Source organism: Apteryx mantelli, chromosome 1 (assembly GCF_036417845.1).
Source record: "Apteryx mantelli isolate bAptMan1 chromosome 1, bAptMan1.hap1, whole genome shotgun sequence".
NCBI lineage: Eukaryota > Metazoa > Chordata > Aves > Apterygiformes > Apterygidae > Apteryx > Apteryx mantelli.
The window spans coordinates 134802153-134870856 of record NC_089978.1 but is presented as its reverse complement, the minus strand read 5'-3'; the positions used below and the strand labels follow the sequence as shown (position 1 = coordinate 134870856).

The window sequence follows — 68704 nt, the reverse complement described above, 5'->3', positions numbered from 1 at the left end:
ACGCAGTCTCAGACAGCGTGTCTTTACCATGTTCAAACCTTAGGCAGTCAGGCCAAGTTTGTACTCCAACACATGCTTGCGAGTAAGAGAATCAGTCTTCAGCTTGATCACTTTAGCACATACTAAAGACCGTGGACTTGTGTGGTGCCAGACTTCTGTAAGTGTAATGTCTTGAAATCTTCATCTAGGTATCATCTAAGTTTGCAAAGGCCTTACTTGCCTTCTCATTACTTGTTTTGATTCTACTTCTTCTCCTGCAGCTGCTGTGGTTGGGTTACAGAGAAGCCTCCTTTGGGGCACTGTGCTCCAAAATACAGCCTGTGGCTGCCTTGAGGGCTCATGCCATCGAGCCTTGCAGCGAGGGTGCAGCCTGAGTAAAAGGAGGATTGCTCCAAGCTCATTTCTACAGCCATATGTGTTGTCTCAACCCATTTTCAGGGGTTTCAGTGCCTGAGGCGTGTTCAGTGCTTGGTCTCCGTGCTGAGGCTACTGGCAGAAGAAGGGAACAGAGTGCCCACCGATTAGCAACCAGGCAATGTCAGAGGTTGCCTTGCCCCAGGTCCTCAGTGAATAGGGCCATAAGGAGCATTTCCTGTGCTCTGCCTGGGAAAATGCAACTGAGAGGCCTTGTGTCACTGCTCTGGGAGAGGATGAAGATCACTGTGGTCCAATGAATCAGGAAAAGGCCATGAATGCCTATTCTCAGAGCTTGCAAGGTCCTGGTTTCTCCATACAGCAGGATTAGAAAGGAAGCAGAGCCTCTAAGGTATGGTTGGAGTTGCAAAGGCAGGTTACAGAGCAGTATTAATAAGAGATCTGTCTCCTTCATTCTTTTACCTCTCTGTTTCTGTATTTAGGCCTAATTCACCATAGCCTTACACCTGATGCCTTCATTTACACCAGCACAGGGTGCATACAAATCGGGTTAAAATGTAACTGCAATCATTTGTAGTGTTTTATTACTCTCTTCCCCACTCCCTCGCCAGCTTCTTCCATCTCAGTTTTATCTCTCTATCGATCTGTTTCCCTCATACTCTCTGACACGCTTGCTGCCTTTCATTATTAGTCAGATCAAGCTGGGCAGCCTGAGCATCCTAGCGGCACGATTCTGCCTCTGTCTTCCTCCTTCACTCTGACCTCTAGGTCTGGTGTGCTGGATTAGATAGGTCCCCACTGTTTTTATGCTCCCTCATTGTCCTGCCCATATTAACAAAGGCAAAGAACAGAAAGTCTTCTGAATGAATCATATCCTGAGTTCTCCAAATGAGAAGACCCTCCTCTTCTTAAAATGTGCAAACTCTTGCTAGAAGGCACCCAAAACTTGCCCATAACTTAGCAAAGTCTTTGCCTCGTCCCTAGCTCGGGGAATCAGGCGCTGAGATTAAATTCCAAACTCCTGGAGTCTTTAACTCCCCTGCTATCATGTTGCTAACAAAGCAATCTCCTCTCTCTATGGCTACAGAAGAACTGTGAAATGTGATCTTTGTGTAACCTAAAGAGTCAAAAGTCGGAGGCAAAGAATGCAAATGAAAATATGACCTTACAATATTTCATTATTTTTAAAGTAAATCTCATCATACTGGGAGGTTATGGGTTATTACTTCTGAGTGTTCGGGGTTTCTAATTGTCTCTGTAACCACCTCTAGCATCATCCCTCTCTTCTCCTGATTTCAGTTTGATCTTCACAGGATGAAACCACCATCCTCTCCCTGCCGTAGAGCCACCTTCTTTCCTGCGCCCTTACTGTCCCACTTTAAAGCCCATAGAGTTATACTGTATCATTACAACTTGCTTGTGTCTTTACCACTGCAGAATCTGAAAAACTTGTCAAAATGCTGATGACGTTTTTCCCAGTTCTTCTCCAAATGTAGCCCAGGTCACATCTTCTGAGATGATTTTCACAACTGTGTGTAAGCACGACAAACTCCTAGCCAAAAGCTTTTTAAGGACAGAGGAGGGTGGGGTGAATCTCTTGGATAGTAACACTATCCAGAAAGTTTTGAGCCCTACAACCCATACTTGGTTATTGCACACAGGGACATAAGACCTGTACCTAATTATACCTAAGGCAGCCTGGTAGTAGTTGCTTACAGAGGAATTTCAGAAGAGGGTAACTGCATGGTAACTCTTCCTCCCATATGCTCTCATAGCCTTCAGGAATTTGCAGATCAGGAGCTATCTTCCAGACAGGCCTCCAGTTATGATTCAAAGACTTCAGGAGACAGAGGATCTTTCACTTCACTTGGTAGTTTGTTTCTGTGATTAATCACCCTCCAGTCACTAGCTCTTGTTATTCTCTGCCAGCATACATGGTAGACTTTTCCCTAGGAAGGAAGTGATACTGTAGTCAAATCATGTCTCTTTCTGCTTTTTGATAAATTAAACAGATTGACCTCTTCAAACTACTAAGATCGCCAGCCTTCAGATCATTTTCGATTCAGTGTTACTTTTAAAATATGGACCACAGAGCAGCGTGCAGTTTTCCAAGGTGGGATTCACTCGTGTCACAGGGAGAGGTGTAATAATCTCCTCACTTCTCTTCCTTAGTCCAGCATTTGCATGCCAGGGATCACGTCAGATTCATTGCTGCAACCTGGCACACCAGGCCTGTGTTGATTTTTCTGCCTGTTATGATCCCTAAATCTTTTTCCAATCACCTCTCCTCAGGACTGAAAGTTCTCTGTAGATATGGAAATTTTTTCCTGTTCATAGCTTTGCAATTTGCTCTTGACTATCTTAAAAGAAGTTTTATGTGAATGACCACCTTACTGAGAGCAGCAGGTCATACTATGCTGGTTCTAGCCTCATTATTTTTAACACTCTAACAATATTTGTGTCATCAGCAAATTGTATCAGTGTGAACTTTATATCTGTTCCCTGAGCACTGAAGAAAATGGTGAATCATGCCTGACCCAGGACTCATTCCTGCAGAGGCACCTAAGAAACACTGCTGCTCAGTGGTGGACTTCCAGGGACAAGCCCCTTTGCATTTGTAGGTAGTTGAATGCAGTTAAGCAGCTCACTTAATTTCCTGATCTGTTAATACTGCAGAATGCTTTGGGGTATTAACACTTCCAAAAGCCTGGATAGATCTAAGCTGTCACCTTTTCCAAACAGACCTGTAGTCACATCAAAGGCTAACAAGAACAAAACACATTTATGCAACAAGATCAGTTTCTTACAAAATCATGCTGATTGGCATTAACTGAAGAATCTCATATCAGTTCTTCTGTTGCTTTGCCTGGAAATTTTCAGGTCTTCTGTTTGCTCTTCACAAATACTGGCAGAACGTAGCTCTTTTCCAGTCTTCTGGGATGTCTCTGGTATTCCAAAGCTTATTAACCAGTTGCTCGGTGAGCAATGGAACCAAGGAAACTGGGTTCTCTATGCATTTGTGTCCTATATTTTCTATACTTCCCACTAGCATACCCCAGCTTCAGCCCAGGTCTCTTGATGACACCCTTTCTGTCAGCTGCTGCCTGCTTCCCCAAGGGCTTCCAGTCCACCCTCTCCCCACCACTACCTTTCATTTCTTGTCAAATCCCTTATGTTCCCCCCATAATCTACTCAGCTAACCCTCTACAGCTCTTAGCCCTTTCCCCTTGCCTATGGCCTATGTCATTGGGCTCTTCCTTCCCTACTCTCTGACATAGACATCTTCACCTATATTTTCTCCTTAATTTATTTTTGCCTGCTGGTTGGACTGCTTTGACATGCGGGTTTTTGCCCAGCAGCATGGCTGAAGGCTTTCAGGACAGCCACCGAGAGTGTCTCTTTCTTCTGTCAGGCTGCCAGTATTCATACAACTTACTGGAACTTACTTACCTTTTAGGCTCTGGTTCTTTTGTCAAATTTGGCTGAAAGTGGCCCATGGGTTCCACAGCAGGGCAATTGACAGACAAACAGATGGACAAACTTCTACAGATAGCAGGGCAACCACATGAGGCTCATGGCCCTTAGGAAACTGCTAAAAAGCAGTGGGTCAGAGATCGCCTCAGCCACTCAGCCTCAGGACTCTGGTGTAATTGATCTGTACATGATGATTTAAAAGTGATTATGCCTAACAGAAATAACAGCCTCATGTCATTGGGTATGATGGGGCAGGAAGACATTTCATTGTCCTCACATGACGTACATTGATCCTGCTCCAGATTCTGATCAAATACACAACAGAAATAATTTCTGCATTTTTGTCTTCTTTCTATCACCATATCACCTTCGCTTTAACACCTTCAGAGTAATACTTAATATCACTCTTGTATCCTCTTCCCATAACTACCCTACTGCCCCTCCTTCAACCTGTGTGTTGGACCACCTAACACCATCTCTTCACTCAAACTTTCCTGTAATTTCACATTAGCCTTCAAAGGAAGGCTAACATGACCCACCCCATTCAGAGTACCTCCTTAGCCCCATTCTGACCTGTTTGTCTAAATTGAAACAATACACCTTTCCTTTTACATCACGTTAACCTAGAAGAATGGCATTAGCCCTTGAAGCTCGCTGGCCCCATCACCCTAGTGGTTTCCCTGACTCTCCACCCATCTCTCCCAGGGTTTCCTTGATCTCTACAGCATCCTCCTCCATCCTCTCTCCTATCTCTGGCTCCTTCTGCTTCCTTCTGTGGTTTTGCTCTTCAGGGGCATTTTCAGTGTTTGCATCATTTGGATTTTCGCCCTTTAACTGACCTTTCCCTAGTTGAATTTTCTCATCTGTTTGTGCTTCCCAATTATACTAAACACATTCGTCAGAATTTGAAAAGGTCAGAAAGAGCCTGTGTGGCTGATGTAGCCACTTCCGGAGCTTTTTGGTAGTAAGCCCCCTGCCCTGTTACCCTCAGGTGAGAAGGCAGGAGACAGGCAGTGCAGAGAGCAAGAAAAGCTGCACACCAGGTTGCACAGCATTAGGGTGGGTGGTATGCAATGGGGAGAAGTGTGTCTTGGCTCCGCTCTGGGCTATCACTGGCCATGTCTATACTAGTGGTTGCTTGGGATGAGTGAGATGAGGATTAGCTGAGTGAGGTGTGTACAGATCATTTGCACAAGCCCCAGGAGGGTTATAGATGAAAAACCTGGAGAATGAGACAGAAGTCTGGATAATGTCTGACATAAAACCCGGTGTATGTGAGGGGGACCAAAGGCAAGGGGCTCAGAGGTGTTGACACACAGTGACGCTGTATCACACAAACCCAGACTGTGATGACTCCCCAACAGTCCCATCTTCCCAGATGGGTCCGACCTTCCAGTGACTCCAAGCATTAACACAATCACATCCATGTGCTGATACATCCAAAGAGACATGCACAAACATTACTCCCCAAACACGTGAAAAACCCACTGACCCTCCAAAACGTGCTTACAAAAATATACACGAGACACAAACATCCTGACACATAAGAGCTCAATTCAATTTGTTTTACTGGAGTGGGAACTCAAGGCCTGACAAAGAACAATAGACTTGGACCCCTCAGGTGTCTGTCAAAAGTTGGCACAATCTGTTCCAGGCATCATGCTGTGCACGAGCTTGGTACTGTATGTCCATTTGTTATCTGTGTCCACTCTTGATGCAGTGACAGGCTGCTTTATAGCTCAGTGCTGTCTCTACTATTTCTTTCTCTTTTCCCAGGGTCAGGCACAGTCTTTCCTCATCACTTTATGATGAAAAATTTGATTGTTTCTGAGGATCTGAGGAAATTACTTTCTGACTCCCTCATATTTCAGACCCTGGAGTGGAAAGTGTCTCTTCTGTCTTAGTCTTTCTTCTCTCTCCCATTGGTTGTTCAGCTGCTCCCTTCTGATTTGGACTGTGCTTTCTGTTTAGTACTTGATGGTGGAGGGAGAATTTCCCTGTAAAATACTGACTCCCTCAAAGGCACATCCGCTAGTTTCTTTAATTTCATCCTCACCTCCCTACTATTCCCCAACGCAGCCCATTGACCCCAGGCAGAAACACTTGTGTGTCCCATGCCATGTGTGGGCGGCTTGGCTGTGCCCGTGAGGCTCGGCCGCCCCGCATCCCCGGCCTCGGCCCTGCCGCCGGCCCCCGCCGGCCCGGGGGGCCCGGAAGACCCGAGTCCGGGAGGCCTGGGATGCGGGCAGGGCGGGCAGTGGTGGGCCGGGCAGCGGCGCCTCCGAGAGGCGGCAAGCCCGGGGGCGACTTCGGTCGTCTGCCCCCGGCGGGGGCGCGGCGGGGCCGGGGGCGGTGGCAGGGGGAGCCCGGGGGGGCGGCCGGCGGGAGGGGGGATCCCGGGGGGCCTCCGCCCCCACGGACAGACCCGTCTGGGGGAGGCATTCACCGGAGAGCTCGAGCGACGGGTCCCTTGGAGACACCTCTCTCCATAGCAACCTAATCGCTTCCTGTGAAGATCCCGAAATAACCGGCAAGACGGGAGAGAGGGAAAGGAGCAGACAGCTAGCACCGGGGGAGACGGCGAGAGCCGGGGGGTGGGGGTAGGTCCGGCGGGCGGCCCGGCGCGGGGGCTGCGGGCAGCGCAGCGCAGCGCAGGGCAGGGGTGGGAAGGGCACCGGGCATCGCGCCGGCTCGGCGGCGCAGTGGCCAGCGGGGTCCCGGGCGGAGGGAGGCGAAGCCCCCGCGGGGCTGCCGCCCCCAGCGCGCCCCCTCAGCGCGCCCCGCCGGGCGCCCCTCGGGCTGCACCAGGCTGGGGTGCAACGGAGCCAGCCCGCACCCGCGCCAGCAGCCATGGGGTTAACGGGAGGCAGTGAGCGAGAGAGACAGAGACAGAGAGAGAGAAAGAGGGGCTGGACCAGTCCTCGGCAGCTGTTTATTTCAAGGCATCTCTCTCTCTCCCTCAGCCAGGGCTCAGTCTCATCAAACCTTCCTCCTCCTCCTCCTCCTCCTCCTCCTCTCCTTCCTTCGTCCTGGCCATGAAAGGCATCGGCAGTGGCAGCTCTGCTCCCCCAGCCTCGTGCTCTGCCACCCCAGCTGTCCCCTACTCATCTCCCCGCAAGGTAAGTTCATCCTCTCACCCGGGCTTGGGGGACGGTGCAGGGATGGGGGCTGCAGGGACGAGGGGCAGGGAGGGACGTGTGCCCATCTACAAGTCATCTCTCCCCATCTCCTTCCCTGTGTCCTTTCTCCCTTTTTCTTTCCCTCTCCCCCTCTGGGCACTCTGTCTCTCCCTCTAGCAGGCTGTCTTCTTTCTTCCCTGCCCTCTCCACCTCTTTCACTCTGGGGCAGGGCATCCCCGAGGGACTGGGTGGAAGGCACATCCCAGGCATTGCTGCTCTCCAGCTCCTGGCTCCATCACAGACCTGTTGTGCTGGAGCACTGGAGCCTGCGCTGAGCAAGGCGACTTCAGCCAAATTGGCACAGCTGAAGAAAGGAAACGGAGGGGTCAGTCCTTCCTCCTGCCTGGCCAAGGGTGCACCATGCAATGAAGAGCAATTCAGATGCGAAGATTCAGCACCTTAAGCACTTGGATGCCCAGGAACAGTAGGACACTGGGAGACAGAAGATTGGCAGACTCATGACATGTATTGCAGGCAGGGACTAGATGGCAGGGGACTAGCACCCCAGAGTGCTGGTTGGGAGTGGGCCACATTCACAGTTCCCCAGTGCAGGGAGGCTTATGCTCAGAGCACTACTGATGGGGTTCACATGCCCATTCCCTAGACACTGAAATGTCCAGATCTGTGGATACCATCATCCTTCCAGCTTTGGATCATGCCCCAGGGCCCTAGCCTAGAATTTCTATACCCAGCTCACAAGCACTTGCCCTGGCACCCTGACGCAGGAATTCCCATTGGCAATCACTGAACACTGCAAGATCTGCAGCCCCTTGCACTAGTACTCGGCGAGCACTGTTAGTCCCTCAGTGGTCCTGACTGATCCTCCTGGGTGCTGCCACCAACCTTCACAGACTCGGACACCAAGTAGAGCAGTCTGATGTGAGCCACCATTCAGACTGCCAAATCCAGCCCCCAAATTCAGCAAGGTTTCCCAGCTATGTCCCCAAGCCCCACACATGGTGGGAACTCATTCCCCAGATGGGCTTGACATCTCCCACCCCAGAATGTCAGCATTTGGATTCACACTCCCAGCTGTTCAGCCTCACCTGAGTGTAGCAGACTTGCCTCCCAGGGGCAGCTGCTCTGGGATTCTCCTTTCCCTCCTGTCCCCAATACAGCAAGATGTATAACCCCTTTCCATCAGTGCTGAGGTTCATGTTTCCTGCTATGAAACCAGGAATGACAGCATTCTGTGTCTTGGGCCATGAACTCCAGGATGTCCTGGCCCACCAAGAAAAAGATAGGTGTGGGGTAATGCCCTGGGACACCAGGCAGTGTGGGGGGGGGTCTCGCTGCTGGTGTCTGTGCTCAGTCCACTCAGTGCTTGGAGACAGCTGCTAGGTTTCATGGTCCCAGATTACAGTCTCATGTCGATGGCTGTCATCATAGCCTCTAATGCTGGCTAGGAGTTAAAAATGACAGCCAACCTAACACGCTCTCTCTGTGAGGAAGGGTGCGTCCTCCTTGGGTTTGTTTTGTTTTTTTTATTACTATTTCGAGTGGGATCATTGCTGTGGGGGAGCTAGGCAAAGAAAGGATTTGCATGAAGCTCAGTGCTGCGGGGTTGCTAATGGCGAACGTTATTTCAGCTGGCAGTAGGTTTCATAATCTTGGCCCAGCTCCGGTGAATGTTCTGTTCCTCGGGTCATAAGGCTCTTTCCCCTTCCTTCATCCCTTCCCCCTCTCCCCAAACTGGTTGGCAATTTCATTGTTTCACTGGAACATATCTGTCATGTGAGGTCATCGCTGCATAAGGAGAGGTGATTGATTGCTTAGGTCACTGAGGCCTGTCCCATGCTGGGCTTTGAATACTAGGTTGGAGACCTTGAACCGGACTCTGTGTTCAAAGGAGAGCCAAGGTGGGGTGCAGAGAAGCACCGTGATGCATTCCCGGCAGATTGAGTTGCTGAGCAAACAGACTGCTGCATTCAGAACTAGCTGGAGCACTCTGAGAGCAGACGGCTTCATTCCTAGAGGCACAGTATCGCAGCAGTCAAGCCCGAGATGTTACGAAAATACAGATAGATCATCATCTGCAAGCCGAGTCAGACAGAATCGGGTTCAACTTGCTTCTCATCCCCAGATGGAAGGAGACTACCCGCTTCTCATTAACACATTTTGTGTGTGTTCGGCTTCATCCAGTTGCTCCTCAGTCAGAGGCTGATCTCTGCTAGGCATCAAGGAAGCTGTGAGATTCTCAGATTTTAAGGCCAGAGGGATCATTTTGATCATCTAGTCTGACCTACAGCATAACATAGGCCAGAGAATTTCACCAATTTCATTTCCTGCATCAAGCCCATAACTTCTGATTGAACTATCATGTGTCTTTTAGAAATAAAGCCATGTAAAGGCTTCAGGCAGTAGGGAATACACCAGCTCCCTAGGTAAATTGCTCTAGTGTGTGACCCTCTTTATTAATAGGATTGTTCCTCATTTGAATTTGTCAAACTTCAGCATTTTGTAACAGAAGGTTACAGATTGCATTTGATATGAGAGAGCTACAGAGCTGGTATTACCTGCGTGCGGCTGGCAGCTCAGCTCTTTTATTCTCATGATAGCTTTTATTCTGAATAGAATTGATCTTTGGGACCACTGTATACAAGACTCCTGGACATGGAGAAGGAGTTGTTCACAGTGGATCTTAGGGCGTCACCAGAGCGCAGTAGAATCTGAACTCTGGAGCTCCGGGTGTCACATTCATGGGTTAGTCTGTGCTCTCTGCTCAGACTGGGAATGCAGCAGGCTTTGCTCCTAGGCTTTAGTTAGGATGTTAATTCCCAGCCCCCTTGGTGCACTGGGATACATGCTTTGGGGCACAGCTACCAAGATCTGCTCTCTCAAGTCCCAGCAGCTGTGGTTCTGGGCTGCAGGAGATTTACAAAAAGGGAGGGAACACAGCTGGATCACTGCCATTGGGGAACAGCAATAGGATTTGTGCTTCCATCCTGCAAATGCAGTGAGATCAGTTCCTGATAGATTAGCCCCAGGGATCTCTAGTCTGGATCTGTAGTGGGGTCCATATGCAATAACAAAGAACAGTGAAATTCCTACTCCCAGCTTCCAAGCACCAAGATTCACAAACTGAGCTCAGTGAAGTGCCCTGGGGAAATAGCTTTGTCATTCACACTCTGTCATCTGTGCATAACAGGTTACCAGAACACTGTGGTGAAGGCCCCATATCTAGAGTGAAAATACACAGTTCCGTGTTTGGAACCTGGGAGCAGCCCTGCCCATCCTTATTGCAACTAAACCTGGGAAACAGACCTGAAAGCAAGAGCTACACCATGTGGCACTGGTGCAGAAATCCAATCTCTGCTCCTGCACAAAAAGGCCTCTGAAGTTCAGGTGCAATGATATTGGGATTTATACTTCCGGGTCAAAAGAGCATTTGAGTCCCCTCATCCTCTTCAAAAATTTACTGTTTTGTTCAGTATCTTTATACAGGGCTGAATCAAGGGCATTTGTTATACTTGCCCTCAAATGCAGCAGGATCTGTGTCCAAGACACCATTCCAGCTGCCAGAGTCTAACTGCAGGATGCCCCAGACACATTTTATCTGCTGCTTTGCTGGCAAGCCACAGGGACATCCAAGCTCTGTTTTGCACATTAGTCCTCATGCACAGGGGAGTCCAGCCCTTACTGTCTGACATATCAGAGTCCAAATTCCTCCTCCTTGGTGTCATGGTATTCCTGCTGTGGGATACACCTCTGTGCTTCTGCCAGCTCTTGTGCAAAACACATTTGGGTGTATTAGTGCCAGGACACACTCTCAATCTCCAGTCACAATATGATCAACAAACCATAATATGTTGATTGATGCTTACATGTCTCAAACCTGCACTCATCCGGAGCCAGCTTTTGGGTACAGGCACCAGGAATCACCTTCTCTTCACCATCTGCAGCACGATCTAGGCAAAAAAGTGTCTTATTCCTGAGATTTACACTTAGTTTTCAGGCTGACGTTATAACAATGTTATGCGTACATAAGGAGACCAGTGACCGGCGTCACTCCTACCCCTCAGATCCAGTTACAGGCATAACCTGCTTCTAGGGCTGAAATTCAGAAGAGTGAATGTGAAGGCAGTGTATGTATAATTTGGCTCTGCAGAGATTCTTATTCCCAGTCTTTAAACCCTGGGAATCCTTGACCCAGGGTGCTGTTGCTGGAGTTCATAATCTCAGCCCAGAAGCACAGTGAAGTCTCTGTTGCAAGATACTAGTGAGGCAATTCATACCAACAAGCAAGAGCATAGGGAGCTGGGTGCCCCAGCTCATCAGCATTGGGATTTGCAGACCAGCACTGTGTACCTACATCCAGGCATGTCTCTCCAAGGTAAGCCACCTATGCAAGGAGGAATGCTAGCACTTACATGCACGCACCCAACATACCACGCTACCCCAAGGGATTAGCATTGAGGTTTACCTGCACCTGGGGAGGATTTCCATTTCAGAGATTGTTTCACATGGATTCACATGCTCCTGCGCAAAAAGTCCACACCTCCAAAGATCAGAGTTGTGACTGATAATGCCACACCACAAGCACAGCAGGCTCTTTATACTGGGGAACTAATGTCTAGTATGGAGTTCCAGACATGACCATGGGCACCCCAGGCCAACTTGCAATCACTCACAGTGATTTGTGTGCCCCCAAGCCTAGGGATTCATGCGGTGAGATCCCTGACACTTGGAATTCACTCCTTTTCCAAAGTCCAAAAGAAGTTCTGTCACATATTTGCATTGCCAGACATGATCCTCCATAGCAGCGTGATCATAATCCAGATGGCCAAAATCTTGCCAGCACAGGGGAGTCTCTGGCTTTGAAAGAAACTTACTCCCTTCTGCTGCCTCTCTGTACAGATGCTTTTTAATACTTAGTCCCCTCTAAGGCTTAGAGATTCAGGAGCAAAGTACAAAGAACTGCTGAGAATAGCTGCTGCTTTCTCCTCATCTTCATGTCAAGATCTCTCCAGAGACTGATCTTGCCCTGGAGGGAAGGGCAGGGCACATTAGCCAATGATTCCTTTTTTCCTGTGAACTTTGTTTAAATATTTAACAGAAAGAAACTAAAAATATCCCCAGTTAATGCGGCAGGAGCTAGACAGCTGCTCACTTCTGTTAGTGTTCCTCCTCCTGACCCATCTGCTCAGGTGCACATTATGGGATGTGGGTCCCTCTACCCACAGCAAGCACCAGGCTCTTCCCTCAGAAGGTGCTGCAGGGTTCGCTTCCCTTTAGTTAATCACTTGGGTTAAGCAGGAGGGGATGATAGCAACTCCTTGGGAGCTGTGAGTGCTTCAAGGTAGAACACAGTTGTCTCAGGCCTGGTGTTGGCAGGGTGTTTGGTCTTTGTGTTGACTCCCATCTGAACTCCCCTGGCCAAGTACCCCCTTTTCTCTATCCCAGAAGGCATAGAAGGGCAGAAATGTGGGTTGCCAGCATTCATGCTTTCCTTTTCACAATGAAGGAATGAGCTGAATATCTTGAATGATTTTTTTTTTGTGTGAGGTATTTGTTGCTGCCAGAATCCCGGGTCAGGCACATAATAGCTCATCAGGGAAGGGCTAAGGCTGTGCTGTGCCCTGCCAAAGGAAAGGGGCAGACAGCATGAAGGGCAACCAGGCTGTAGCCAAACTGCAATGCCAGAGGGTGGCATGTGGCCAGCGCAGAAATCCAGCCTGGGGAACCAGCCCTTGTTCTGTGTTACCTGTGCTGCCTAGCACTACTCAGTGACGGGAGGTGGGAGAGACTTGGGAGAAATAGGGGAGAAAGAGGGGGTTGGAACAGCAGAGAGGACACTAAGACAAGGAGCATGGAAAAGTAATTCCATGTTCACCAAGAGAAACGTAAATACTAAATATTTGATAAGCATATTTTTGGTCTTAAATTCTTTAGTAAGGCTGGACTTTTCTCGCTGATTCACTCTCTCTTTCACAATCTTCTTTGTTTATCACTCTTGTATTTCCCCTCTCTCTCCCTCACTCTGACACACAATGAAGAGGATCTTTCTTAATAAATGGATTACACGCTCTACACTATAAATAAACATGGGAATTAAGATGCCAACTTGTTCTAGCGATAAGCAAACAAAGATGCTGAATTCTCCTCTTGGTCCTCAGACAGAAGAGTCTCCAGGGAGCCTGTGCATGTGTCCTGGCACGTGTGCTTGAGAGACTGCTTGTTGTTCTCATGTGCGTATGCTAATGTGTGCATTTCTGTGTGGCATTTGGGGGAGATGCGTCTCTGTACGGGAGAGTGCACGAGCACAGTGGGCTAAGGAGGGTAGATGTGCGTGTGTGAGGGCTCTGCACCGCTCTGCCAGCTGGGGTCAAGTGTTCAAGGTGGCTACTCAGTCGTCACAGAGGATGCAGTTAAATCTCTCTCTTTTGCCTCTCAGTGAAGATCATGAGAGAGGATCCTGGCTGAGTGAAGACACTGTTGCATCTGAGATGGAGCCCAGCGCCTGGTAGGTTCATAGCTTCCCACATCAACCAGCAACGCGGGAACAAGATGGGAGTGTGGGTGATGAGGCTGCTCTCAGCTACTCCCAGCTTGGCCTTTCCAGCAGGAAGGACATTTCAGATAACTCTCTTTTTCCTTTTCCCCCCACAGCATGATGCTTCCACTAGTTTCCTGCATCCACTCACTGCAGCTGTGGCATTTCCTGCTTCTGCTCTTGGCCTTTCCTCTTCCTGCTGTTTGGTCTCTTCGTTCTCGGGGCCCTGTGGCTGCTCGGCCTCTCTGTACCCGTCGAAGTCCCTCTGCCCCTCGGCCCATTTGCATCTGGGACAGGATCTTGCTGCCAGAGAGGGATCTGCGCTTCATCCTACTGCGCCAGCGGTCCCTGCCCTCGCAGGGAGCAGAGCTGCGTCATGTCGTGCGGCTGAGGCGCCAGGCTGTGGGGGCCCGGCCCGCCACCCCATCTGGTTTTGAGGATGGCATGCCCTCCTCCCAGTATCCCTGGGCCATTGTGTGGGGTCCCACAGTGTCAGATGAGGACGGAGGAGATACCAACTCAGCCAACCCGGGCTTTCCTCCGCTGGGTTACACCTTTGTTTCACCGCACGGGATGGCAACGGCTCAGCCCAACTCCCATTCGCTCCTGCACAACGCGGGGCTCAACCTGCGCGAGACCCCGGCCACATTGCGGCCCTTCTTGTTTGGGCCACGGGGAGAAGGTAAATCTGTTCTTTGCTTCTTTTGCCCCCATCCTTACAGAGGCAGCTCCTTCTGCAAAAAAAAGAAGTGCCCCAGCAGGAGGCTTCCCTTATGCTGCTGTTCTCCAGGGATTGATGTGTCTCTCACATTCCCTCTTTCCCTTCTCCGTCTCACAGGTGTGGACCCCCAGCTCTATGTCACTATCACCATCTCCATCATCATTGTCCTGGTTGCCACTGGCATCATATTCAAGTTCTGGTGAGTGGGGTTTGGGGGAACGGATGTTGTTTCTTAATGGTGCTCTGAGAGCACCATCAGTGTCTGCAAGTAGGCGCAAGGGCTGTGTGCTTTGTTGGATGAGGAAGGCCTTTGATCTAAGGGTGCGGATCTGGTGCCGTAAGCCCTCGGGAGGTTTGGTGTGTGGCTACACTGGGCCCTAAGCTAAGCATGTTGGAGTCCTGTGAACCCCTCTGTCACTGAGGGTTGAGGCATGTCTGAACAGGCACTTTTCATCTCACTGCTCCTCTTTCTCCAAAGCTGGGACCGTAACCAGAAGCGCCGGCGTCACTCTGGGCAGCAGAGTGGGGGCAGGCAGCAGGAGAGCCAGCAGCCCCTCACGGACCTGTCCCCCACCACCGTCAGCATTTTGGGGCCCTACAGTGACTCGCTGGCCCCCACACCAGAGGCAGAGGAATGCAGGCAGGGCCAGGAGGGCATGGAGAAACTGGGGGGCCACGGAAAGAGCACTGCCTTCCAGCTCAATCGGTGAGTGCTGGCAGGATGTCAGCGAGCCGGGAGGGAGAGGGAGTGTGGGAGCAGTAGGGGAGCAAGAGAAAGGCAGGCGAAGGAAGGGCAAGGCAGTGTGACTCTGAGAAGTGCCCATATGGACAAAGCAGCATCGGTTAATGGGGGCTCTGGGGCAGTGTAAGTATGAGCAGCTCCCATCTCTAATTCTTTTCCAATTCCATTCTCCCCCCAGAATCCCACTGGTGAACCTGTGACGCACAAGGGAGAAGCAGAGCTGGCTCCCCTCACCCTCCTGTCACAGCTGGGGAGCACATACTTCTGTCGCCTCTGCTACCCCAGGAAAAAACAATCTTCTTGTGCCATGGCCCACCACCACCATCACTAACTAAACAACCAAACCAGGATTTACCTGGGCAATGGACAAGCTGGGCCTCATTAGTCTCCTGCTGGGGGAAGGTTGGGGACCCCCTCTACGCAGGACAGGATGACGAGAGAGTGGGATGGTGGGAGGGGAGACAGCTGTTGGTGTTGTGAAAGCTTAACCTCCCCTGCTCCTCTCCGAGCACACACGCACACACACACTTTGATCTCTGTGACTCTCCCACCAGTGCATGCCTGACATTGGGGGTAGGGGAGGTGGAAAGGGGTACCCCTGTCCCCATGGGCCCAAACCCCTCTGTGTGTCCCTTTCCATGTCGTGTGCTTTGAAGTGAACCTGGAGTTCAGTGGCTGCAGAATTCCCTGCTGGGGCTTAGTCTCTCCTGAGCAGGGATCCAGGTGATGGCAGGTTCTTCTGTTCCCAAGGCCTTGACCTTCTGGAGGGCCCAAGAGTGGGTGAATATGGGGAAGAAGAAGCTTACACAGCACCTGACCCTCCTCATCAACCCATTTCCTTGAAGGAAACATGCCTCCCACTTTTAATATTCACATCTTTCTGTTTTCTTTCTGCCTAACACTACTCTGTTTTCTCTCCTCAGCCTGTATCTTCCTTCATCTCTCAATCGCCATTTTTTGTTTCTTTTTTTCCCCCCAATTTCCCTCCCCCCCCACTTCTCTTGCCAGTTAAGCTTGGAAAAAAAGTTCCTTTCACTTTCCAAATCTTTTGATCTCTTGGAAGCCTCCTTGCTGTCTCCCTCAGTCCCCTCAATCTCCTTCAGCAAGTTTTTATCTTTACTCTATGGTGATGTTTTTCAGAAAATCTGAGGCGAAGCCCATCATGTAATTAAGCAAGCATCCTGTACACTGGAATACTGCCAAAGCAGCTGAAGTATGACACACAGACGTAGCTGGGTATTAGGAGCTTGGATTTCACTGGGCTGGGGTAGGGAAGTGCTTTGAGATGCTCATGTAACAGGCAACAAGCAGCAGAGATGACTGCGCTTTGGATGACAAAGAGCAAGTTGGCAATGACCTCTGTGAACATTTGGAGGGTTGCCATGTACTGCTGGTAGGTCACTGCTGGAACACTCATATCTGCCTTGTGGTTGGAGACCTACCAGACAAAATTCACCAAGGACTTGAAAGAGAGGATATCTTTACTGCAACCAGACATGGGGTGGCAGCCTTCCTGAGCATGCAGCCCTAGCTGGCTGGGCAGCAGGAACAATGGCACAGGTATGGGTGCAAACCAATTGCTTGGGCATATAGTTAGGGGCTGTGGCAGTGTGGAGGCTAGGTAGCCACATCGTCAATGCTGTCACCTGTGTGAGCATGATCAGTGTATCTCAACCTCTTACTAGATGTGTACCCATGGACATCACTCTGAGGGGGTGGGAAATGGCAAATTTCAGCTTGATGCCAATAGTTGCCCTACCTTGGCTTTTGTGGACACCTTCAAGGTAATTCACAGATGCCAGGTTGACAGCCACCGAACTGAAATGATGCAGACTTCAGTTGGGTTGTGCCCCCACTACACTCACACCTTCAATTGCTGGGCTGATGTGTCCAGAGACAGGAAATTCACCCACAGTTTGAAGGACCTGATGCCCCGTGGAAGGGCTCTGAAAAAAAGTTATCCATCATCTCAGAGAAAAGGAAATGGCCCTTTCATTCTTTACTTCCACAGTATAAGTATATTCTTTACAGGGCAAAGCACAGGGAGTTTGCATGAGAGGTTTGGTTCTGCCCATTTACCCAGGTGATCTCAGGTCCCATCTGACTCACCAGGAAGGACATTTAAATGAGAGTGTAAATTGCAATAAGCTTCACAGAAAAACAGTAGAGATTTGGAGAAAATGACAGGTCAGATAAAATTACAGGCTTATTAGAATCACAGAATGTCAGAAAGATGTAGGTGGAAAAGGACTCTGGAGGTCTCTAGCCTAAGCACAGTTTGAGTTCCCACTAACAGCAGGGGATATTATTGCATTAGGATAGGATGAACTACTACTGAGCCTTTTCCTTATTTTGGCTCCACTTGAGGCTTTGGGTGGACATTCAAGCTAGGGATGGACAGATGTTCCACAAACACTGCGGCAGTCAGCTGTTTCTGCCCATTGCCCTGCTCATCACTGCCCCCTTCAGCTGAGGGCACGTTGGGGGTTGTTCCCCCTCACACTAGCACAACTGGAGCTGGAAAAGGACATCTGTACACAGCCTGCAAAAGGCTGCATAGCTTATCACTGACAGTTTACATTGTAATACCTTGAACTGATTTAAATAATTTTCCAGACCAGATTAATTAGATTGTTCTTTGATCAGTATCATTTGTTGAAACAAGGCCAGAGTTTAGACTCCACCACCTTTAAGGGCTGTCCTTGGACTTTCCCTCTCCACCTTTCTACATGCTGCATGGAGAGAAGGTCTATAAGAAAGCGGTAAGGCATTGTAGGAGGCACAGTGAGAACATTTTCCAACACTTATCACAGAGAAGCCCTGAGCTCTGGTGGCCAGGCTTTTGTAAGCTCTGCAAACACACCAGATTTTGGTGTTTTGTTTTCTTTTAATGTGTCTCTCTTTCAATTAAAAGCATCTCCAGAAAGTGAAGCCTTTCAGGGATGCGGTGGTAAAGGGGAAGCTGGGAAATACAGTAGAGAAAGTTCCTACAGTGACAGAAGCTTGGATATAATGAACATCTTTTCCAAGCCAAATTTTTCTAGCCAAATATATTTTTATGACAGTCCTTCACTCTCTCACATGAAATAGGTTAGATACGGGAACCAAGTTCACTGTCCTGCCCAAACTTTCATTGCTGCATTTTTTGTCTGGAACAAGACATTCAAAACATGTTTGGACACACAAACTTCTTCCAGTCAATAAATAATCTCACTGGATTTGTTTTCTCCATGCCTGGAGCCTTATAAACCACCTTCACCTATGTAAAATGGAGACCAAGCATGCCTGCAGTATTCTTTCCTGGTCCAAGGTAATGGTCCATGAGATTCGCATGTGGACTGGCTGACAGCACAGAGTACAAAGCCAGGGCAAAGAGGCCAGCACCTTCTCAGTCAGAAACTGCCAGGTTTCCTTGTCTTCCAGATGACTTGTGAAAGATTTGAGTTAATTTTCCCAGTGGAAATTTCACAGAGAGCAAGCTGGGTGGGGGCAACAACTGAAAATGTTTGTAAACTTGGGCTGAGCCTGTCAAATATTTCTGGCCAATTAAAATGAAACATCCAGGTGCACTGGGTGAGTTGAAATGAACTGTTTCTGTGCTGAACTCCAAAAGGGAACAAGAGAGTGGTCTCTTTGTGACCATGGTGGGAATGAGGGGAGATTTGGGGAATAATCTCTCCACTCTGCCCTTTATTGCTTTGGAGAATGAACTTGAACCTTTCTCTCTGTTTACCCATCAGAGTGACATAGTTACAAGGCCAAATCCTGCTTGTGCTTTCCCATTTGGTTTGTTGTGATTGGCAGGCAAGGGAGCAGACCACCAGCATATGCTTCTGCACCTCTCCTCTGGTTCAGTTCACGGGGACTTAAATCCATCCAAGCATCCTATGGCTTCAGAGAGGGCTATCTACCTCTTCCTCAATGGCACCCAAGTGCCCTTGTAAATCTGGCCCTTCCATTCCCGATTTCTGTTAAAGAAAAATGCTTGGAAAGGAACGTCTTGTTCCCAGAAGAAATGCGCTCACCTTCAGATTGTTCTGAATTAAACCGTGGTTTTTGCTTTTTATTTGGAAACGCCAAGTCTGTGGCACAGCCTTAGAGCTGAATCCTGCAGCACAGAAGCCCTGGGCTAAACTCCAGCTCCCCTATTGCACCCCAGTTGATGTCTCACTGTACTCCTGGCCCTGCCTTGGCAAGATAAGAGAAGGGGGCCCTGCTTGTTTTACCGTCTGCCAGCTCCCCACTCCTTTTTCCTGTTGTTCCCATTGTTTTCCTGCTTCCCCCTCCTGTCCTGTATCAGTCTCCCTCCCTGTTATCTCTGCCCTCCTGCTGTTTTGCTCTCCCTACTCCTTTCTTGTTCTCTCTTTGCCATTCTGTCTCGTTTTGCCACTGCTCCCATCCTGTCCCTCTGTTCTGCTTCCCGAGTCCCTGCTCAGTCTCACTTTTCTCCCTCCCCTGCCCCTGTGTGCTGTGATATATATTTTTGTAGGATTTCTCTTCTCCTTGTGGTGAAATGTTCAATTCTTGTGGGATGTTAGTTTCAACATTTTTAAATAAACCTTTGCAAAATACTGAAAACTGAGCTCTTGCTGCTTAGAAGATGCTGTAATGGAGAGGTCAAGAGTGGGAGGAGAAGGACTTCCCCCTGTGGACACCATAGAGGGATTGGGGCTCAGACATTTGGCATCCTGTGGCCTGCTCCAGGCGAGTAGACAGGACAATCTGGTCCCATGTCTGTCTCACCTTGGTCTCCTCACAGGCTGACAAGGCCACGCAAGCCTCCTCACAGATTTCCATGGGAGGCGTCTCCTGCTTGAGGAGGCTGCTGGGGCCTCATGCACCAACTTCTCAGCCCTGAGTGGCTGTTTTGGCACTGGAGCTGCTGTTTCCAGGCCACACTAAGGGGCTACTTGTAACATGTTGGTTCATGCCAGGAGCCAGGATAGCTGTGAGAGGTGAGAGAAGCTGAAGAGAAGGGAGGGAGGCAGAGAGATGCAGGAGCAGAAAACTCCCTCGCTCTGTTCCCCGCGGCTGCCTCCGCATTTTCTATTTACAGCCCTGCTGCCTCCCCTCCTGGCCACAGTGCTGCTGCCGTTGCTGGTTTCCAGGGCTGCTCTGTAATTAAGCATCCTTGTCTCCCATAACTCCCCCACTTCACAAGCTCTGGCAGCGATCAGCACAGGGGTGGGCAAGCAGGGGGATGCTACAGACCAGCAGCAGACACCGTGGCAGATTTTAAGGGCTGTGTTCCCTGGCAATTGCATGAGGATTGCCAGGCACTGAGGATGGCACCCGGCCCCCTACTCTCCTGCCCACTCACCGTCTGAATCCTGCTAGGCACTGGAGATGTCCTTGCTCTGCTGCTCTCCTGCCGGAGGAAGGACCAGGATCTCCAGCCCAGACCCGGCTCCAGACACTGTCCTGGGGTCTCTGCCTGCTGGAAGGGGGATAAAGAGAGCCTGACACCTCATCTAAGTCATGTCTTACTGGAAATAGCACCGTGCTCTTTCTCCCTCCCCAAATATTTCCCTGGTGCTTCTGTTAGAGGAGACAGACCTCCTTTCTTCAGGCCTCTGTCCACTCAAAGAACCAAGATGCCAGTCATTGCTGTCCTGGGGCCTGTCCATGCTGCTGATGGGAGCTGTACCTCCAGGTAATGGCCGGGGTCTGCAGTGTGCTGAAGCAGAAGCCAAGATGCCTCCTCCTGATCTTACGGGGCCTCTACGCATCTTCCCGAGGTCCTTCCCTTGAGTCTCTGCCCACTGCAGAAGGCAGCTGTGTTGCTGTGTGGGGGCTGTAACCCACCGGCAATGGGAAGTGGGTGCTCTGCTGACAATATGTGGTCCCTGGAGGTAGAGCCCACACCCAGCATCACTGCAGGGCTGGCCACCCTCCAAGTGGCACCCCGCTCACTGCACAGGGCCTCTGTGGGCTGGAGGTGGCCCCAGGCCCATCAGCAAGCAGACACGTGCCTGTGGCAGCTGTCCCAGGGCCCATGCTCATGAGAGGCAGAATGACATCTATTTTTGCTCCTGTGCTGAGTGTGGGAGGAGGAAGTCCCTTCGTCCCTGTTATTATAGATGGCTTGTCAGACCCTTCTTCCAAGGCAAGCCTCTCCAATTAATTACACATAGAGGCTCTTGGGCTGGGCAGGCAAGGAAGACTCGACTGAAGAGGTGATAGATTCTTATGGTACTGAAATTAAAGACTCATAAACTCATCAGTACAGCAAAATGTCTTATACAAACCTCATCTGCTTCCAGCCAGAGCTTCAGCCCTTGCTGCTGGCTTCTCTGTCACAGATGCTTTTTCTCCAGTGTCCTCTGAGCAGAGGCAGAGGCTGCAGGCACTCAGTGAAATATTCCTTTTCTCCACCAGGACTCGCTCCCTGCCTCACAAGAGAAGTTCCATGAGTTGCTCCTTTTTCTTCTGGCTTTCTGACACATTGAGTGCCTGGTGCAGTCCCTTCCCATCACCACTCTTTGAGCTGTCTCTCTTGTCCACCTGCTCATGCTGACTTCCCATCCTTCCAGCCTGCTCCCAGCCCTGACTCATTCTCCAGCATCCCCTTTCCTTCTCACTCTCTGATGAGGCACTAGAGTGGAGAAGCACATTGAACGAGGGGTGGAGGAGATGGAAGGAATCGATGGGAACAAATAAATCAAAGAAGAACACATAAAAACTATACAACCACATCAAAATACATGGAAATCACCCCAGCAAGGGGCTGAAAAACAAGCACAAGTTATTGCTGACCCCTGTGATTTCCTGGGAAAGAGAGCACTTCAGAAAGATATAATCAAAATGGCTCCCAAAGCTGGGATTCCTCCCAGCTAAGTGCCTTCTCTAACCTGCAATAAATTGTGCCATTATAAAAGAAAATCAGGCGACTGCCTACTGGAAGTGGCTGTCAATACAGATGTTTGGCAGTGAGCTAGAGCATTCCCTTGCCTCCCCTAGAAGAACAAGAAACTTCTCTAGAGTTGGCATCTCTGGGCTGGGAATTAGGGCTCCACGCCCTCTGGCTCTGCACTCCTTTGTGGGTCTGCCCCTGCTGGTTATTGCCATTTTGCGTGCCTTTGCAACATGCTCTACGAGAGAACTGGCCCAAGGCTGTGGGCACCAGGGTGGTGGTGGGAAAGCACTTGTGGAGCTGCTGGGCTTCACTGGGCTCCATGGGCCCACAGTGTAGATTGGGCATGACAGCACTGGATGAGCTGTGCTTATTCAAGTGTAAGCCTAGGTGCAAGGGGGCTAGTCAGCTTAAGTTAGAGATGCCTCCTGCACCCTGCTAAAGGGATGTGACTTTGTAGGTGGCGGTTTAATTAGGAGCAATGCACAACTGGAAATAGCCATGAAGAATAACCCTGAAACAAGCAGCCACTCATTTTGGTGTCAGGTAATGGAGTAGAGTTGTTCCCTTGGTTCATTCCTGCTTTGATCCTCAGAGGCAGAATTGAGCCTCTATTGAGGGCTGCTCTCTTTCCAAGTGCACATCGTGCTCAGTGAATAATAGACCATTCAGTGACACGTTCCACACTGATCCAAAGCCCAGCGTGCTCAGGGAGTGACCAGAATACAAGCAAAACCATCTTCAACTTCAGATCAATCCCACAAGGGATCTGGCAGGGGAACAAATGCCATTCTCTGCTCTGGGGATCTGCCCTGCATCTCTGTGGCTCCTGGTTAGAGCTCCAGTGACAGGAAAGAAGATGCTCTAGGGCAGCCAGTCTAGTTTGAGGTCCAAAGTCTCTTGATGGCTGGAGAGTCTGTGAGGGTTCAACAAACAAGCAAGCAAACAAGCCCAGGGTGACTCATTTTCTGAATGCCAGACGGACATCGTTTAATGTCTACAGCATGCACTGGTCAAGTCTGCATTATGGCCTGCCCTGGCTGAAGAGATGGTTGATTTCACAGTTAGGTGGCCTAAGGAAGTATGCCAGAACAAGCACTCTGATCCTCTCACACATCATCTGAGCCTTGGTTAAAGTGATCCAGAAAGTAGGAGCTTTCTGAGCCCTTCCTAACCCAAGGGACAGTCTGTGAACTGTGTCCTCTGCTAGTGGCAGGGGACTCAATCTAGCCAGGCTAGTGCACTGTGAACACACACTGGTTTAGTTGAATGCATTCATTAACCAAAACATCGGTGCAATGATCAGGCACACCTACAGTGGAGGCTTGTGCCAGTGTCATTAGATTGATTTGGACCCATTTGGCCACACCAGAATGAGTTATTTAAGCCTGAAATATTTTCCTTCCAATGCCTTTTTCTGCTTTGCTAGTTCCTTTCTTGTGTGACATATTGCATGTGAATAAATATCACACAAATGAGGTCAGAGACTCAGCTTAGCATTACCCCATGTTTGCTGGATACACAGCAGAAACTATAAGAAGAGGTACAGAGGCATTATTCACTCCTCTATAATGAGATTTGTCTTCTGGCGGGCATCAGGGCCTCCATGGCAAAATAGAGGATGGAAAAGACTGTCCTGGCCAAATGTAGGTTACTTATAGCCACGCGGGTTGGCCAGCTTGCTTGTGGATAACTAAAAGACATGGTGCAGTAATTGTGAGTGCAGCAAATGTGGAGGGAGAGAAAGATTTTCCCATGTTAAGGAGGAGGGCTGGGATGAAATAACAGAACTGAGAATAATCCTTCCTCTTCCAGGCTTTTGGTGACAGCTCTTTCCTGATGCCCAGGCAGTACAGCAGAGAAAAACAAATGGCCTAACTATGAGGAGATGAAGCGATGGGGGGGGGGGGGGGAATATGAGGGAAGACAGGAAAAGGCAGGGTGAGGGGAGAGTAAGCAGAACCAGAAATTGTGGCTAGGATTAAGAGATTAGGGAGGAAGGGGACACAGGGTCAGAAGAAGGGATCAGGATGGAAATTTAGAGCTAGAGGCCTTAAAAAGAGATGGGTAAATGAAGACAGAAAGCAGGTGAGGTGGGGGCTGGGAGTTCTGAGGTACCCAGGTGCTTCTCCCACAGCTTGGTCAGGAGGGAGGGGGATGCAGATGCTATTGTACGTGCTCATGGCTCAGCCCTCACAGTTCAGAATCGTTGCTCCAGTGAGGACAGAAACCGAGATCCCATCCATGCGTCAGAAATGCAGGACTGCTTTGAAACGTAGGTCAAGTGGTGAAAGTGCATTCTGCAGGTTGAAAGGTCTCAGCCCTCCTGATGTTCCCGGGAAAGGATAATTCCCACTTAATGGATGTGTTTGCCTTTTCTTGCCAGCTTCCTTTTTTAATGTTAATTGTTCAGTCATCATTTTTCAGGAGCTGAGAACTCTGTGATCTGATCTACAGAAGCACAAAGAACATGCACAGCACCGGGACCACCAAAGATCAGGCTGTCAGTGTCTGTCCTTGGGCTTCCAGAGCTAGTATTTAGGCCTCTAGTCTTTGCACCCAATGGGCAAGAGCAGTACCACTTGCAGTGGCATATGCTGAGAGATGAATCCCTCAGGCTCAGTGACAAACGCAGTAGAAAGCCCACAAAGAATGACCAGTCAGGCGTTTTGGAGCCACAGAAAGATGAAGCCAAAGATGCAGATGTGAAGGAGTGAGTAATGGCATGACAAAGCGAGCACCATCCTTTCTCTGCACCAGAGGGGCAACTGCCTGGTGGAAAAGTAGCACACATTCGTGAAATGATAGCATAAATCCAAGCCTCTGTGTGGAGGGTGGATGAAGGAAGGGGCTGGTGTTTCCTGACTTCTGAGCTGACTGGGTGGTTGCTGTCATTTGTTTTCTTCTTCTGTGATAATTGCACATTGTTTCTCTGCATGGTTCACTGCACAAATGATTTCACGTACCCACCTGAACTGTGCATTATTGTATTTTTTTAAATATGCAAAATTGTATGCAAATCCATGTGACATCTTATGCAAATTGCTTCTTATATTACTGTGCCTATTTGAAATTAATTTGAGTATGATCACAGCTCTGGATCTGAAGCCATTGTTTAGACTGAACAGTCACCCAGCTTCCCTGATCCTTCCAGTTATCTCAGGAGCAGCAGCCCAAGCCTCCCCCGCCTGCCTCAGTCTTGATCCAGAGGCGACACACGCTGGAGGTGACACGGCTTAACTCAAGGTCACCTTCCAGGCCTCTCTGCTGAGTTTGCCAGTTAGCGCAGTTAGGGAACAAGTATTTAACAGGGAAGATGGGACACAGTCCCATCAAACACATGTCCTAGGAGGGTCTGCAGACATGCACCCACTGGGAGTGATTTTTAAACCCTGCAGAGCCGGGCTACACTCTGACCAGTGATCTGCCATCCAGAGGTTCATTAGTTCAGTAAAATGTCCTAAGGCACCTAGGCTCAGAAAAAAAACACTGGTGTTTCAATGTCAGGAATTAAACTTGCTTTGTGGAAAAGTTTTTCTTAAAGATCTGCCTTTTCTGGCAGTGGATCTGCAGATACAGGCTCTACATACAAGTGCCCCATGTTCTTAAAAGATCAGTTTTCATTAAAAACACCTAGGAAACACATCAGCCATAACACAGACAGCAATACACTATTTAGATTAATCACAAAACACATACAAACCATTTCAGCAACATTCCTCATGCTAATTTTCCCTTTTTTCTTCTTCTTGGTTATGAGTCAGCAGCTAGGCTTGAAACCCCTAACCTTCATCATTGAGGAAGATGTAGCTGTCACTCCAGCAATGCCTTAATCTTCTATAAAAAAGAGAAAAGAAACAGTCAATCACAGATTTTGCTATAACTCCCATTTTATCCCTGGCTTGTATAATCCATTGAGACCTGGCACTGGAATATTTCACATAAGGATTTCTGCTTTGGACAACTGAGTGCAGGCTGGTACCTAGTGACAGCATAGTCTAGGGTCACCAGGAGCCACGTGCTGTTTCACAGGGCTGCGGGTGCCAGGCTGGTCTCCACTTCTGGCTGTGGGAGAGAGCAAGGCAGGAGGTGCTGCTAGGAGAGATGCTGCTGATTCACTCTAGGATGCAGCTGCACATCCAGCCTAAGCCTGCACCAGGAGAACTACAGTTGCCCTTTTCCTTGGCTCCTGGGGTATCCCCTTGTCTCAGCACCCCAGGTCTGCCTCTCATGGCTCTTGGTTCTCAGGAGATTTCAGCATGTGGCTCATGGGCTGGTTTGCCCCCAGCACAGCCAGCGGTCAGGGCTGCTTGGGGTTGGGGCCGGACCTGGGGAAACAGGACTGCCTCAGAGCCCAAAAGCACCTAGCTCACAAAGGTGCCTGCTTTCCTGGGTTACAGTGTGAAGGAGCCATCTTCTGCGCATCAGAAATCCTGTAATATCTACAAGAAGCCTAGTTGTCACCTGAGGTGCATGGGCCTGGGCCTGCCTGTCACATATGGTTGTCTCCAATTCCTGCGCTAGTTCTCTGCTCGCAGGAGGCGGCAGTACTGCCTCTGGGATGCGTCTGTTCTCCCTGGATAATTACAGCCCTGTAGCACTCTGCAGCCTCCCTTGAGCACCCTTCCCATAGACCCAAACAGCCAGCACCATTCCCAGGCAAGCCCCAGGCATCCTTCTTGGCTTGTGCTTCATTAAGAGCAAAGATGTTATGAAAACATCCTGCAATTACATAAGAAGAGAGGACTGACAGCCATTTCCTGGACCATGACAGGCAGCCCCATTGCATACACTTGCTCAGAGACTTCCTGACTCCAGTCTCAAACCAAGCTGGTATTCAAAGGCTGTTCCAGATCCTTGCACTGTTGGGTAAGAAGTTCCTTCTAATTTCCAGCCTCAATGTATTCATGGCCCACTCTGCGATAATTTATTCTTGTGCTAGCGTTGTCCTTAAGTTTAAACTCAATGACAAAACCCTTTGTTAACACAGAGTTAATGTTGCTTGGTGATAGCTCATTCCTTCCCAGAACATTGAGTTCATCAAAACTCAAACTTCTGGAAAAACAGGACATTTAGAGTTAAGGTACATGCCCAGGCAACTCTGCTCCTCTGGAGCTGGCAGCTACCAGGGGGCCTGCCAATCCTCCAGCTGCATTCACTGCATCAGGTATAAAGCATTCTGCAATGAGCGGAGGGCAGCATTACTGGGCACACACTGCAGAACGCTGAGAGTAGTAGGAAGTGAGCAGGGGAGGGGACAGCGAGTCCTTTGGGGGTAGGTTGGAGGGCTGCCTGACTCTCGCCTCTGTGATGAAAAGTAAGGTGTTTCTGTCTATGGGATATCCAGGCAACTTCAATGCAGCACATTCAAAGATCAAAGGAAATGATACACGATTAGGACATCCTGGGGTAACAATTTCAGCAGGCATCCTCCTCTCTGCAACAACACTGAATGAAAATGTTTCTTGTAGGAGTCAGCTCATAAAAGTGTAACCACATGGCACCAGTCCTCTGGGAAGAACAGCACCAGTGTTCACTGCAGGCAATCCCTGATCCGTTTCAGTGAGGGGGGTGAGAGGCATTTTCAACAGCAAGTGTAGCTAGTGCAGCAGATTTGGCTCTGCCGTAGTTGTGGAGGACTCGCATGCTTCCTGGCAGAAGCAAGCTGTTTGCCCTTTTATGCAGCTGTAGTCATGTTGCTTTGCCATCGAGGCTGTTGTGTCTGCAATGAAGGATGCCAGCTGGTTGCCATGAGCTTCACTCCCATCTTGCACTCTCTATATTATGAACAGGGAATTCGGGCCAGGATTGCCAGCACAGTCACAGGGATGCACAACAGACAAGGGCCAGGGCCCAAAATTTTGGCAATTTTAATACATGCTGATTGCAGTAACTTCAAGCATAGAAGAGAAGAGTGGTCAGAGTGGCTCCCATTCCATCTCCCTCCCTGACTCTCTATGCTGTTGCCATTTCCAGCTCATCTTTCTCTCACTGCATTGAGCCATTAATGCTTTAAAAACTCCTAGTGTGTAGAAAGTTGTTTCTTATATTCATTGCTGCTGGGTACATATACCTTAAGCAGTGCCTTACAGGAGGTTTACCATGAAATGCAGCCACAGATCAGGCCCTGCCCTAGACAGGATGCTCAGCATCCTTCTCTCCCACCACGCTTTGTGTTGGGCTCCTGATCTCCAGCAGTTTTGAGGTGTTGAGTAGTATTCTTTAAATTTATTGCCTACTTTCTGGAGTTTTTCTACATGTGGACTGTCTGCAGGACCTTCCCTCCTCCAAGAATGGGCACTTTGCAGACCCAGAAGAGCAGCTCATCATGCTTGCCATGACAAATAGGTGCAGATTAAGGGACCCAGTCTGGGGCAAGCTGGAACTAGCTGTTAGCTGGCAGGCCTGAAAGGCTCCACTCCAGAAAAAGGAGAGAGGGACCAAGCACAGAGCAATTTCTTAGGTAGCAGCTGCTCCCCAGACAGAGCCAAAGCTTCCATGACAGACAGATGCTCACTCTGTCTGTGAGGCTGGAGGAAACAAAACCCCAGGTGATTGCAGTGCTGAAGACATCCCTAGAAAACACAGGAATCCTTGCTAAAATGAGGCCTGGCAATGACGCAAAAGATTTTCTAGGAACTCTTGAGCATCTAGATGAGCCTGATAACAGCCCTAAGGATGTGAGGACCATAATACCAGCCTGCCTCGGAGGAGATGCCCAGCCAGCCTAATAGGAATTAGGCACAACAGGAACTTAAAACTGCAAAATGCTCACTGCTCAGCTGACAACTCAGGCAGGAAATGCGTCTCAGAGTCTCACATCCCTCAGGGCAGAAATCTGACAATTTCTGGATCCCCAAATCAGTATTCAAAGTCAGAGGTGCACCTACCTGGAAAAAAAGTGGCAGCAAATAATCCTGGAGTACAGCTTCTGGGTCTGTCAAGAGGTCCCAGGAATGAGTTCATAACTACTGTCTGCTCAGCTCGAACAGGGGAAAACTACACAGAAACCATACTGCATTGTAAAGCATCGGGAAAACAAAGACAGTCTATAAAATGAACAAAGGACAGTGCTCCATCAAACAGACAGATCATGTTCATAGATACAGGTAGCCGAACCTGCTTATCTTCAAAACAGAAAAGCCATGTGAAATTGACTTCCTGAGAATGGCCTATGGCGTGTGCCGCCTCACCAGCCACACCTGGGCAATGTCTCCTGCAGCAGCAGCTGGACTGGGCCAAAACTGCACCAGCTGTTTGACAGAATGGATGATTGCACATCACGGCTCAGCCCCATGTCCTGGGCCTGTTTACTTAGTACAGATATAGCCACGGCTTCTGGGACACCAACATAGGAGATGGTAGGCTGGGTCTCAGCTGTGCCCTCTTGCAACAAGGGTAAGATGTCGTCCCCATTCCAGGTGCAGGTGGAATGAGGGAAGGACTGGTTTGTCACAAGGAAGAAGGACATGGTGGCAGAGAAGCTGTCTGTAACTTGCTCATCAGGAACTGTCACCTCCTGCCACATGACTACACACCTGCCTGGACCTTCCCTGTTGAGGAAACAGCAGAGTGCAGAGAGATGATATGGACTGAGAAGCAGTGGAAAGCTTGCAAGATATGCTGTGACTATCTAATACTACTGCTGCTGGGCTTAGCTCTTTGCAAACTAGACCATGAAGAGGACTATGGAGTGATCCTGGGAAATCAGAAAAAGTTTTTCCTGATGATGTTGTGAACACATCTGAAAAATTACTTCCCCGAATATTACATTTATTTGAAACTTGGGCGCCATGCCCAGAGGGGTCTGTTCCAGACACTAGCAAAGCTTTGGGATACGGTAAAGGAAGGACTGCAAGAGCGGCTGAAACCTGAAAAGATGCCCAGAGTGACACAGCCCAAGCGTGTTACTCTGAAAACCTCTCAGTGTGTCAGAGTTTGCAATGAATCCCGAAGGTATTCACAGTATACAGGTTTGATGTATATCTGACATTACAGACTACTACCATTGTAGCAGACCTTCCTTCCAAGTTTTTGGCATTTATTCAAGGCGTTCCTGGCAGCCCCTCTTAGCCCAGGATCCTGACCACAGACTGTCTGTGTAGTACTGCATTTTATCCCGATTCCTTCTGCCTCCTTCTCCTTCAGCCTGCCACAGCCCACAGCCCCTCTCCCCTCATCTCTTTTCCCATCCCTTTCAGGTAGTAGTTGCACATACAAACAAGCTTCCTTTCTAATATATATTTCCTACATGAAAAAAAACCTCTAAGATCAATTCATCAGGAAGATCATGTTAGGCTGATGTAACTTCCCTCTCTGACAGGATAACTGGCCTAGCAGACTGGGGAGGAAGTAGTGGATGTGATATGTCTTGTCTTTAAGGCTTTTGGTACACTAAGAGGCATGAAGTTCTCATAAACAAACCCGGAAACAAACACAGTCAAGATGAAATTGCCAAAAGGTGCATACCATTGCCGAAAAGTGTACACAACTGGCTTAGGAAGACTGTGCTGTCAGAGCGGAAAGGCATTTCCAGCAGGGCTGTGGGAATCAACAGATTCATTTTCATCAGCAAAAATTTAAGCTGAATGGTAGGAAAAGCTATTTAACAACCCAGTAATAAAATGCTGGACTCGATTGGCCTAGGGATTCCTGTCACTGGAGGCTGTTGAGAAGAGGTCCAACAAATATCTGTCAGGGATGATCTGTGTTTACTTAATCTTGTCTCCGGATCAGAAAGATGAATTAGATGATTGCCTGAGGTCTCGTCCCAATTTCATTTCCCCCAATTAAATTAAACAAACCTCAGAAGTCATAAGCAGAAGCAAACTGCAGCAAGTGTCTCCCCTCTGCACAGTCAGATGTTAGACTAGAGCTAACTCTGCTGGGTAGAAACCAGTTCAGGACCCATTACTTGTCCCCCTGAGTGCTGAAAACTAGCAAGATGAATCCTTTCAGCTCTGCTGTCCGCACAGGTGCGTGTAGTACATTTAGATCAGAAGGGCTTTTGTGCAGCTCTCCAGAGACCCAAGATTTTTTGAGATGCTGGTTTTTAATTTTGTTTCCTCAAAGGGCTTACGGGAGCTGGGTATTATGTGGGAGAAACACCAAGCAATTGCCAGCATAGAGAACACAAGAGTTTGGCTCGATCTCTTATCCTTTAAGAAAAAAACTCATTGGGGGATGGAATAGGAAAATGTGGGCTTGCGTTCAGCACCTCTTTTCTCATAATGCTGTGCTGCTTCTCATGCTAACCACTTCGCTTTCCAAGGAGGCGCACCAATTCCAGAGAGAGGTAAATAAGCACCCGGCCTTGCAGGGTCTTTACAAAAAAATTCAAACTCTGAGGAGAAAGGGCCTCCCCAGCTCAAATATGGCTGACCTGCTTCTTTTCTACAACAGCTCATTTCCCCACCCATCAAACAGATTTCTAGAGAAACTTTCACCTATTTCAGCCTTTTGCTAAGCTAAAGAAGTGAACCTTTCTCCATGTCTGCTCACACCGGGAGCCAGGGGTAGGCATACAGACAGACACCGTTATTATGGTTCCTATATGCCGCTGCTAGTCTCGAGTCCGCTTCCAAATATGGGTGACAAATTGTGTAGAGCATCCTAAATGAGATTAACGTAATGATCTCTTTAAGACTGTTGTCTTTGTGTTCATGTCACATTGGTGCTTCATAAGTATCCTGTGAGTGATAAATGCACTCAGATCTGTCTTCTCTTCTGTCATTTCTAACCACTGAATCTCTGTGTAGAGCAGAAATTCCTGGTAACAGCAGTGAAGAACAGGATCTCACATTTCTCTGTTCCAGTCTGTGAGTAATTCTTCTAAATGCATTTAATCAGCAAACTTCCTTTTCACGCTGCTTTTTTTGCTGAGCTGGAGCCATTACTGCGAACAGAATTATTCCCAAGGCCAGTTACATTCCTTCACTGTGACAGTTCCCTTTTGACTCAACTCATCATCTCCCTTTCCCCAGCGTTTTACCCACCTTACAGTTCTCCTACTAATTTCTTTTGCTTCAGTTTATCTAGCTGTTTTCCATCCCTTACTGTATCAAATGCCCTACCAAAATCCAGCCAGATTAGGTTGACTGATTTTTTTTTTTTTCTTCCCCATCCAGGTAAAGAAAAGGAGGTAAAGAAAAGGAGGTAAAGAAAAGGAGGTAAAGAAAAGGAGGTAAAGAAAAGGATCAAGTTACCAGCACACATTGCTTTTGTTGATAAACCCATTCTGTCATTCCATTTTCCACTTACTGCTGTGCCTTTAATTTTGTTTTCCTCTGTAATTTGTTCTTAACCTTACACTCTATTGAGACTAGACTAACGGGTTTGCAGCTGCCCAGTGTACTTTGTTTTCTCTCTTCCTGAAATATAGCTCCATTTTTTCCAGTCCTGGAGTTCTTACCTTGAATTTGATGGATCAGCTGCACATTTTTGCTCCCAAAACTGCAGTTTCCCAGGTCACCTTTGAAAAAACACAAATATGGAGGTGAGTTGGTGAGCTTCAGTCTTGATGTGCTACAGCTTCTTGATTTTTACTTCTGCTCTGATATGATAACTTGCTTTGCTCCACCCTTTCTTCTCTCCTTTTCTCCCCCCTTTTTCAGCATCTTCCTTTTATTGAGAAATGATATGAAGCAGCTGTAAAGACTGAGAGGTGCTTCCGCAATGCTCTGGAGAGCACTGAAGGTGGCATGAGGAGTGCATCACCCAAGCATCCACCGCTGTGATCTAATTGTGGATTAAATGTTACAGTTTAGGCTAACGGACTAAGTGGTTAGTGACAATTCTTAAGAAGCGGGAACCTGTGAAGTGACTGTAGAACTTCTGGATGAGAATAAAGATCCCCTGAAAGGCATTATTATATATTCTGACTGCACACAAACACACAGACACCTAAGGCAAGAATGCAAAGGAGTTATTAAAGTTTCTCTGCTTCTGAAGATATCAAGTTGAGGAGGTGTGTGGGGGGAAGACTCTTCTCATTGAGTTAAATGGCATTTCTGTGACTGCTGCAGTTCAGAAGAATTTGCATGTCACAGCTTCAGGGATCCCCTGTAAACCAAACAGATCTTCCAGTCCTTGGAACAGAAGTAGGATGGGCTGAGGAGGGCTATAGCGTGTGTCAAGCCAACTGGAGAGGAGTTGTTCACGTGCAAGGACTTTACAGAGGCTAACATTGCTGTCATCATAGCTGCATTTGCACAGAATGAAACAGGCATGCTACCCTTCTGGCTTCCAGTGTTATGAACATACTGAGCATTTGCTCATGGCAGATCAGCAGCACAAACTAAGATCACTGACTCACAGAAAGATTGAGGTGGGAAGGGACTTCTAGAAGTCTCTAATGCAATCCCCTGCTTGCGGCAGGGTAATTCCCAAACTAGATGAGGTTGCTCAGGGCCTTGTCCATGCAACTTCTCAACACCTCCAAGGATGGAGATTCCCCAGCCTCTCTGGGCACCTGTTCCACTGCTGAACTACGCTCAAGGGGAAGAAGTTTTTTATTATATAGTCAGTTTCACTTGTTGCAATTGCGTCCACTATCTCTTGTCCTTTCTCTGTGTCCCCTTCTCAAAGTCTGGCTCCATCTTCCTGTAACTTCCCTATAGATAATGGCTGACAGCAACTGTATGCCTCCTCGGCTTTCACTTTTCCAGGCTGAACAAATCCAGCTCCTCCAGCCTTTTCCCTGAACATCACGTGCTTCAGCCCTCCACTATGGCGTCCTTTTGCTGTACTTGCTCCAGTTTGTCAACCTCCATCTTGTACTGGGGAGCCCAGCCCTGGACACAATCTTCCAGATGTGGCCTCGCCCCTCTCAAGTGGAGGGGAATAATCATTTCCCTTGACCTGCCAGCCACACTTTTGCTAACACAGCCCAGTTTGCAGGGAGCCTTCATTGCTTTAAGGGCTCACTGCTGACTCATGTTCAAAATGCTTCTTGAGAGTTTTTGTAGCGATCTGTTAAAACCTATTTTGATTTAAGCCTGTTGGGGTCATTGCCACAGAGAAGCTATCACCCCACTGGAACAGGTTCTGCCTGTGCACGTATGGTATGCTTTTGCCTATGGCCATGCAATGGAGATCCCCCTCAGGCACTTCTGATGGGATTGTGACTTTTGTCCTGTGCTGAATGTACTCAGGCACAGTCCCTCTGACTTGTTTCCTGATACATTCGGTGATTCTTTATCCTTCTTCCAAATTATGGGACTCATATTCACGGCGCATTGGCCAGAAAGTTCAGTAACTGACTGTCCTTACTTCAGCAGCAGACTAAACTCAGCCTATAGCTAAGGTTGATCAATCCCACAACAGTCCTGAGTTACCAAGTTCCTGCCCAACAGGGACTCTGACATCCCCAGGTCCAGAGCAACCTATTTCTTTCAGTGAAAAAGCCATGGAACATCGTTACATATGCTTCAAATTCCAAAGTATATCCCAGGTATTTGGTTTCTGCTCTTTGCCCTTAAGAGTGTGGATGCCACTATAAATGCAATGATTCGAGTAGGACAGCACATGAAGGACAACGGAGACTATAACTCTCAGTTACTGCATATTTCTGAAACTTTAAACAACACCAACCAGAGAAGTTACCAAACAGGGAAAGATGCACTCTATTTCCATGCAATGGAAAAAAAGCCAGAAATGACGTGCTGAAAGGCTCTCTGCTGCGTGCTGCCAGGGGATTTAATCAGTCGATTGCCAAAGAGATGTCAGTTCCCTGAGGGAGTGAGGACAATATGCCTCACTGAGAAATGTACTCACATTATGGATTAAAATTCCAGCTTCAGGATAAACCTAGTATTGTCCCACAAGCAGATAAAAATTTGGGCAAGAATGAACAACCTCCACCCTTAAAATGGGTGTCACTACCTCATCACACTTTCCAAACACATCTCTTCCTCTCTGCCTACCATTCAGGTACCCCTGACTAATTCAGGTACCAACAGAGGCAACTTACTGAACATGTCAGGCCAGGTCTACTAGCCCTAGAAGCCAGCCAAGCAGGATCCCACACAAAACCCACCTATATCGATACAGCAGCCACCATGAACAGCAGTTTATACATGGACAGCAGACAAAAGGTGTCCAAGGACACAGCATACAGTGGTGCCACAAGCAGGTGGTTTATAGCCATTACTGAAGGTCCAGGGGTGGGTGTCTTGTGTTAGGGTGTCCAGGAAGGAAAGAGATGAAGAAATCAAGTGAGCAGAAAAAGAAGGGAAGAGCTGAGGTGGGTCTGTGAAGGTCAGATGTGACCATAGAGGAGGTAACAAGAATGGGAGACGGAGCAGGCAGCCAGCGTGGAGGTGTGTGTTTGCCAGCCCTCCTGGGTCAAAACTGTGTAGAAGAGCTTGTTACAAAGGTTGCAAGAGAGCAACTGCTGTGGTAGTTTTTGTCTCAGCCGGCTTTCTCTACAGATTTCCTTTTCTGAGCTTGCCATGAGCTGGTACCCTCAGAGGCAGGTGGGTGCCCAACTGTGCTTCTTGCATGGTTCTGCTCCCTGGAGCAAGGCCCTGCTAGCCTCCAGCTACCTCCCCCTCCAGGGCTCATTTACCTCATGCAGTTGCTTTTATATTGCTGCTGGCTTATTTTCTTGCCACACAATTTTAAACCTCTCTCTGCCACCCCTTTCCCAACTGGCAGCCTGGCCTGGTCTGCCCATGCCCTTGGCATACATAGCCTTTGGCTGAACTTTGGAGCTGGTGCAGCGCTGCCATCTCTCCTCATACAGCATCAAGCCCTGAGGTATGCTCTCTGAATGATAAGAAATTGTACAGATTGGAGACTCCATCAAAACTGAGTTATGTGAAGAAATGAAGCAGTCTGGAAGCAGTCCCTGAGCCTGGGGGACTCTGCTGTGTGTATCATGCTACTTTTTTAGGGGGCTGGCTCTTGGCCAAGCTCACCCCTGTGCCCAAGAACGCAGCAAGGAGGGGAGCTTTCATGCCATTTCTCCCAACCCTGCTCCTCCTATCCCCAAAAGGAGTCATTATAACTGAGGATACCTGGATTTTTACCACCACAGTCCTCAGTCTGTCACAGAATCACAGAACAGTTGAGGCCGGAAGGTACCTTTAGGGATCATCTAGTCCAATCCCTCAGCTCAAGCAGGGTCACCTAGAGCAGGCTGCCCAGGACCCTGTCCAGACGGCTTTTAAATATCTCCGAAGATGGAGACTCCACAACCTCTCTGGGCAACCCGTTCCAGTGCTCAGTCACCCTCACAGTAAAAAAGTCTAGCTAAGCTGATAGATGTTATGAAATGCCAGAAGCTCTAAGAACATACATGTGGGACACAGGCACACCTTACCAGGAAGAAATGTGTAATGGAGGCCAGGATGCACTTTACTATTGAGGAAAAGGCACAAGGACAGGCAGGATGGGACAACAGAGAGCCAGCAAAAAAGGTGAATAGATCAGCTGTACTCTCCAGAGAAACACACCTGTTTTTCTTTTATTTTGTCTCCCTCTAGGGAAAGGAGATAAGAGAAATCTAATGTCTGTGACAGATGTTAGTCACACTGCCTCACGTGCTACTGAAGGGTGCTTGACATTGGGGGTGGGGAAGGAACATAAAGCTCTAGGCATGGTAAGAAAAAAAATCAACCACTTTGTCCCAATCCTCAGCTGGCAATTATGACTTTAGCTTGTCTGGCATAGAAGGTTTTGATAAGCTCTCCCAGTTGCCAAGTCTAAGTCAGCCCTCCTCTTTGAACAGACTCTGTCTTATTTCTTTCTAGGCAGCATGTAGAGAGGAAAAAGGAGAGCTGAAAGGCTAGCAAGGACTCTGGGACAAAGAAGAGGCAAAGGAGACATCAGCAACAGACCAGATTTCCTCTTCCAAGGCATGAGATTGAATTTGTTTGCTGCATTGCAGAACGAGGAGAGAAATGTGACCTTCAGAGGTGATCTGACAAACACAAAAATAATTACATAAAGGAAAAAAAAAAAGATGAGGATTTGCGAATATTCATGAGCAAGTCAAAAACCCAAAATTAACAAGGAAATTAATTACCAAACTGATTAGACTGCCAACTCCTTTTATTTAAATAAATCAACAATTGCCTTCATGTGACTTCTGCTGAAGAATGCAGAGCTATTCCTGACTCCTCCCGGGAAGAAGTTTTGCATTGTCTAGGATGACCCCAGCACCTTTTGGTGACAGACGGGTGCTGCTGCTCAAGCAGCCTGCCTTTCAGCCACCAGGAGATTTCCCTTTGCCCAGTGCTCCAGATGTTGCAGTTTCATGATCACCCGAGCCAATCTAACCGCTGGCTGCTATAGTTGTGCTCTCCCTGGTCCCACCCTCTTACTCATGCTGGCTCTGAAGAGCTATTCCAGAATGCCAAGCTGGCAGAAAACTCATTTGGCAATTAAAAGAAAGGAGTTTTTTCCTAGGTCAAAGCACTGAAATGACTCAGCTAAGTGCCCAGTGAGCAACAGCACAGGTGAGGAAGGCAACCTAATCTAACCTGGAAGTTGGATCTAATCCTGAAGTTAATCCTGCTATGAGTGGTGGAATGAAGCAAATGACATCTAAAGGTCTCTTTCCACCTAAATTATTACATGAGCCTAAGGCAGGGCAGAACTGCAACAGACAGGTTGGCTTAATAGTCTTGTGGGGTGGCTCTAATTTTAATCTGCATCCTCTCCCCCAGGAACAGCCTTTCCTGTGCCATCGCCAAGGCTCAAGGGACCCACTGCTGCTTCCAGCACAGTGACTTGTGCTGCACAGCAATGTGAATGGTAGCGCCAGCACAAAGGACAGCAGGAAACTCTCAGCCCAAACTTAGGTGGGTTTCGTCTGTTAAACTGCATTCTCAGATTGTGGCTGCAATCCCCTCTGTGGTTGTATCAGGATTCAGAATAAGCTGTGAATGGTTACAAACGAGAAAAGCGGTATTTGCATGTGGTTATACTGACCTAATGGCTTGCAACTATGATATGCCACTCCGTGGTCCTGCTCCCCCATTTCCTACAGCACTTTTCTGACGGAGATGGCCCAGTTCACCCCCCTGACATAAAACTAACTTGCTAAAAGTCCCTTCTGGTGGGCCAGTGAGACAAACATGTTTGGTGCTTAGGCAGGGAAGTGGCAGAGCCAGCACAAGAGAAGGGTCTGGAGGATCCACCTCATGTGGCGGCAACAAGCCACTCACTCGGCTGCTCTGCGCCACCTTGCTGGGTGGCCCCAAGCCATCCGGCCACTTACTCCTGCCCTCCTGCCCCTTCCCTTGCGCTGGACCCTTTGCTAAGCTACCACACACACTCTGCTGGCGGAAAACCCACCCCACCTGAAGGGAGCACTCGTTGCCCATCCGGCAGGCTCAAACACTCCCGAGGCCCAACACAGGGAGCGCACAGCCAGCCCAGCTGCCTCTGCAGGCGGGGATGGCGGCAGGCGGCCGCGCAGGCCTCGGCTGGCAGGCGGCCGTGCCCACGAGGCAGGCAAGGGCAGCCAGGCTGCAATTACCGGCTGGAAGCCTTCATGCCTGCCCAGGAACTGCAAATTGCCTTCAATTGGGGCCTGGCACAGGACAGCGCTACACCTGCGTCCAGCGGCTCCCGCCCGTTTTCATTCCCCTGCCCGGGAAGGCCAGGATCTGCCCCAGGGCCGGGGGACCAAACCAGCAGCCCCGAGCAGCCCGCCCGATCCCATCCCGGGGCCGTGGCTATTCACAAGCGCTCATGAATATTCACGAGCACTCATGGATATTCACGTAAATGGCTCTCCCACACCGCCGCACGTCACGCTGGGGAGTCACCCTAGACCGGAAACGGCCTCGAGGCCGGCCTTGGGAACCCCGCGCGCCCTCCCCCATCAGCACAGCTACTTCCGCCCTTCCTCCAGCCCGGGCTCCCCGCGCGCCGGCGCCTCATACTTCCGGTAAGCGCGCGCCCACGTCGCCCCCTGGCCCTCACACTTCCGGCCCCGGTGCAGCCGCTCGCGGCGCGCCCGCCCGCTCTGTGGCGCTCCCACTAACGGGAAACCTGCTGCAGTCGGGCGGCCGCTGCCGCTCCGCCTCTTTTTTAAGCGAACCCGCCGATGACGCCGTTCCGCTCCGCTCCGCGCCCTGGAAGAGCTGAGGCGCGCCCCGCCTCTTGATCCGGAAGCGACTCGCCGCTCCTCTTTCCGGTGAGGAGGCCGCTGCTGCCGCTGAAGTCCGGGTCGGGGTCGCCGCCGGGGGGTGGTGCGCGGTAATGTGGCGGGGGCCGGGGGCCGGGAAAGGGGCACTTCCGGGGCTGCAGCGATCCGGAAGCGGAAACGGAGGAGGGTGCTTGGCTGTCTGTTCGTTCGTTCGTTCGTTCGTTCGTCCGTCCGCCCGCCCGCCCGCCCCGCTGTCTGGTGCAGAGCGCGGCCGGGGGCTGCGCCGCGGGGGAGGCGCGCTCCGAGCCGGCCCTCCGCCTCGTAGCGGCCTCTGCATCGCGCCCCCGAGGGGCGAGCGGGGCGGCGGGCTCCCGTCCTCAGCCACTGCCGCCGTGTGCGCGCCGGGCCCCGCGGGGGGAGGTGGGTCCGGGTCCCCCCTCCGGTTTCGGCCGGGTCCTTGGGAGAGCGCCCTCCCCCCGCTATGGCCGCTCCCCCGGGGGTTGGACGTGGCCGGCGGGTGCAGGGGCTCTGCCCTGCGCTGCCCGCTGTCATGCAGGCCCTTCAGTGCCCCCGTAACCCTGGCGGTTTGTTTGCAGAGACAGCCCCGGAAGGAGGAGAAATGCAAGAGGAGGGAGAGTGAGAGGGGTAAGGAGCTCCCGGAGCTGTGTGAGTGACTCCCGCCCCTCTGCTCTTGCCCCGGGTACTTAGGCCGACCCAGCACATGCACTGGGTGGGGGGAGCGGGCTGCGGGTCACAGCGTTTGGAACTTAAAGTCACCTGGGCTTCAGGGCGTGGAAGAAGGGACTGACTGCCTGGAAGGAATTCAGACATAGGGTGTGTGGAGTACTTCCCTTGCCAGGCATCTGTTTCCACAGAGGCTCAAGTGGCTGGGGTGGTGGCTATGCATGTGTCAGGAAAAAGCACCGAGGTTGTTCCAACCCTGGCATGCAGGCTTGGGACTTTGCGTTTGAGGTATGCCTCGTGGGTCCGTCCCCCCCCCCCCCCCCAAAGATGTAGCAGTACTTGGATTTTTTGTTGCTTATGAGCTTAGTGGAGGCACTTTTGCATTTGATCTGATATCTTGTGTGGCCTTCAGCATCAATAGTGTTTTGCAGCAATTAAGCCTAAAAGCTCCTTTTATTGAACAAAGATCAGGCAGATATAAAACAACATTTTAAATCATTCCTGAGTGTCATATTCAGGGCTTTTTGTCAACTAAAAATGTATATACTGAATGGAAAATATAAGCTGGGTATGTGGAGAATAAGGAAAGCATATTAAAAGTCAGTCTTTAAATACCTGCATATCCAACCTTAATTATGCCTTCCAGAAACACAGCCTCTACCTCACCGTATACTTGCATATGCTTTTATCTGTGTGTTTATGATTAAAGTGATGACCTGCAAAGAAGTATAAGTCCAGCACGTTAAGTATGTGATTCTGTGAAGTACTCTGAGAGCTAAAACTTCAGATTCCTTGTCCCTTGTGAGTTCTCTGGTTCACTTGGTTGTTTATTTGGTGTATGTAAATTTCTGGTGTGTACATAGAAGGTATTTCTGGTTTATATCAGGAGGGTACGTTGACATCTATCTGATACTAGACTGGTGAATGGGAAGAAGGTCCCATCTCTGGCCTGTTTATGGAAGCTGGGATGATGAAGGCACTGCAGTGGGAACATGCTGTGGTACAGGGTTGAAGCTCCAGCCCATATGTGATAGTTATAGAGCAATTGGAAGGGTTACGTGCAGAGTTCTGGTAAAGTAAGTGTGAGCTGTGTTAAAGTCGGGGCTGTGAATAAGGGTGCATGTTTACAAAATATCCTATAACTGAAACTGGGAAAGGGGAGGGGTGGCCGTGGGTATTAAGACAGTAGCTTGGTGGAGGAATCTTATCTTTGCTTTCTCCCTTTGGAAGATTGGCATAATAGTGAGATTGCATGAAAGCTTCAATTCTTACACCATTTCTCTTTTCCCTCCCCATTCTTTTAACTTCATTACACTTCAATCTTTCAAACTGGTTATTGAGGCCTGATATCTGCTCAAGAATGAAGGTTTTTGGATGGGGAAATGGATTCTAAGAGAGTTTAATGAGAACGGTGTAGTCCTTTTCCAAGAATCAATACAAGGCTTTCTTAATATATGTGTTTTTGTAAACTAAGCAAACAAAAGTTAGGTGCTTGGTGAAGTTCTGGTAGGAAACTAGATGAAGACAGGAAGCAAATGGTGTCCTAGTCTAGGCTGGTTTGGATTTTAGAATCTGAAAATGGATTTGCCTTTCATATCTTGTACTCTTTAAATGAGAGGGTTGTTGTGAGATTTTTATTTAAACTGGCATCTTTCTGTTTAATTCCTAAAGTTTGTCATTCAATCCAAGGGAGTCAGGGACAATTACAGTCTTTTTGGAATATGCATATGATTATTATATGAGACATGGTTTTTACAGAATCAGTTTCACTTTTTTTATTTTTTTAATGTGGAAGCTGAGCAGATAGGGATTTACTTATTAAAAAACAAACAACAATAAGAACAACAACAACAAAAATACCTTGATATTCCAAGCAAAAAACTCTTGGTTTAGGAGGTGCTCAACTGTCAAGGAATGTTTTATCTCTTCATTTATGTCCATCCTGTGGAAGAACAAGCCCTGCAGTTAAAGGTGTTACATATACATTGCCTACAGCAAGGTCCTGTATAGAATTAATTTGGCTCAGTAAAGAAAGCAAAGGAAGGAAGGTAAGATTCTTGCCCCATCCGATTCTGATTGAATCACAGCAGTGTAAATCCAGAGTAATTCGGTCAGTCAGCTGGCAGTCTGACCATATGCCACTGGTGTAAGGGAAATAATTCATCTTTAAGCATGTTTATTGGTTGGTTTGAGTGAGGCAGGAATACTTAGCTTTGCTGTTCTGTGAGCAATTCATAAAAATAAAATTAGCAGGTAATTTGGTTCATTTAAATACTGCTCCTCTGCATAGAGGAAAATTGTCTTTCCATTTTGGCACACATGCAACAGGTTTCACATGCATTTATTCTGTTCTAATATACTTCTGGAAAGTAAGTATTTCATGCTACTCAGGGCATGCTCCACAGTTTATCTGATGACTGAGGCCCTTCAGAAACAATATTTTTTTGTTAATTAGACTACTACCATATGATAACAGAAGAAGTGGGACAATTTACAGATATCTGCATGAGAAACCTACAGTGTCTGATTTCTTTAAGTAGCTTACTCTGCCAGTCATAATGTTCTCTGACTATTTTATCTGCCGGTCTTGCCATATTTGTTCAGGGATAGGCACATCTTCTGCTCTAGAAAATATTCTTTTGTGAATTTCTTTAGTTTATGACTGGCATTTGCATAAGTGTTGCAAACTCTGCTAGCTAGTGATACTGTGCAAAGGAATGGAAGGATTGGCATGGAAAAGAGTGGAACATCAGGTTTCTTCTTCAGTTGGATGTTCTTGAAGAGATTAAGCTTCTGTCTTCAGAGGGCTGTTTTTTGGTGTCTAACCAGTCCTCTGACTGCACAGAGAGTTGAGCTGAAGCAGTGGGCACCTGACTGGGGACAGAATCCTACAGAATCTCATGTCAAAGAGAGGGATGAAATAGGCAATACGAAGCCATGGCTTGATCTCACTTGGAAATAGGGTATCTTGGGTGCAGGGTAGTCAGGTTGCTTTCCCACAATATAGTTTTGTTGGATGAGAGTGGAGAGGATCTTGTCTGTCAGGAATCTTGAATGATATTTCCTCCCCCCCCCATCAGGGGGGCTGAAGTGGTTAGAGCAGTGGGCAACAGGAAGTTAGGAGTCTTATTTTTTACTTTTTGATCTGCTGTGGCTGTCTGTTATCTTGGGCAAGTCTGTTTCCCTCTTTCTGCCTGTCTTTCTTCCTGTGTAACATAATGCTAATGTCCCCTTGCTGTGTCTGGGTCCTTAGCTTTGAGCTGGGGTGGAGGGGCAGGCAAGGTCCAGAATTCTCACCACTTGTGGGATCAGACTGTCTGTGACAGTGAAAAATTGTTTTCAGCTGTATTTGGCTGGCTGCAGATGCACAGACTTTGTCATTAATGTACCTGCACTTGGGCTGATGGTAATCGAAATTTTGGAGGTGTTTTGGGGCAGATGTAATCAGTCTTTTTTTTGCATGGAGGACTATGGGCAAGAGGCATTTGAGAGGGACCTGAGCCTGTGGGAATGGCAGACATTACCCTTTTCCCTTGAAAATAACAGGATTTGGGCAGATAGCTCGAAAGTGGGGAGAAGTTGCTCAAGTAAGAAAGGGGAGATTAAGGAACTGTCACAGCATTAGACTGAGCCAGTTCCCTGTTGGAGTCTCTTTGGGTTTAATGTTCCTTTCGTGTGTGTCTGTCTGTCTTCGTTCTCCTCCATTCCTCTTCCCTTCCCCCTTCCTCTTTCCCCCTGCGCCCAGCTAGGATGGAAGAATCTCATTTCAACTCCTCCCCGTACTTCTGGCCAGCGGTGCCCACTGTCTCTGGACAGGTAAGATCTTTGTCTTCCAACCTATTATGCTGGTCTTGCTTCCTGTTAGAAGTTCATGTGTGATAAGTGTTCCTGTCGCATTTTTGCTCAGCCAACTGCTGGGAGGAAGCTGCACCGCAGTATTCTAAAAGCTGTTCTTCCCACCTGTTTAGATTGAGAACACCATGTTTATTAACAAGATGAAGGAGCAGCTATTGCCCACAGAGAAGGGCTGCAGCCTGGCTCCCCCCCACTACCCTGCCTTGCTGACAGTACCCACCTCTGTGGCTCTACCCACTGGTATCTCCATGGACTCGGACACCAAGCCAGAGCAGTTGACACCACACAGCCAAGCCCCTGTGACTCAGAACATCACTGTGGTACCAGTGCAGTCTGCTGGGCTTATGACAGCAGGTAGGGGACTCCAAAGACTTCTGGGACAATATGAAGGAGACTCCAGGATGGGAAGAGGATGAGGGGATGGGGAGTCCTGGAGAATCTTTTGGGGGCATTAGATTAATCCTAGCCTTATTGATGGTGTGGACTGTCTTGGCCCTAGGCATGGATTCACTGTGAATCTTTAGACATTCTTGACACATGAATGTTGACTTCCAGCAGTGGAGCCTGGGGATATTTTGAGGGAGGGCAAGCTACTCTGTTCATTTGGGTTGTGGTCAAAAGTAGATGTATAAAGCTTACTTCTTTGAGTTGAGGAGGTTGGAAATAATTAGAGATATAATGCCTGACTTCTTCCATCTTTCTCTGTTTGCAGGTCCTGGTCTGGTGATAACCTCCCCATCAGGTTCCTTGGTGACCACAGCCTCCTCTGCCCAAACCTTTCCCATCTCAGCCCCCATGATTGTCTCTGCACTACCCCCTGGCTCCCAGGCAGCCCTCCAGGTGGTGCCTGATCTGTCCAAGAAAGGGACAACCACCCTCTCTGAAGGTGGTGGGGGTGGCGGGGGTGGGGGAGTTGCCTCCAAACCACCCCGGGGCCGGAAGAAGAAACGATTGCAGGAGTCGGGGCTGCCAGAGATGAGCGACCCCTTTGTGCTGTCAAACGAGGATGATGAGGACCAGCACAAGGATGGCAAGACGTACAGGTGGGGAGCAGGGTTCAACCATGGCTGTAACATTGCATGGGGATGGGGGTATATTCCACTCTTCAGAGGGTTACATGGGGAAGAAGAGATCTGTGCCTCGTCCCTGTAGAGTCCCTGAGTATAGAAACTTTCAGCTGCACAAAGAGTTTAGTTTTCTGTCTAATCGGGAATGTTTGCAAGCCTGTGGGTTGTCCCAAAATGAGGGATCTCCTTTTTAGTGGACAACCTCAATTTCCTAAATATACAGATATTAATCTTACTAGGTCAGTTAATGACCAGGATCTTACAGGGACTGAGCCATATCCTTGATGTCACAGCCAGGTACTGTGGCTGGTGTACTGCAGAATGCAGTACTGTCTGGTGTAACTGGAGCGCTTCAGGTGTAGTTGGTAGCCCTAGTGTGCCTGGCTGCTCCTGAGTTAGGGCTCCAGACTATGCAATACAAAGACTACAGACTGGAGGCACAGAGCAGGGAGTGAACTGGTGATGTGTCTGCTCCCACCTGTCTGCTCCCACATGCATTGCCCCTTGTGCTCTCCTATTTCAGCATTCCCAACAAAACAGAAAAAAGTGCATTTCTGAATTAGGTGTAAGGGTGTTTCTGAGCCTTCAGGTTATCAGATAAGAGGGGGAAGAGTTCTGAGCCCTGAGGTTGGCTTTCTGACCTTGGAGGGATGTGGCCTGAGTTCATAAGTGAGCGGTAGCAAAGAGAAAGGTTAATTAAGGAGTAGTACTGGAGGATAATGAGCATGGGTGTTTTTGAGAAGGTGGGAGCTGGACAGAGCAGAGGAGTGCTAGGAAGGAAATGTAATGGATTGTGTTGGTTGGGAAGTGGGAGCATGTATGAGTGATTTAGTGATGGGTGTTTCTGAGGGATAATTAAGATCAAGAAGAGACAAAGGAGTGGCATAGCGATAAACAGTTTCTTCTGTTCTGCCCTTTGCACATGGGCAGATTGAAAGAGGAGATTGTCCCCAGGTCTGCTCACTTTCCTACTGTGTGCCCATTATCCCTTCTGAAAGTTTCCTTTTTGTCAGCCTAGACTTTGTTTTTCCCCAGATTTATTTATGTTTCTGAGATTAAGTCCTAACAATGTGGAGGTACTTATAAAGAATCAGTGCATCCATTGCAGGGACTGTATTATTTTTAACTATAGCATTTCAAAAATGTTTATCTTTTTAAATCGATACAGTTAAATGGGTACAAAGCCAGACCTTGGATCAGCCTTCTTATTTCCTTACCAGTGTCCCAGTTTTTCCACTTTGAAAATATAGCCAACGTATGGTGAAGAGGGGTGGGAGTGTTAGGTAGCTTGCTATGTGTAATCCCACCGTTTATTTTGGGCTCTAGCCACAATTCCACGCTACTCAAGCTGCTTACAGTCTGGGTTGCTAATTAGGTTGTTAAATATGTATTTACAGGGTACACAATTGGCAGTGAACACTGGAATTAAAGCTTAACCAAGGCTTTAATTATAGCTCCTTGTTTACTTGCAAATTTGGAAAAAAATACCCATGACCAGGTGGAGTGACTCAGCAGAAACTTCATGAACACCAATAGTCTATGTAACAGCTCATGAAAAAGACTTTGCAAAAAAAGACAAACGAGTTTATATGTAGGAACATGTAATCAGGAAGATTTCCTGTGTTTGCATTTAGTCTGAGTGTGGTACCTCTGCCGCTTTCTCGAGGCCCTGTCCCAAGCAGACTTTCTTCTGAGCAGTGTTAAGGTGGAAGATAGCTAAACTGAGATTTATTGAAGATCACCAAGTAGTACTTCTGCCTTCCTTGGCAGATGCCTTCCTTTTTGGCTGATGCTTTCCATATGCAAGTTCAGAACTAAAAATAATTGTTGAAGACGAAAGGAAAATGCTGTCTCCTCTTGGAGCTGTGGGAGAGATGACCTTTGTAAAATACAGTAAAATTATTTCCCCATAATATGCATGTGAATAGACTCGCAAGTTAAAACTTTGAGGACTCCTGGACTCTTTCTGTTTTCTAAAAGGAAATGATGATTTGGGTAATTCCCATTACTAAGATATGCAGGCCTATCTTAGCTAAACTAGGACTGTGGAATGAGATTCTTTTGTTCCCTTCTTCGATTGGGGAAGGAGTTGCTTGTGGTATATATGTGTATGCATTTGCATAATTTCACTGATTCTGGTGGTGATACACTGAGGACAATCTAGTCAGATGCCTGGAAAGAGTTGGACTATGTTGATCATCCTGATTGTGGGGGGTTTTGTGTGTTGCTTTTTTTTTAATAGTTAATTTCTAATGTCTTTTGTCAAATTGAATTATTGTTTGGTTTTATGTTTCTGTTTTGGCTCTGTGAGCTTTGTCGCAAGTGCCTGAGCAAGTATTTCCTTAATATCTGACTCCTGGTGTGCTGGTTGAAATAGAGCAAGGCCTTGAATGGGCAGCACTGCAGGCAGAGAGCTCTGGAGGGACTGGAGCACAAAGAGGATGTGCATATTGCAGATCAGCCCACTGCATGTAGAGGTTCCAGCTCCAGAACATTGTAGCTCTCTTGATGTCATATCAGCTCTAGAAGTGAACTTGTAGCTTCCTCTGTAAGTGATATAAGAATCTTTGTGACTAGATTTTTCTTTGTAAGAAAACGTGTGAGGCTTTTGCTAATGATGATGTTGCTTGCAAATCTTGGCCATCTAGCTTTAGGATTAGTCTGCCAGAGCCCTTATACTTTGCTTTGTGCTATTAGATGAATGCTTACACCTACAGGGGACAGCATCTAAACCAGTTCTGTGAAGCATTTTCCTCGTAAGGAAAATAATTTTTCCTCATTTTACTCATAAGTAGTGTCATTTTAGTCTTGTCTGAACTCAATGTCAGGTGTTTATTACTCTCCCCTGACATCTTTGTAGACTTACCTCATTTTCCACAGAAAGAGTGAAACATCAGAGGTCTTTCTAGTAAGATGCTGGCAGTGTGAAGTACATGGCTTCTCATCAGAGCTTTAAATGGTGCTGGTGAAGAGAGAAATAGTGTAGATCCTGGAGACAGTAGTATTGTTGCATACTATGGCTTGGTGCCTGTATCTGTGCACTTCCTGAAGTTTGTGGTGTTATTTGATCAGCTGACAGGGCTGATAAGGTGGTTTTGGTTCAGAATGCCAGATCAGTTCTCTGACAAACAGTTCTCCAAATAGGTTGATCTTTTACAAGAGGTTGAGAGCTCTTTGCAGGTATTGCTTGGTTCCAGCATTAGGCTCGTAAAGGCTATGACGAATATAAAGTCATTGTCTGGAATGGTTTTGCAAGTTGTTCTTTTGAACCTAGGAGACAAACAGAAAAATGGTTGGATTGATAAGGGCCTTGCCATCATACTGTAACTAATGTTCCTTATGTCCGATTCAGAGTTTCCTTACTTTCACTAGGTTGTGGAAATAAAAGAGGATTTTGGTTTGGGAGACATGAGCAGCTAAGGGATGTAGGAAGCTTCTGAGGTGAATCTAGGGAGGAAAAAGGCACATAAGCCAGTTGGCTTGGCAATAAGTGGAGTTGAGCTTCAGTAAAGGAAGAAGCTGAGTGGAGGCCCCCTTTAATCAGGAAATTAGGGAGGCAAGAGGAACCAGTGGTAGAACAGGTAGGCATGTTCTCAGACATTTATCATTCTAAGCCTTTTTTCTGCATTGTGTGGGATTTAGCATTGCTGTTTGTTGAACCTCCCATGGTTTAGAATATATTTGAAGTCTGGTGAGTCTGGCTCTTGTAAGCCACATATATCTGTGAAAATATGGCTAAGTTGTTAGCTCTGGAAAGATGTTAAGCATGCTCAGAGATGCTTTATAGTTCAATAGTTGAAATATGTGAAGATTATATCCTCTTTGATGTTACTTGAGGCTTGCATCACTCCAGGCGCTGACCAGATTGTCCATCTCCCCAGAACAACTAAATACGCTATACCCTCTGTTAGTTTCTATGCAAGACTGGACTGTGTGTGCTCTCTCTGCAGTGATAAGCATCTTCCAGACTAGGGCTGAAGGGCCAAGCATGCCTTTCCTTCAGTCACAGCTACTGCTCATTCTACTTCAGAAGGGATTCTCTGTGCCCAGTGTTGACTATTACCTCCTAGTGGCCACAGAGGCAGGGTGATGAAGACACTGCTTGATTAAAATGTAGTGGGGACAAGCATGAGATAGGGCAGGGACTGGAGCTGATGGTGTCTAGGAAATCTGGAAACTTGGGTAGAGAGGAGATGGGAGTGGGAAAGGAGGAAAGAATAAAGACTAGGAATGTTTGTGTAAGAAGCCTAGGAACTAGGGAATGCAGCAGAGGATGCAATGGGGAGTCCATTTGCAAGGGGAAGGATGGCACAGAAATAAGCTATGAAGGGCCAAGCCTGAGAGGAGGAGGAATGAGACAAATCTGCTAAGGGGCTGGAAAATGAGGAGATGTGTATAGCTAGCAGAACAGGTGCAAACAAGATCATGGGAGGTGGACAGACAAAAACGGGGGTAGAGGAAAGAAGTGCTGAGGAACTGGGAGAAGGAAATGGGGAAGAGCCACTGAAGTAGAGAACAGGGAAGATGGGGCATGTGGGTAAAGAGGTTGGGACTGGGCCAAGAAGCTGGTGCTTGAGACAGGAGATTGCAGCAGATTAGAAGTATCAGGCAGAAAGTTTGACCACATTCCCTCCAAAGCCTAGAAGAATTAAAGCCATTATTCTTAAGTTTTGCCATATCTGCAATCAGCACAAGTATGTGACATCCTCTGGCAAAGAGTCTCATCCCCCTCTAATGCTATGCTAAAAAAGATGACAAATTACCATTGCTGTCATTTATTCTCTTAGCTGCAATGACAGAGATTTGTGCAGTGGATCTTAAGATTGCTGATGACCAATATGGGTGTCAGTATGATGCCACATGTTGGAATTTCTGTTTGCTTTTTTTAACAAGTAGTTCCGTGAGCAGCGGAACTAATGAAGCCTGGTTTCCAGCGGCTCTCTCCTGTGTGGATTCTCTGATGTCTAATCAAGGGTGAGCTTATTAGCCTTTCCCTCAGCAGGGGGCTCTAATAGGGTCTCTCTTCTTTCCCCAGCTGCATATTTTATGAGACTTGTAGTGACTTTATCTTTAAGATCTTTACCCCTTAATCAGATTCATTTGAAATTGGCTAATTATTTCAAAACTTTAAGGAGGACAGGTGCACATGCACATCCATGTGTACACATAGAGTTTGTACACATAAGCTTTGCTTTGTATATAAGTGCTGTGCTTGAAGTTAGAAAATGTCAGAATTAAGACTGACCATGTGCTTCAGGACATAGTAAGGTGAAAACTTGTGTTATGGCAAGTTCTCTCTCTTCTGCTGAAATATGGTAACTCTGCGTGTGTGTGTGTGCGCACACGCATGCTCCTAGTTCATAGAGCAAAGTAAAAGGATTTAACAGTAAACACTCTACAGTCATGAGTTTTAATATTAGCACATTTTACTTTGCATGTTAATGGAATGAGTCTGTGCAGGGGGCTAGTTGCTGCGTTTCAACTGAGGAGAGAGAACTTTGAAACTATTCTATCACAGAACTACTTACTTGACTACACCTTTAATTTGGCCCTATTGAGTCAATGCATTTTGATACCATCCTTTATTATGTGATTACAGGTATTGTGTATACAATGACCAGACACTCTTGCCTGTCAGATTCCTGCATGTTTACTTGAAGAATCTGCAAGGAGTGTTTAAAAAAAAAAAATGCATGGGGGTTGCATAAATGAGAAGGATAATTTGGCAAAGGCAGTTTACTGCTTGGAGGCTCCCTTTGTCTCTGCCATAGATTTGCTATGGTATCCTGCAGCCACATGTGGTTCAGACCTGTGGGTAAGCTTACTGTGGAACATGTGCAAATATGAGTTAGCTCTAGCCTTCAGTAGATTTGCATTTGTTGCAGGCTAGAAGTGACCACAGATAATTATTGTGAAATAATTAATGTTTGGTGGCTCAAGTGTTCCCAAACCTTAATCTCTTCTCAAGTATCGCTGAATATTCCTCTCTTATGTGTCAGATCCACTTTTGCTTTGCAGAATCATTGACTCTCACAGCTGCAGAACAGAAGTATATAGGAGCTGCATTTTGAATGTACATAGTATAAATTTTCCTTTGGGGGGGAAGGGGGAAGTGGTCCTAGATATGAGGTTGGCCAATCAGAATTAGTGGATATGTCTTAATTAGTTACTGTTTCACTCCTCTGTCTAATTTTTATTTTTGCTAAGGGGAAGGCAGTGATGAAACAGGGATATTGTGGGGATAAATGAGTGCTTATGGAGCACTGATACTTCAGTGACCTGTACCACAGATGAGTGATTCTAATTCATGAGGTTGGAATTGCATGTGGTCAATAAGGCTTGAGGCCATACACAGAATGATGATGAAACGAAGAACTGAACACTTGTTTGTTAGGTATCTGTCTGTGTAACAAAGTAAGGATGCAGTTCAGTTGAAACAGTAAATGAGGGTGTATCAGAATGTGCCTGCATTGTGGAGCCAAATTATGGTGACATAGATGACCTTAATTCTGGCATTTCCAAATTTGTTAGTGCTTTCTCATGGGGTTTTGTATCCTTTTAATCTTAGCTTTTGCATCTTATCACTGTACTGGGAAACACCTTACTGTATTTTGTTATTTTGCTGATCTTTAATCCTAATGGTGACCGATTTCAGAAATTAGTAGACAAGGTCCTATGTCTGACATTATTCACTGATCTCGAGGTCAACATAAAATCATGGCTGACAATTTACAGATGGAACCATTACTGATGGATAGCTAAAAATGATAGGGGAGCTGTATGTGGTTGTTAAACTGGGATTATTTAAGCAAGATGTGTTTTAATATAGCCAAAGGGAAAGCTTAGTTTACTGGATAATACTGTATGACTTCTCCAGCAGAGTCAGCGATTGAGGCTTAGATGCTTGAACATACTGTAAAGCAAAAAAAATCATTTGGGCCTGGATAGAAATGCCCTATTGGCTACCATTGAACATCTCAGATCTAAAAAATAAGGAATATAGGCAGGGAAACGGTATCCTAGAAAGCAATGACTATGAAAAAGTTTTTTAGGAATTAAATGATATCATGTAAGCTCCCAGTGCGAGGCTGTGGCAGAGGAGGTCAATGCAATTGTTGGGTACATAAGTGTTGGAGTGATTAAAATAAGAGGTGCAACTGGTGAAGCATGCTGAAATACCACATAAAATTCTGGGCTTGATATTTTTAAAAGATGGTTTGGAAAAACAGACAAAATCTGGAATGTCCTCAGAAATCTAAGAACTGGATAAGTGATATATGGTGAGAGCATTTAAAAAACTTGCTGCCCTGCCAGGAAAATGGTACATGCTATTGTCTGTGGCCTTATGAAGCTACCAAGTGACTGAAGGACTGGATATAATTCGACTAAGGTCTCTGAGTGTAGCTGATACAGTTTTGATAGTATGCATGTCAATAGTGTAAACTTGTAAATGCAAGCATAATGTTAACTTTTGAATTTGCATTGATGATGCTGGATGTGGAAGTGAGGAAGCAAGAGGTACAGTAATCAAATGCCTTCATTTGGCAATTTTATTTTCTCTGGCTTTATTTAGGTCTTATTTGAGTTTTCTAGCTTTATATATTAAATGGTTACACTATCTCCTTTCCCCTGCCTCTTACAAATATTGTCAAGGAAGTGTTTAACTTCAGCTTTAAAAGATTGGGGGGAGGGGTTAAATTGGCATTCATGATGAACTGTGCCATGTTTGCATTAGCTGCTTCATTAATTGTGCGTTACAAAAGGAGTAAATTCTCCTTGCTAATTGAATTGCTGACCTTTGACAGCCTAAACTCTTATTACCTAGTTTAACTTCAGACCTTCCTATCTGATTTATTATAGTATAGTATAACGCGTTTGTAGTCCAACAGAAGGAGCAAGGGCTTAGTTAGCATCTAAGACCAAACTGAACAGATATTAGGAATTTGAATTCTCAAAGCAATGTGAAAGCTTACAGAGTCTTCACAACTATGATACCAATTAATTAAGCACTGGATTGAAATATACTATTCATCAGTTAGGCAAATTTTACTATGAAAATCTCTTTCATCAGGTATTTTATCTCATAACAGCATCCAGTGGATGAAGCAGCACATTCCATGAACAGTGGAACAAATCCGCACTACATGCCACAGAATTGTAGTCCGGTTGCTATAACCATAATTTCACTAATGACTCATCATGATGACTTTCATATGGGAGCAGAATTAGAATTGTACATCTAGCTTTTACTGGCATTTCATGATTTTGAGGGTGTTTCTGTGCAACATGAACATTATCTCAATGTCTAACTTCTGTAGGTTCTCTATAAAAAGAAAGAATGATAAATATTGGAAGACATTACTTTTGATCTTTGGCGTATTGCTGGGTACTAAGTTAACTATTTATATGGAGAAATACACCTTTGCCTTATTAAGAATATGTTCTCCTGGCTGTCTAAATTTCTAGTGCCATAACAAGGGCACTGAATGGTATGGCAAGCAGTCATAAGGAAGTTATGTCATGCAGTGACGGGAATAGTGCAATCATGTCTGTTCCTTGCTCTCAGAAAGAATATAGTGGAAGTAACAGTAGTTTAAAGGCACAATGTGAAATGCTTTGAAACTTGAGGAGAAAAGGTTTAAAATGGTCATTAAGGGGAAAAAAAACTAATTATTTCATGCATCGTTATGTTCTTGCTTAGCAAGCAGCACTTGTGGCTTTTCCTTTCTCCAGAAAGGAAAATTTCACTGAAATCAAATACTGAAAAACACCACTGAAGTGTCAGATAGGGTAATCTCACTATCCATATGGACCTAACATTATTTTGAATCCATATTTGCCCGCTAGAGGGCTGATTGCATCTTCCCCTTTAATATTTGATACTGTCTGGGGCAAAACACAAAGCCCTTAATTAAAGAGATCATTTGTTCCTTTGAAAACACCTGATACCACATAATATGAAACTGTCTGAAGTACAGCTTTCTGCTATATTCCAGAGCTTTTTTTTTTTTTTTAATTCATAAAGCTCATAAATTTCTTCATGCTACATAATATTCCTGCCCTCTCAGGGCTGGTGATAATTAGATTATTGGAAAATGAGTTGTTGCAAAACTTTCTTTTTTTAATGCTGTGTTTGAAAAACAATACAATATAATGTCTACAGCTGCTAAATTCAGACAAACTTTTTTGTTGGTGGTGAGGTTTTTTTCCCCACTAATGGTCAGGTTTATCTTCCATTCTAATGCAGGTGCCGGAGAGGTTATGAATTACCTTCTTTATAAGTTTATTTGTAAAATTTGAAAGCACATTCAGTCTGTTTTTCTTTACTTATTCTAGAGAATTTATGATCTGAAGGTAGACACCCAACAGAACTGTAAGTAGAGGGAAAGGTGCACAGTAGTGGTGGACAGTGGAGCAGATGACTTTATGGCATTATAGAATTAATGGGGGGGACTGCTTAGATTTGATGACATAGTAAGGTTCATGGATTTTTCAAAATAGTATAGACTTTAAAATATATGGTCATAGGTACCACACAGAAAAGATTATTGCCCAGAATTGCATTTGAACTAGAACAAAACTCTTAGAAAGGTATTACTGTTGGTGTCAAATGATTAAGACTTTACCATAGCCTCAGCTTGTTGTTCCAAAGATGCCTTGTTCTCATGGTTGGAAAGATCTTATTTCCTCTTGGATTTTTCTAACTTCTACTGCTAGCTATTGTATCATTATACCTCTCTTTGCTGCATAAAACATTCCACTAGTAACTGGTATTTTTCTCCCTACATAGATTTTTTTTTTTATGGGTATTGACCAAGTTATCTTTAAACCTTTCCTCCAAACCTACACAAACTGGGCTCAGTGAATCTCTACTATGAGGCAGGTTTTTCCACGCATGACATCATTCTTTAAGTTGTCTGATCTAGTCTGAGTTTTTCAATAATTGTTGATTACACAGACCTCAGAATTAGATATACTGTTACAAAAACAGTCATACTGTTCCTATTTACAAAGGTGGTACCTGCTCTTCCCCTTTATGTTTCTGTTAGCCATATTAGCACAACATCGCATTGGGAGCTTATTTTTCAATTGAACGATTCTCATCAGGGAGTGAGATTCTGGATCAGACTTCAATTGAGAGTACTGGAAATAAATATCCTCTGAGATGGAGCTTGATAAATTCATGCATGGAATTATAACATAATTGCTTGCAGTAGTGGGGAACTGGACTTGGTAACTCAGAGGTATTTTTCAATTTAGTGTTCAAGTGGAAGTTCTTTCTAGCTTCACTGCTTTCAAGGATACAGTCCTCATCTTGTAAGTGTATGACTTGATCACTCCAATGTGCATATGTTGTCAAGTCTAGCTTCAGAAGTTTCAGAAACTTTCGTGCAAACTGAACAAATGTTTGGAGATACTTTGGTTTATAAACAAAAAGCTACTTTTTTTTTATTTTTTAAGATGACCGTGATGTTCATTTTAACTCCTCATATCTTTAACAGACCTAGGGATAAACAGACCAAATTTTTTCTGTTTTGATTCCGGGAAGGATTGGGTTGTGTCTGTGTGAGGGAGAATATATAAGGATATGTTCTTGAATAGTGATGCATCTAGCCAATGTGTGTAATATATAAATGCATTTTAATTTGTGCATTGTATTAGGGTTTGCAATTAAAGTGGAATAAGAAAAAGATGAAGGTAGGAAATGTGGAAACAACTGTTAAGAGATAATGAATGTAAAGCAACAGTGATGGAGAAGAAAAAAATGTTATGGCAGGTGTACAATAGTGTGCTCACTAGGGAGGCATGGCTTCCAGTTAAATGGCTTAAAATCAAGCTGTGGCTTGGAAGGGCCTGTGGAAGTTAAGGTAGGTGCTGGGTAAATATTGCCTACGCTACATACACTGATCAGACTGCACATTTCATAAAGACTTCTGACTCCAACATGAATAGTCACAATAGTAGATGTAATGAAGTATCCTCCTGAGAGGAGAACAAATAGATGAACGCAGGGAAGAGCAGGATCAACTCTGTGGCTTGTAGCACCTGCAGGGACTCTTGTCTCTGAGCCATTTTTAAACACTTGTAGAACTTGAGAAAATTCCCAGACAAAAACATAATCAACCTGCTGTGAAGCTTGAAGTCATGTTTGCCAGACCTCTTCTGTGTGGCATTTTTTTTTCTCTCTGATGTGACCTGGAAGTTCCAAGTGCAGGTTCCATTTTGTCTTTTTTAATCAACAAGTCTGCAAATGAAAAGCTAAGTTCAGAGAAACCTTAACTCTGCCCCTCAGTTGGCACACATTTAAAAAGAGAGAGGGGTGGAAAAAAAAAAAGTCTGGTAACTTGGATGCAGCTTCTATCTCTCTATCACATTATCAACCGGAAAACCTTTTACCATCTTTAACTGTATAACAATGCAAGCTTCTCTTAACAGCCTTGTGCCGTGATGGGGGAACACTTTTTAACAGCAGCATCCATAGCAAATAAATGCCAACTGCTTCTTTCTGTTCAAAGAGTCTATGTGTTACCAAATATGTTTCCCATCATTATGGGAACAGATGGATCCAAACTCCTAGACAAGGTGTTATGTATCACATCAGTAAGGTAGAAATGATGAAAGCCCATGAGACCAATGAAATAACACATTTAATTTCCAGAGTACCTTTGTGAGACCCACTAGAAAAACAGCACTGTTCTCATTTTCAGCATTGTCTTCCAACTACTCAAGTGTCTTCTCCAAAAATGGGAGCAGAGTTAAGTGGTTTTGGTCATAACTGCTTTTGTAGACTTTGCAGTATGTGGAATTAACTTTGATTATGAAGTTGAACCTTAACTTGGGATTTCCAGACTTTCCAGCTTTTTTGACTGAAATAAATCATAGATGAAAAAGTGTTCTTTTTTTTTTTTTTTTTTTTTTGTCTGGGAATTATTATTTCAGACCCCTTCAGATTCCTGTTAGAAAATTTCTGAAGTGCTGCCCTGTCTCCCTTCTAAGCCTAATAAATTAACCTCTTTAATTCTTCTAAGACCTTTACTTGTCTCGCTGCAAGGTGTAATTTGGACTCTTCTGCCAGTTCCTAGCTTAAGTTTGCCCCTCTGGAACTGGAGGACTCGCAGCTAAGCGCAGTATCCCAGGTGAAACCTCCTCAAAACCACATAGCAAGAAACTATTCCTTCTTCACTCAATATGGAAGACCCCGTCCAGTTAGAATTGATACATATTGGGGCTTGCCCCCGTATGACACTGTCTCTTCCCCTCACCCCGGTCCCAGGTGCCGGATGTGTTCGCTGACCTTCTACTCCAAGTCGGAGATGCAGATCCACTCCAAGTCCCATACGGAGACAAAGCCACACAAGTGTCCTCACTGCTCCAAGAGCTTCGCCAACAGCTCCTACCTGGCCCAGCACATTCGCATCCACTCAGGGGCCAAGCCCTACACGTGCAGCTACTGCCAGAAGGCCTTCCGCCAGCTCTCCCACCTGCAGCAGCACACACGGTAAGGGCCAGAGGAGGCTGGGGGCCCTCCGCACTGCATGTTGCTGTCATCCCAGCATGCTGTGAGCACTCTCAGTGGGTGACTACCTGGGGAGACCTTGCTGTTTTTCACAGGCTGGTCACTTCTCATACTCAACAAATTGGCAGTAGTGGTATCTTACACATGACTTTTTGCTTGCTGTGAGGGGCTGGGTGTACACAGAGGTTAGCGCTGCTTTACTCTTAAGGGGCGTCTGTAATGGAGTGGTATTTCTGACAGAAGGTAGGATTTGTTTTGTCAGGGTAGAGTGGGTGTAGAAAGACTGTTCCCTCTCACCCCAGCGTAGTTCTGCCAAACATCTCAGTCCAGACTTGCAGCCCCCTGCGGTTCCAGCCATAGGCTTCCCACACACAGATCTGCCAATGCCCCTCAGTCCAAACTCTATTGTTCCTCTCTCTGGATCCTCCCCCGGTGCAGACAGACCATGGTCTCTTGAATCCAAGGGGAGCACGGTTTGAGACCAAACATGCTCGTTCCCCATTTGGAGTTCCTCCATGTAGCCAGATAGTGTGGTGCTGTCCCACCCCCTTTGTGCCCTCATTCCATCAGCACTAGCCAGATGGCGGTCGTGTCCAACTGCTGCTGCTCCTCCTCCTCTTCGGCAGGATCCACTCCAAGCTCCACACGGCGATTGTCAAGCCACACAAGTGTCCTCACTGCTCCAAGAGCTTCGCCAACACATCCTACCTGGCCCAGCACCTCCGCATCCACTCGGGGGCCAAGCCCTACACCTGCCGCTACTGCCAGAAGGCCTTCCGCCAGCTCTCCCACCTGCAGCAGCACACACGGTAAGGGCCAGAGGAGGCTGGGGGCCTGGCCCTGGCCCCCCCCCGCGCTGCCGGCATGCACCTGTGGAGCACGCGCGCCAAGCATGCAGGGGGCGGGCGGGGAATGCGGCCGGCTGCACCCCCAGAAGGAGGTGGCCCACCAGAGTGGACGGAGTGGAGGCTGCGCAGGAGACACTGACCACGTCAGGGCAGAGGTGGGCACATGCTGACCCTGGGGATCCTTGGTCTTGCACCGTGGGGGGCACAGAGAGAGAGCGATAGAGAGGCATTGGCCATAGGGGATCCCAGCCTGGCACCATGAGGGTTGGGCTCTGTGACTGAGTGTGTGGAAGCTTCTGGTATTGCAGGGGGACAGGGACAGACGCTGTAGGTGATTTCAGCCTGATAATCTGAGGGGAAAAGTGATTAGAGCATGTATCCTGAGAAGGAACAGAGCTGTTTTCAAGGCATTGTGGGAAGCAGGAGAATAGATTCCCCTTGGTCATATGGGACACCTGAACTGGGAGCAAGGAGCCTGGGGCTCCAGACCCCATCCCAACACATTTTCAGGTGGCCCACATGCCAAGCTGGGCACACATTCATGAGCTCTTGCTTCTCATTCCTAGTCATTCTCTGAACTCTGCTTGACTGCATATCTTCTTTAACGTCTAGCTGGACACAGGGGCTAGGCAGAGCTCTCTTTGTCCAGCTAGAACAGCATCTGGAGGCAACATCATCCCCTACCCTGCTCTCCTGAGTGGCTGTGAGATTTTGATCACAGCATCAGGCCCTGGCAGACTGCCCTGCCTAGCTGCTCACTCCCTCCCATTTGTGCTCTTCCTCCTCGACAGTATCCACACCGGGGACCGACCCTACAAATGTGCTCACCCTGGGTGTGAAAAGGCTTTCACCCAGCTTTCTAACCTGCAGGTAAGGGGCTGGGCTTGCCCTGCTCACCAGTGGGGGAGGCAAACATGACTGTCAAGAGGGAGGAGAAACCTCTGCCCTGTTGTGGAAGAGGTGGAGGAATTGGGGCAACTGGAAGGAAAGCAAAAGAGGACTGAAAAGCTGTTGATGCACTGGGGGGAATGATTCATGGCTCTTGTGGCAGTGATGACCCCAAGAAGTCACAAAATGAGTTCTGTTTTGCAGAATTGTAAGCTTGACTTGAAAGTGCTGAGACCTTGGTAAAGCTGGATTCTTCTCCCTCTGATCTGTTCTGTGGAGTTTTCTGACTCAGCTGGGACAAGGCTTTTGCTAAATGTGAAATGTGGAATAAAACAGGAGTATCTGATAGTATTTTATATTACAATGAAATCAGGGAGTGTGAGAATTGGGATTTAGGGAAGCAGAGATGTGCTCTGTTCCAGTACCCTGGAGGAGGGCAACTGTAGGAGGTGCCAAGTGGCAAAGAGCTGTAAATGCATATGAACACTTAAAACAGATTCTGCCCTCAAAGGCAGTGACAGATGTGGGGAGTAAATGTGGAGTGAGGCAAAAGAGGAGGGAAAAAAGGAAAAGACTTAGAGTTGGGTGAAGACTGAGAAGATGGGGGTTGTGGAGAGTCAGGATACTCCCCTCTTCAAACATCTAGTATGCCCAAGGAAAAAATGGCATCTGTGGGGAAGATGTGGGCTGGCGACAAGAGCTCTGCGTCCTACACCAGGAGCCAGGCATGCATCACTCAGCATACTGGGACTAGGGAACTTGGAGCCTTCTGGAAGGGGCTGTAAGAGGGAGAGGTAAAGCTACCTCTAGCATTAATATTCAGTTTCTTTCCTGCACTTGCTTTTTCTTTCCTCCGCCCTGCTGCCATCACCCCAGTCCCACAGACGGCAGCACAACAAAGACAAACCTTTCAAGTGCCACAACTGCCACCGCGCGTATACGGATGCTGCCTCGTTGGAGGTACACCTGGCTACGCACACAGTGAAACATGCCAAGGTCTATACCTGCTCCATCTGCAGCCGGGCCTACACCTCGGTGAGTGTTTGCACCACATGGGGTGGGGGAGCACAAGTGGAAGAAGTAGATCCTCCAGGTCCAATGGGAGCAGCCCCATGAGCTGTGGTATGCCTCCCTGTTGGCTTTTGTAAAAGTCATCCCCTCCTCTCATGCTGTTCTTCCCATTGCAGGAGACGTACCTGATGAAGCACATGCGGAAACACAACATCCCCGACCCGCAGCAGCAAGTGGTTCAGGCCCAAGCCCAGGCCTCGCAGCAGCAGCAGCACTTCCAGCCCCAGGGGGGTGGGGCAGCAGGGGGCCCTTCTGGAGACACTAACCAACCCAACCCTCCCCCCCAGTGCTCCTTTGACCTGACTCCTTACAAGACTTCAGAGCATCACAAGGACATCTGCCTCACTGTCAGCACCAGCGCCATCCAAGTGGAGCACCTCTCCAGCTCCTAGAGAGACCTCGACCCAGGGAGCAGAAAGCCTCTTGTGCATAGCCTGTGCCCAGGGGCACCGCTTGTGCAGCGGCCCTCGTGCAACAGTCTCTGGCTCTCCTCCTGCAACAGCCTCTTCTGGCCGTGTAACCCTGTTCACGGCAGCCCCTTGAAGAACAGCCTGTCTCAAGGGGGTGCTCCTTCTGTGCAACAGACTGCCTGGTAGGAGGATGCTTCCTTGTGCAAGAGCCCCTTTCCTGTGCTGGGATCACTTCCTCATGCAAGATCCCCTCCTTTCAAACCCAAAGAAAAGGCCCCTGTTTTGCCTTCTCTCTCACTGTAGGATATGTATGAAGGGGGGGTGCCTGCTGAGACATGCATGGTGGATGGGATAGAGAGAGGGTCCTTGTATGTACAGGGGCTCGGACACATTTTCCGCAGGCCATAGAAGAATGTGGCAGGGCTCACAGCTGGATGGGTTTTTTTGAGGATTTCCTTGAGTGTCTAAGAGAGAAATATCCATTCCTGTCCCTCCTGCTTGTGAAAGGGAGGAGGGGTTGCTTGTCCTGCCCCAAGGACTGGATGGGAGAAACCTTCTTCTCCCCAGTGGAAGGTGAGACAGGGGGAAGACATAAGGTGTGTTCTCTGGACTTGACAGGTGCCTAAACTGCCCAAGGGCTGTGGAGTATTGCACTGTCTCCTCCCCTCATGGAGAGCAATAGAGAGGAGTCTGTCTGAACTGGCTGCTCCCTCTCTCCCAGCTGTCTGAGCAGTGTGATGGCCAAGGCTCTGTAGGAGTGTGGGTCATTGCTCTTCCTGCCCATTGTGGATGATGTACTAGCGGCCTGTACTCCTCCTCTCCCTCCTTCTTCCCACCTCCTCAAAAGAGCCTGCAGGCATCAACAACAAACCAAAAAGCAACTGGAGGGAGGGTAAGAGACTGCCAAAATAATCATCACCCTTCTCTCTACTCCCTTCCCTGAAAGGTGGAACAGCAGTTCTGACTGTGGCACACCTGTCCTGCCCCCAGTTTCCCAAAGGGAAGGAGGAGGAGGAATAGACCAGTCTTTTCAAGGAGTCAGCAGGAGGCAGGGAAAGGCTAGCTTTTCTTGCTCACCTCCCATCAGAATGCTCTCCCAGGTTCCCTCTTGCCAAGACGGGCTGGACTCACATGGCAGTGGTGGCCTCTTCTGGACCCTGATCATGGGAGAGAATCCCCAAAAGGTGGACAGTGGAGAGAAGGGGATGAAGATCCCCACAGAGAGACCAATCTAATGAGAAGGGGGAGCCAACAAGAATAAACTGAAGGCCCCTTAAATTTATATATATATATATATATATATATAAATATCTATTCCCAACCCCAGCCCGCTCTGTTCTTGCTGTAACTGTTTCTATCTCTGTGTTTATAAAACGCATAATCCTGGCGAATTTTTATTTTCAATCTTTGTTTGTTTTTCCCTCTCTCTTCGTCTTCAATTCTCCTTCCCCTTTTTTTTGGTCCACATGACTACTGGTCTTGTGTCACTTGTTAGTTTATTTGGATCATGGAGGCTGACTCAGAAGAGAATGAGAAGACAAGGGAAAAGCATGCATTGTTGGGATTTAAAAACAATCACCCACCCAAAACCTACAGAATCCCAAACTTCTGTATGAACAACCAATAGGGGCTTTTTTTTTAACCACCTTGTATAGAAATAAATTGGTGTAAAAGGCTTTGTGGAGGTGCTGCTGTGAGCACCCTGCCCCTGTGACGTGTGTTCCTTCCCCATGCACCAGAACACTGCATGAGCATCTTGTTACTGTGAGTCCTGAGCAGCTGTGTGAATGCGAGAATAGCGCATCCCTGCCTTGGGGCAGCCTAGTGGATCTGACAAGGCAAGCTAGGAGCTCTGCCCATCACACTGCACGCGTGTAGCCTGTGGCAGAGAACTGTTTCTGTGCGCTTAGTCACCAGGCTTGGCTGCAAATGTTTGAAGTGTTTTGTAGATTCATAGTTTAGGCTAGAAGAAGCTGTCTGATTTGACTTCCTGCATTTCACAGGTGACATTTCAACCCATTTATCCTGTATTGAGCCCCAATAGCTAATGTATATTTGAGGTATGCGTTAGTGAAATGCATTGGCTTGATTTTGAGGCTCTGGGATACAGAGAATCTATCCCTTCCATTAGTAGCCTGCTTCAAGGGCTTAGTGTTCTCACTCTTTAAATGTTGAACCTAATTTCTCCTCCCCTGAATTCGTTTGGCTTTGGCTTCCAGCTATGAGTTCTGGATACATCCATCCCATTGATGGGAGCACAGTGGGTGTTTATCCCCTGGCCAGATATTTAAACACTGTAGTATCACCTCTCAGTCTCCTTTTTGACAAGCTAAATAGATGGAACTCCTTAAATATTTTACTGTAAGGGATTTCCCCCAGCCCGTGAATTATTTGTTTTCTCTCTCTACATCTTGTCACATTTTTCAGTATCTTGTTAAAGTGTTGATTTTGGAACCCAGTGTTCAAGCCCCAGTGCCATGGACAAAGTCCCCCTGCCCTTTGCCTTAAGTTTGCAGAGGACTGCATTTGCCCTTTTCTCACAGCATTATCTGGGAGCTCATGTTAGCTGCTTGTCTGCTATGACTCCTAGATCATCTGAAGTCTCAGCTATCCATGATAGTGTTTTCCCCTTTCTGCAGGTATGACCTGAGTTCTTATTTCGTAGATACTTAAACTTCACATTTGACTGTACTGAAGATCATTTTGTTCGAATCGACCCAGCTTGCTGATGGTCCAGATTACTCACCACTTTGCCAGTTTTGTCACTGTTATTTTTTACTTTCAGATCCAGGTTGAAAATGCTATGTTGCATCTGACCTAGATGAACTTGAAAAGCATCATTCAGTGCAACCTTTTATTAGCTTCTTTTTGAGACTTGCAGGCTAGGCATTTCTTAATCCTTTTAATATGTGCTCTGTTGATTATGTACAGTAAATTTTTTTGACTTATGGTGCTAGGTCAATGCCTTACAAAAATTTACATACGTTGCACCTATGCAGTCCCCTGTGTCGAACCAAATGTATGATAATATCATCAAAGAATGAAATTAGGGTTTGGCGCTTTTTTTTTTAACAAAATCTATATTTCATAAAACCAAGCTGATAGTTTGGATTATAGGTTATATTTTTCATTCATTAATTCTTCATTTCAACAGCTTTTCCATTATTTTGCCTCAGACTAATATCAAATTTATGACATTGAGTCATTTCATTTGCCTTTTGGGAATACTGTGGTGAATGTCTTAATGGTATTTCTCTAATATCCCAAGATTAATTAAAATCGGAATCAATGGGCTAGAAAGCTTGTTAGTTAACTCTTTTAGGACTCCTCGTTGTTTGCTGGCTTAAAAATATATAACCCTAGTAGATACTGTCTAATCTCCTACTTTGATACTAAGGTACTGGAGATAAATTGCTATTTTCAAACTACTACCACATCCTGTTTCTTTCTGAATATGGAATAGAGGTATTTGTTGACTGATTTTCCCTGTTCTGTCACTAGCAATTTTACCATTTTTATCTAGTATGGATCTGTGCTATTGGTAAGATTTCTTTTGTTTCCTTTTTACTTAAAAAAAGGAATGAAAGATCCCAAATCCCTTTCCTATTTTCTGTAGTTTTGCTAGCCACAGAGCTTTCCTTGTCAGTTTTCTCTGCTTTATAATGCCTAATTTATGTTGCTTGCTGTCTGGCCTTCCCCTTTTCCATGTGTTACATTTTGGCCTTTTTTTTTTTAAAAAAAAAAGATGTTTCTAGTTGCTCACAGACTTTCCTCACTGAACCCAGGATGAGCTTTCACCCAAAGTTCTTCTTTCTTGATTGTGGAATTGGGGCTTTTTTGGCCATACAATAAATTTTTCTTAAAGAAGAGTTTTCATTCACATTTTTTCTGTCTTTTTTTTTTCTCACAGACAACTTAGTTTACAGTTTTGCTCACCTTTGGAAATGAGCTTTGTGAAGCACAGACTCCCTGTAGTTTTATTACTGCTTGTGGCTGTCCTCTGCATGTCCATATTCAATATGAGCTCAACATAATTGCCAGTTTCCACTTAAGTGATTCTTTTATGCATCACATTGAAGTCCAAAAAGTTGACTTGTTTTGGGTGCAGCATCTTGTATTAAGAAAACTACCATTTTAAAAGTTGGAAACATATCTTGCTGACTGGCTGAATACCCTGGGGAACATCTCACAAGTTAAAACTCCTTGCAGTGGTTTTTTATTTTGTGTATTAGAGGTGCTTGAAATCATCCTTCCTGGTCCCTGGTTTGATGTGTTGGGTTTCTAATGTCTTCTATCCTTTTCCTTCTTCGACTCTGTTACCTAGCATAGGGATCCATGTGTATTTTAAGGCTGCACAATCCCTGTGTTACCAGTAATTTCAGATACTACTGCCTGTGTTTGTGCAGTTTGCACCTCCTATAGCTTCTACTGTCTGTCCAAGAAGAAACTAATGATTTTTTACAATGGGACTTTCCCACCAAGTTTCAGAAATGACACTTTATTCCAGGACTTTTTTTTTTCCTCATCAGTGATAATTTCTTACTTCTCTGTTTACCCAGACTCCTGTTATTAGTGTAATAATAGTATCTTACTTTCATTATCTCCGTCACATTTCTTTTGAGTTTGTATTAGGTTTTCCTCTTTGCATTCCTGTGGATGTTCAATTTAACCCTTTCAAAGCACTTCAGGTGGTTTAAAAAGAATAGTTTCTATCTATCTGCAGGATGCAAGATGTAACATCCAAACAAAATTCTCTCCTATTGGGATGAAGCCTAAAGTTCCACAGTCTGCATTTTTTTTGCTTTGTACAGTCCAGCAGACAACAGTTCAATTATTTAACTTTCACTTGCAAGAGTGGGATATTCTCTAAGAAGATGACATGGTCTTTCCTCTTCAGCAACCTGAATTCTTAAACCTTGTATCTTCTTCATGATGCCAGTCCATTTGTTCTTGTAAACTTGTGCCCACGATGCCCTTGACAATGACTCGAGTCCTGTCTTAGATTGCAGTATCTTTGCTGAAAGGCAGTAACACTTCTTCTCCTTTATTGAATCTGTTGTCTGTTCTTAGCTGGATTTTAAAATGATCATTGCTTTTACAGGAAACAGTCATCATGTAGGTTTGAGATCATTTAGAAAGTCACCCACAAAACAGTAACTGAATCTCAGCTATGACTAGTGATAGTATTGCTGATCTATAATTCAGTTAAATCTTCAGGAAAGATTTAAAGCTTAAATAATTTAAAGCCATATGGTTATTCAACCATGTCCCTTATTGAAGGTTTTGTTGGTTATCATTGCCATTAAAAATACCATTCTATTTTATTTCATTTTTTAATCCATAGGGTCTTGTTATGCCTTTGTTCAGTATATTAAAGTCTTTTGCTATCAGAAATCTTCCTCTTTTATAATGACTTACAGACCATGATCAAGTCACTCTATTCATCTTCCCAAACAGCGAAATTAAATTGAGCTGTTTTAGGTGCCTCAAAATAAGGCTTGGCTCTGTCATGTAGTACTTATCTGTTGCCTTTTTTTTCTTTATGAATGACCAGGCTATATAGTATTCAGACAGAAGTCATACTATATTAGGCCAACAGTTATCTTTAACCATCAAACTTACATTGCCATAAAAGGATACGCAGTTCTTTTAATAAGATCTTCTACTTTAAATTAAATCAAATAGTATTATGGGGGGGTGGTTCTTAGCAGAGTGCATCCTATATCATTTACACTGTGATTTTGCCAAATCAGTGTTAAATTAACTGGCTTAGAGCCACCTGGATGATCCCATTTCCTTTTAAAATACTTTTTAAATAAAAGTATTTGCTGATCTTCTGGAACACTTTCAGATCTCCCAAGTTGTTTTGAAAAGAAAGCCCATTGCTTCCATCTGCTTGCCAGACAATTTAAAAATTCTCGGTTGTAAGTTTCTAGCTATGCAAGTTTTAGGATGTTTTATTTAACAAGTAGAACTAAACATTCTCCTCAATCTCATTGGCAACAGATAATATTTCATTACTTCTCTCTCAGATTTGTCTATGTCATCCAACTTCCTTCTTAATATAGAATATAATTATGAGCTACTGCCTCTCTTCTGCATTGTCACTGATATTTTATCATCTTTGTATCTAGTAAAGGTTATATATCATGTCTAGGATTTTCTTCTAGCTAATATTTTGCAGATAATATACCTGAGAGCTGCCCAAGTTTACTAGTACCTTTTTAGAACATAGCAGGAAATTGCTTAGTTCTACATTTTCTTATCTACAAGATGGTACCTTTTCAAACTCCTTTTCAGGTACCAGACTAAATTTATGTGCATGGTTTCTTGTTTCTGTGTAGTAGAGCATCCCCTGCCTTACAAAGTATTAGAGAGATGTAGCGACTTGGTCCAACATTTTGATTTCATGGAGTGTCTATGTAATGAATGGGGAAAAAAAAAAAGAACTGGAAGAAAAGAAATGATGATTCCAAAGAACTAGAGTCTGTGCCTAGTTTTGCTACTGAATTAGGGTATGTTTTTGGAATGTACGGACACAGCTATGGGGCCATTTGTGTCCTTTTTCGTATGTAAAATTGATTAACCAACTTGGGGGGAAAATGCTCCAGAGGAATTGTTTGGTGTTTGTGAGAAAGAAGTGTGAGTACATCTAGTCTTTCCAGCAGAGAGAGAAATACAGAGCAGGGACCTCTGAACTGAGAATGTTAAAAGAGTGAGAAGGATTGAATACGTACCTCTACAGCAAAAAGGGAACCAAACAAGAGGTTCTGGAGTTGTAGGCCTCCTTTTGCGGTGTGCATAAAGATCTCTCTAAAGTAGTGGCCTTCACTTGTAGTCCTTGGACTACTTTTAAGAGGTCTGTGAAAGGTAACTGAAAAGCTAGAGGCTTAGGTTTGTTATGCAGATGTTTACATTTCCAGGGAAAATACACAGGCATCTGTAGATCAATAAAGGCTGAGAACCACTTTTCTAGACTACTTTAAGTAGGCTGTTTAGTTTCACTGCCTGAGATGCATAGGCCTACTGGGGAGCACACCCACTCATCAATCAAGCCTTCATCCAAACTTGGAGGTGTTTGCTGCTCTAACCATAGGATGTAATTGAAGTAGCAAACCCCAATATACTTATGGGGTGAAAAAAAGAGTAATAACCATCGGAGTTAGTATATGTGGCTTTATTACTAAAATAGTTACCCAGGTATTAATACTGTAAGGCTGGCCTCGTATGCCTCTACAGCATATTCCAGTTTGGGGTAATATCCTCCTGTGAAATCATGCATCCATACTAGTAAAACTAGCTCATAAAACTATGTCCACCTAAAAAAAAAAAAAAAAAACCACCCCTCACCCAAATAAGTAGAGTGGTAACATTTCAGCTGCAGATCAGGATGCTTTTTGCATCCTGAGAGATGTACCTCTCCATGAACCTCAGTGCTTCAGCTTTTTAAAGAAGGCAGAGAGACAGCAAACTTCTCTAGATTTAGAGTTCAGAAACTAGTTTTTGCTGGATTGGAAGCTTTTCTACGGGCTGCCAGACCATACAGGTATGCTAAACTGGCTCTCTCCCTTTTGTTTCCAGTTTCACAGTGGCAGTTAATGAGGCTGAAGATATATTTGTACATTTTTCTAGTTTGCTATAGACCAGATGGAGTCATTCATTCCATTTTAGTAGTCTAGTGTTTTGCCATCTTGCTAGCTGTGGCTCAGAGAGTTAAGGTGGGAGTGCCAAGTAGTCTCTTAACCAAAGAGGTGATGTCCAAGAATGCCTAGTTCTTAACATCAGTTCCATCTAACCTGGTAGTTCCAAGCAGGATACATTTGGGGGTTTCTGGTTTAGTATTGTGGAGGGATATAGGAAGCAGATGTTGTCCTGCAGTAGCCACATTCTTCCCCTTAATTACGAGTTTAAGGCAATTTATACAAGAATTTTGCAGTACCTTAAGAAAAAAGGTGCAGTGAGGCTTAACAATAAAGTTCAGCTTAATTGAAACCAACTGCTTCACAAGGGAACTGGAAAGAATCAGGAATAAGTGTTTTAAGTAATTAAAAATAAATCGTAAATAACCTAAATGACTATCTGGATAGGCCTGAAGAACACTGCATCTTTAAAACACAGGGGACCTCTTAATTAACCAAAGAGCAAAATGGTAGATAAAATGAATTAGAATTGTTTGAATTATAATAGTTTCTTGAAATCTTGCGTTGCAGGCTGCTAAAAGACTTAATCCCAGTATGTCTATGTAAGTAAAGGTCTGGGTCACTGGGAGAAAAGAGCAGAAACAAGCCTGGTCAGTTTTCCTCATGGCCAGAGTCTAGCAGCAAGGTACCTTGTACAATGATTGTTACTATACAGTCTATCAGGAGACTCAGAAAAAAACAGAACAAGGTAGGAAAGTGGACAGGAGAACAGCAAATGAAATTTAA

General features: G+C 46.5%; 2 protein-coding genes across 11 annotated transcripts; both read left to right on the top strand.

The window, feature by feature from the left end:
* Window positions 1–6896: 6896 nt before the first annotated feature.
* On the top strand, window positions 6897–16107 carry PIANP (PILR alpha associated neural protein). The gene is made up of 6 exons (XM_013958057.2): window positions 6897–6968; window positions 13423–13491; window positions 13638–14203; window positions 14360–14441; window positions 14721–14948; window positions 15163–16107. The coding sequence occupies exons 2-6, from the start codon at window positions 13475–13477 to the stop codon at window positions 15182–15184; spliced, it is 915 nt and encodes a 304-aa protein (XP_013813511.1). The 5' UTR covers window positions 6897–6968; window positions 13423–13474; the 3' UTR covers window positions 15185–16107.
* Window positions 16108–38898: 22791 nt separating this feature from the next.
* Window positions 38899–64145, top strand: ZNF384 (zinc finger protein 384). 10 transcript variants are annotated; one of them, XM_067302936.1, is made up of 13 exons: window positions 38899–38986; window positions 39535–39583; window positions 40332–40423; window positions 40509–40698; window positions 43372–43438; window positions 43591–43831; window positions 44190–44520; window positions 49441–49518; window positions 56819–57043; window positions 57688–57870; window positions 58701–58779; window positions 59674–59832; window positions 59985–64145. In XM_067302936.1, the coding sequence occupies exons 4-13, from the start codon at window positions 40547–40549 to the stop codon at window positions 60258–60260; spliced, it is 1791 nt and encodes a 596-aa protein (XP_067159037.1). In that variant the 5' UTR covers window positions 38899–38986; window positions 39535–39583; window positions 40332–40423; window positions 40509–40546; the 3' UTR covers window positions 60261–64145. The 10 variants fall into 10 exon arrangements, with proteins under 10 accessions (XP_067159037.1, XP_067159016.1, XP_067159031.1 ...); XM_067302915.1 differs by having other exon boundaries at window positions 49438–49518; XM_067302930.1 differs by lacking the exon at window positions 40332–40423 and having other exon boundaries at window positions 49438–49518.
* Window positions 64146–68704: the final 4559 nt, after the last annotated feature.

Coding starts and splice junctions, on each gene's coding strand:
- PIANP (XM_013958057.2), top strand. Junction 14,442..14,720: donor GGCATCATATTCAAGTTCTG/GTGAGTGGGGTT, acceptor CTTTCTCCAAAG/CTGGGACCGTAACCAGAAGC. Junction 14,949..15,162: donor ACTGCCTTCCAGCTCAATCG/GTGAGTGCTGGC, acceptor TTCTCCCCCCAG/AATCCCACTGGTGAACCTGT.
- ZNF384 (XM_067302930.1), top strand. CDS start 40,547: ATGGGAAGAAGGTCCCATCTCTGGCCTGTTTATGGAAGCTGGGATGAT. Junction 44,521..49,437: donor AAGGATGGCAAGACGTACAG/GTGGGGAGCAGG, acceptor TTTTTTAACAAG/TAGTTCCGTGAGCAGCGGAA. Junction 59,833..59,984: donor GCAGCCGGGCCTACACCTCG/GTGAGTGTTTGC, acceptor TTCCCATTGCAG/GAGACGTACCTGATGAAGCA.